Genomic DNA, 60,948 nt, shown 5'->3' on the forward strand with positions numbered 1-60,948 from the left:
GATATCTCAATTCAAAAGACTAAAATATACAGTAATTCTACAGTAATCAAAAATTATTATTTGGTTAATAAGTAAGGTGCATTACACTAGCGTAAGAGAACCGATGTCATGAGTAACGTGAATAAAAAAGTCCAAAGCCGTATTCGCCCCGTAAAATTGGATGTAGCCACTAACTGTGTGTATGAAGAGTAAGTTCTTAGACGTTGTATAAGGGATTCTCATTTTAAAATGTATTTATTTATAAAGTTAAGGAAGGTAGAGGTGTTTCTGGTTAAGCAAGTAATGCTCTGGTCTCATTAGGAACTCATCATTATCCTCAACCTTATAAGGAGTACCTTTAATGATGGAGAGACTTCACATTATTGGAAAGCTCCCCGTAATGTATATTTATATATGTATATGTATATATATTATGGGGCAGCAATAATAAACTAGAAGACAATAGTATAACAAAGCAAACAGTGTCTTCTAATTATCTTCTTTTGTCAGCAAACTAATAACACACCTCGCAGAATAATACCTTCCACGTCAAATCTGTCATAACAGGTTGCTTTTACCTTAGTATTAGTATTTTGTTGAATATTTATATTGTTAATATACACATACACATATATGTAAACTTAATAAACATAATTTGTAGAGATTTTTAAAAAGCATGTAAAGAACAGTGAGTTGTTTTAGATGCTTTTAAAAAGATATATCTCGGTTAACTGACGTTTGCCCCACCCTGTAAAGAAAATATTTATGTTAATGAATTTAACAAACAATAGCACTGTTCGGTATTATTCAGAAAATAGAAAATTCAACAATTAACGCTGTAAATCGAGTAAAATAACAGTAAATACAGTCAACCCTCTGAACAACGGCCACTAACGTGAACGTAAAGAATAGCCATTGTTTGGAGGTTATTTTGTATACATTTTAAACAGAAACGTTCCGGTTAATTTGGCCACGCATACAGGTGGCCACTATTGGCAATTAGACCGAATTTATTTTGAAACTTTATTGTTTTTTTAGTGGAATCGTAAATATAATTTATGTGATATCAAGGTAACCCACGAAGCGCTTATTTAAAGACCCTCTTAGTGCCCAGAAGATGAAAAGATTGGGGGGGAAGATTCATTAAAATTGATCAATTTTTATGCGAATGAACTCTAGTATTATTAGTTATTAATTCTGGATGCCATTAAAACGATATTTTCAATAATTTCCTACGTTTATAAGTGATGCCGAATAGGAAGAAAATCGTTTAAATAAGGCAAACGACTGTAATTTGATAAAAGAATTGCGAATGAATCGAAAATAAAAGAAAAATATGAACCATGAGAATCGATAACACTGAAAATTGCAGTGGAAAATTGATGCGAATGAAGTAACTGATAGAAAAGTTTTCGAAATTTCTTCATATTTTAGAAATAAACGCCTTGTGAGCCGGCCCATCAGTAGTCGAGTGAAAAACACCACCGAACACTCGTGGGTTCGGTGGTGTTATTCACACAACAGGTCGTGAGTTCGCACCTTGCTAACGGACTGGACACTGGGAGTTTTCTGGATTTTCTTTACTTTATTAGCACCTAAATAAGGGCTATTTTCTCCATACAAACCTCCTGAGATTCGTTCCTCCTCAGCAGATTGCCCATGTCACGTGTTGCCGTATAACAGTAAAAGAAAACCCAGTGTGCCCTTTATTCTCTAATACCACCAGTGATTATAAATTACACTGAGTTCGAATCTCATGTCGCTGGCCACGTGACGTTTTCCGGGTTTTCCGTGGACTGCTCCTCACGTAAATAATTTAATTATAACTAAGAGACCCAAGAGCGGAGTAGATGCCAATTTTCCAGTGGCGTGCTGTGACATTTGATGATAGGGAAGCTGTGTTTCTGTAAGAAGCCGACTTCTAGGGGCAATCAGTTAATTGCGCGTCAGTAATAGTCTAGGGTCCATTCGTAAGATGGGTAGTGGCTGTAGAGACAAAGACGACACGTATCTGACAAAAACCGTTTATTTTAACATAAAATAAACATACACTATGTACAGAATAGTTTGCTTTAGGACAATCAGTCGTTCGGACGTCCTGAGCGTCGATGTGGTTCTTCGATGGTCGATCGAAGGTGGCCCCGGGACAGTGGCGTTGACAAGTCTGTAAGGCACGGGGAGACTTCGTCCGTTGGAGTCGGGGACACGGTCTAAGTCCGAAGTGGCACGGGTTACAGGTTGGCACAATAGACGAGAAATTGTTTTTTTTCTTTTTTTTGCGCGTTGACACGCGGCGTTTTGGTTATTCGGAACGTTAACCGAGCGCCAGGTGTCGGCGATTGTCGGAGATTATATCAATCTCCGTTTTTTCTTTCATCCATTTTGGTTGGTCATTCTCCCTCAATCACGTTTCCCGAGTGGTTGGTCACTGGCAGTGGCGTAGCGTGGGTGTCAGCCGCCCGGAGCGGAGGAAAATTTCGCTGCCCCCTTATTTAGGTATCTCAATTCAAAAGACTAAAATATACAGTAATTCTAGAGACCTTTTCGGCAAAGAACAATCATCATTATTGTGTATTATACAGGTGTATTGTGTATTTATTATGAAATTTTGCCGCCCCCTAAAAGTGCCGACCGGAGCGAGCCGCCCTACTGCCCCCACTACGCTACGCCATTGGCCCCTGGTTACTAAACGTAACGAGACTCTTACCTGGAGAGTGAGAAAAGTCAAAATCGAAGACGAATTCGATCTTCCAACGATCATAGGACGGCCTCTTGCCGCGATTTATGGTTTCTGCCTTGCAGTTTGTTATAAACAATGGGTGTCCGACTACAAACGACTTTTACCTATGTTTTTTTAAACTAATAAATTTTTCTCTAAATTAACCGTTTTTCGCGTCTTTCGTGACGGGTCAGACGTGTCCGGTACATGACATTTCCATAAAAGTTTTAAACAAATACTGGAAATGACAAAAATAAACAATTTACGTATTTTAGTTCTAAAATACAATTAATACATACATGATACAAATTGATACGATACAAACAATGATAGAAAAACTTGTTTTTTTTTTAAATTTCTTATAAACTAATTTTATTCGGCGATTTTTTCCGCAAAGTCGTTAATTACTTTATCATAAAAGTCGCTGGTCGTCGACTCCATCAACGTATTTAAAAGCTCTCTTTCTATAGAAAGCAACGCAAGCGACGACAATTTTTCTCCGACAGAGTGTTCCTGGCCAATGTATGAATTCGCTCCGTGTTCGAAAAACTGCGCTCAACAGACCCACTAGTAGATGGTACCGTAAAAATTAATGATATTAAATCATATAATTCTTTTAGTACGTCTTTGTTCGGATCGACATTTATTATAATGTTTTATGTTTAAGAGTTACTTGTCAATATAGTCCGGACACGAATATAAATATTGCGATTCGCTACGTAATTTAGATAAATCAAAAAATTTCCCATAAAATTTACTTAATTTAAAGAATTAAAACACGCTTGGAAAAATTGTTAATAATTTTAATATTATGAAAAACATCTAAAAGTGATAAAAATTCTAAAGATTTTATATCTGAAAATCTGTCAATATAATTATAATTTTCTTTTAATTATACTGTAATTAAATATAACTTTGCAATAAAACGTACATAAAAATAACACTGAATAGTCTTTACTTTTTAAATCTTAAAGAATTCACTTAGTCAGATAGCTCCCTACCAGTGGCTAAGGGATAGAATCGTTGAAAGCGTTACGCGTGTGTAGTTTCCACCGGCTAAACCGAGTGAGGTTTGTGCTCTGTAAAGCGCATGCGCCAATGCCCCCTGGCTGTACTACACCATTCAGTTATTCTCGCCGTAAAAGCAGTCTCGGAAGCGCTTCCATTCCGCCACTGACATTCGAATATACAATAGTAATCTTATCGTTTTTTTCACATATAGTATAGAATTTTTTAATAAGATACATAATACAGTTATAATAAAATATTAATTTTAATTAATGCAAAGTACGTTAAAATATCAAAATTTATATATTAGAAAATACAAGGGAAGGTCATTGGATAGTGGATGCGGCGCTTCCACCGCTTCCAATGACGGCACGCCACTGCAATTTTCTATAAAAATTCCTTCCTGGAGGCATTCCCTTCGGTATTATTATGGACGTGAAGATATGAAATTATACTAAATTATTTTTGATTAAATATACTATTTAATAGTGAAATTTTACCCAGGAAAACAAATTATAAATTTATTATAACAATTAAAATTGAAGATAAGATGTAATAACGTAATTTAATTATTTATAGTGTGTGCTCTGGTCATAAACCAGCTTCAGGGTTTAAAACAAGTAAACAAGTCAGAGGCTATTTCCTAAATTCCAATTAAACAGACCTGAAAGTAAGATCAGTCATCATAATCTTGCTTATTAGTTGGGTTTTTCTAACTTAAATTAATAAGATAATTTCAGAATATAGAGTTTGTTGAGATAGAGTACACCAGGATCTCAGGTAAGCTGCTCAGGTATGGATGAGGTATGATCAGAGGAAGAAATAGACCAGACCAAAGAAGTCTAATTTCCAACGTGTCCACCAATTACCGATAAAACCATTGAACATTAGTCGTGGGTTCTCACCCCTTCAACGTGCAGTTTGCCTAGTATTCTTTACGTGTCTAACACACAAAGAGAGAGCAATTTTTCGATTGATAAACGTATTTTTTGTAAATAAACTGCATGTGTGAAGCATATTTCAGTGTTGTGTTTCAACGTGTCGGTATTAATCATTCATGATTGTATATTGTATACTCTATCAATGAATAAGGAGTCATTGGAAATCTTTTAATTACTTGAGGAGATTAAACTCATAAAGACTACTAAAACATAATTTTTCATTTCTCTGTCCTTTTTTACAGGTCGAAAATTATATTAAAAGTAAATTATCTGAGTCAAAATTTTTATTTCCTAACCGTTATCTTAGTATATTTGATCAGAAATATTTCTGAGTATTTACAACTAGTTAATCATTCTGCATCTTTTAGCGTACAAATAATCGATCTTCTATAGAAACAATAAAGTATCCAAATATATTTTCTCTTAATATTGCTTAAATGGATCAGAATAAACAGTCAAATACATTACAGAATATCAGACATCGTATATTTTGTGATATATTGATTTATTCTATGCAATTATTGATACATCATCGATTTTCTTATTTCATATACATTTTGTGATGCTAAGAAGTTAATTTATTCAAAACATTCTTCAAATATCGAAAGATTTCTATGAATATTTACGGAAATTGCATGTATGGTATGCGTTTCAAGTGTATATTTCTCTCTCAGATTTTTCTAAACGTGTCTTTTCTTGAATGTATATCAATGTATTTACTTATTTGATAATAATTAAATTGTAATTTAAATTATTTAAATATTATAATTAATAAGCTAAATTAAATTATAATTAATAGATATTAAATTTATAACGAAATTATTTCGTATACGTGAATAAATTACGCTAACTTGATTCACTTACATAACACTTTGCCCATGTAAAACTGTCTTTTCCTAATGCTTCGACGTTAAAAATGTGGATAAAATTTTATTATAATTCAAATTTAAGTTTACAAAATTATATTTTTATCAAATAAATTTATTTATTAAGTGCCGTGAAGATAATATTCTTATTTTAATTTTCTGTAAGAGATTGACCCTATTTAGGTGTTACAGAAGTCAAGAAAACCTGGATATTTTCAAGTGGCCAGTCTGTTGGCGAGGTAAGAACCCACGACTAACTACTAGTAGGAAAAAATCGGATCAGCCAACACCTCATGGGATAAAGAAGTGTTTGAATCTGTACTCGTTACATTTAATAAGGCGAGGGACCAGACGAAGGCAACTTTCTCGACTATCTTTTTGGATCTATCTCATTAAAAATTCCTTTAGTTAAAGTCTTTTTATAGTTTTATATTAATAAAAACTCCATTTATTAATAAAATTATCCCAAAGTTATTTTGTAAACAAGGAAATTAATCATCTAAAATCAGAGTTTCTTTAATTGAATTACATTGTAAATTTAATTTAACGTGTTAAAAATTCTTATTTTATTGTGAAATTTTAAAATTATATATTACTTTTTAGTCTATTTAACATTACTTTTGAGTAAAAAGAAAAAAACACAAATTTATTAAATATTAAACAATAGTTATTTATTAAAAGAAACAAACTTCATGTTTTTAATCCCTGTAAAAGTGTCTTTCCCTCAATGCATTAAGATACAAATGAGAAATTTGATAATTTATATCACTATAAATGTAATTTTCAAGAAAAATAAAAAATTAATCGACTCTAATGTAAACCTAAGACCAAGTTTATTAATTATAGGCGAATAAATTAAATAATTATAAAGGAAATAAAATATAACATTCGCGTTTAAATGAATAGAAAAAGTCAAGAATTCAGTAAGCGATCAGATAAACTATGTGGGTATAAAATACAAATATTGATGATAGGAACTGATTTAAATTTAATATTATATAGGAGCCATGTTCTATATGTCAAGAATATGTTGACCATAATTCCTGTATAGACATAAGCCTTACATAGTAACCCTGTTCAAATGTTGTTATATAATAATTAGGTAGCGATGCAGTGTTGTTTTGCCAGACATGTTCCCACAGTACCTTTAAGGCACTAAGTAGAGCATATCTGGAAAAACAACACATGGGCGATATGCCAGTGAGGAGTGCCTCTAAAGACAACTTTCTATGGGAAACTTGCCCATATTCAGGTGTCAGACGCGTAAAGAAAAACCTGGAAAAACCTAAGAGAATACTTCAATTCTTTGGAAATAAATTGTAATAGGTTAAAAAATACTACAAAGTGTGTGGGCCGTAATGAGCTCACTATACTTCCATAGAAATTTTGTTTCCTTACTCAAAATATAAATAATCTTTCGTATTTACATAATTACTGCTTAATTAATTTTTACTTTTCCGACTGTTATATATAATATATCAGAGGAAAAGTATAGACATTAGTCAAAAATGACCTTAATTTTTTATTCAGTAACAAATTAATCTAATATAAAGTAACGTTAAACAAATTATACATTTTAATCATTTTAGAGATATTGATAAGTTTTTTAACACCTAAACTGGAGCTAGTTTACAATAGAAAATCCTTCTAGAGGCACTGCCCTTGGCACATGCAGGATGATTACTGAAGACATTCTTCACGGTGATTACATAGGAAAATGGCCGTTGTAAGGGGTGGCCACCTCCTAACAACGGCCTTTCTTATGTTTCAGCAAGGTATAGCAGCAAGATAGTAACTGACATACCATACAAAGGACATCTAATGTTGACTTAAATGGCTTACAATGTGGGAAATGTCTGACATAGAATCAGATAAAGCACAACCTTCACGTTGGAAAGTAATTTGACAGTTTGACACTTGAATGAAGGAAAAAATAAAGGTGACATTGGCGTTACCTTCTATCAGTTTTACTATTTTCAAGCGATATTACTATAAATATTATCACTCGAAACATTAGTGATGCAGTGTACAGGGTAAGTGTACAGTTACACGTGTAGTTTATAATTATGTAATGTTTAATTATATAATTATGAAGATTCAATTGACGAATGCAAAATTTCATTTGTTGGTGACACACTTAAAGAAAACTTGTCCTTATTTTAGGTGTTCGACACGTGTAAAGATTCTAGAAAATTGCCCAAGACAGCTTGATGTTCAGGCGCTTGTGAGAAACTTACCTTTACTTAAGTGTTTTAGACACCTGCAAAAGTCCTTGAGAACTTCACGAGCCAGCCTACTGATCAGATGCGAACCCACGACAAAAGAATTTAGAGAAATATTTAAAAGTTAATATAAGAAAAGTTAAGTAATAAAACAGTATTTACGACACAGAATATATTTTTAGAATAAAAAGGAAAATTATAATTAATATATTGATAAAATAAAGAAGAGAAAGTAAGAAAAGAATTTAGTAATTTAAATTCCAAAATTTTTAAAGAAATTTATAACAATAACATTATGAAAAATCAATAGGAGTCAAAAGAAAAAATATAAGTGAAAAGAATTACAATAAAAGAAAAAAAAGGTAAATTATTAAATTAAAAATATACTAAAATTTGAAAAAAATGTTAAATTTTTAAAAATTATTTTAAAAACATTCACAATAAAAAAATAGACATTGAAGACAAAGAGATGAAAACAAAAGTGAAAGTTATAAAGAGTTGAAAGCAACAAAAGGGTCGAACTTAAAACAGCTCTTTTCTGAAAAGTATACAATTATCTGTATTATTCTGTATATAAATGACATCATTTGTAGAGTACAGTACATAAAAATCCCTCGCTCCATTCGGTGGTTTTCCACGATATACTAGTGTGTCGTGGGTTCGCACCTGACTAATGTGGTCTTCACGTGTCTAACATTAGATTAAAGGATAATTTCTTGTAGACAGTCCTTTTGAGTGACGCTCCTGTTGGCAGATATCTCACGTGTTTGATGCCACATCCTTACAGACCAAAGAAAAAAAAAACTAAATAAACTTCGTAAGAATGCTTAAAATTATATAAAATGGTGCTGGCATATATTAAATCTTTTCTTAAAGTAGCATTAGTTTCATTATTTTAATGAAGTTTTACGCTATTCTATTGTCGTTTTCTCGCTACTTAAATAAGAACAGATTATGCAAATACTTTTTAAGCAATAATTTATGATATTCTTTATCGATTACAAGCAAAATATGTTACAGAAATAAAAAATAACATATATTTATCCATATGATATATATTTTGTGGCATGTCTAACGTGACCAGACGTCCCGTTTTGAACGGGACTGTCCCTTTTTAGAGTTACGAGTCCCGGTGTCTCCGAAATGAACTCTGGGACGCAAAATTGTCCCGTTTTCTGAAACCGCGCGAAAATTTGAGTAGTCGAGCCGGCCGGACGGCCGTCGCGCCGGCGGCCGGACGCGATCGGTGTGCGAGAGCAAACCGCGTCGTCCGTTGACGCGACGATAGCCGAGAGTGGCGAAGACGTCATCGCTCGTGCTTTGTTGACTAATTGTTTGGCAGATTTTTTGTTCGCCCACTTCTCGATATTTGTTTGGTTGTTGTTTGATGCTCGTGGCCCTAGTAAATAACTTAAACTTCTTTTGTTTTGGAATCATAAGTTAAAATGCCGAAACGCAAGTGTACGTTCAATGTTAACTTACAAGCAAAATATCCGTTTATCAAGCAAATAAATACTCCCTCAGATGTCAGATGTAAAAAGTGTCGTACAGAATTTAGCGTTTCCCATGGTGGTGCCAGTGATATTGAACAGCATTTAAAGTCTGAAAAACATAAAAATGCCGATGGTACCGCCACTTCGAGTTCTTCGATGTTAACCTTTTTCAAGAAATCGGACGCACCAACTTTAAAGGATTTGGATATCGCCGCGGCAGAAGGCGTCTGGGCTTATCACACGATTCAAGAAAACCACAGTTTTCGTTCTAATGATTGTGCGTCGAAATTAATTCAATCATGTTTTGATCCCAAATTTACATGCGCGCGTACGAAATCAGAAGCTATTGTAGTAAATGTTTTGACGCCTACAGCAATGAAAGAATTAAAAGATGATCTTGATAAGTCCAATTCTATTACAATACTAAACGACGCTTCAAACCACGGTAACAAGAAAATATACCCTATTTTAGTGCGCTTTTTTCAACCTTACGTAGGTGTGCAAGTAAAAATTTTAGATCTCCAAGACCAACCAGGTGAGACTTCTGACATCATTGTCGATTATTTAAACCAAGTGTTGACAGATAATAATTTGACAGCAAAAGTCGTGGCATTTTGCGGAGACAACGCCAACGTCAATTTCGGAGGTGCGGCTAGGCGAGGAACTAACAATGTGTTAACGAAATTGCAATCATCACTGAAAAAGCCATTGATAGGTATTGGAAGTGGAGCCCATGTAATTCACAATGCAATAAAATCTGCTGCAAACAGGCTACCCTTAGATTACGAAAGCATTATTGTGAAGATATATTCATTTTTTTATATTTACACGATTCGAGTTGAAGCTCTAAAGAGTTTTGCGCCGAAACTGAAACAGAATATCAACAAATGCTCGGCTATAGCAAAACTAGATGGCTTGCTCTTATGCCTGCCTTGGAAAGGGTTTTAAAAATGTATCAGCCATTAAAAAACTACTTTTTGAGTATTGAAAAATGTCCCCTGTTACTAAAAAACTTTTTTGAAGATCCCACATCCGAATTGTGGCTTTATTTTTTACACGCTCTGTCAGCAAGTTTTCATCAAGCTGTATTGAAACTGGAAGGTCAGACTGTATCGGCAATTGAAGCTGCAAAAGAAATCAATCAACTAAAAGACAATTTGACTCAGAAACAGACCAATCAGTTTCTTCTCATTTATGGTCCGTCAATTAATAGTGAAATCGAAAGATAATGTTACTGACATAGATGAAGAGTTTGTGAAAAGGGCGGCTACAGAATTTTATCAAACAAGCCGTGAATATCTGGAGCAGTGGACTTGCTTTCTTACCAAAGAAATGGAGATATTTTATTGGGCAGATTTAAAAAAGTTCCTCGCATGGGAAGACGTTCAAAAGTCTCTGGATGTATTAATTGAAAAGGAATATATTGACTGTAATAAAGATGCAGAAGTTTTTGACGAATTTTCGTTAATTTGTAACTACATTACATCGGATAAAGTAACCGAATGAAATAATCTAAATGTTTCCACGGAAACTCGTTGGGTGGAAGTATTCAAACACTTTCAAGCCAACAATCTTCAGCATGAAAACTTTTCTATTTTAATTGAATATATTTTATGTTTGCCTGGTACAAATGCTCCAGTAGAAAGAGTATTTTCTATGATGAACAAATTGTGGCCATCTGAGAAGACCCAGTTACAAATTTCAGTTCTAAAGGCGATGTTGATAATTAAGGTGAATATAAAAAAAACGTGCCAAGAGTTTCATTCTTACTTAAAATCATCACCAGCTATATTAAAGCAAATTTGTTCCTCTGATAAATATAAATATAACTAAACGTTTCGGGTATATATATTTTTAATTCGTAACTTTTAAGCTAACTGACTTTTTCTGAATAAATAACTTTAAAAAAGTGTTTTTTTTATTGACTACCTGTTAATTAACCTAAATAAACCAATGTCCCGTTTTGAGTCAAAAAATAAATGGTCACGTTAGGCATGTCTTTACTAAACAATTTTCTCTAACCGTCGACAATCATCACCCAGTGATTTACTGCTTTGAAATTCCTCAGTTTTCATAACAAAAACAGTATTAGCAACAAATTTTTCCAACAAATTTAAAAATCAGAAAATGGTCCTATTTTTAAATTAACTTTTAAAATACTAAATTAAATTATTAGTTATATTAAGAAAATAAATTCAAGTTCCAGACGTGACACTGACATTCCTTGTATTGCCCATTGACTCAACCAATTGTGTAGGGTTTGGAATCGCCTAGGGAAGCGATTTCCGCCCTGTTTTACTATAACGAACTTTCATAACGGAAAAACCGTTAGCAACGGCCGTTATAAACGTCCGTTGGAAAGATCCGTTGTGTTTCAAATCGACGACAGACGGACGATTGGCCGGCGGGAAGTGACCGTTGTCGGCCGTTGTGGAAACTTTCAAATTTGATTGGCGGACGATTCAAACGCCGGACACTACTTAAGCAGTAGTTTCGGCGGGAACAGGAGTTCGTATCGGAATCGGCTGAGTTCGTATCGGGATCGGCTGGGCTCGTATCGGGAAGATCGGATCGGATCGGATTAGGATCGTTGTTACCGAAGTTCTGTCTCGCTCGTTGGACGCGACGGAAATCTGGGGAAAGTAAACCCCAGTGTTTTAGTACGAACTTGTTCCTGACTCGGAGGTGCTGTTAATTACAAGTCTGTTTGTGGAGGTCGTAAGGAGTTTCTTTCGACGAACGTGTACGGGAATAGTCGGTTGTCGTGGATTAGTATTTGTGCATATTTAATTGTGACTCTAATTTTGTAGTATTTTGTACATTTATATTGTAAATATAAACTTTGTGTTTCGTTAAACCGACTGAGTGGTTATTTTGAACATTACTAATTGTATTACACAAAAGCCTCTTAAATGAGCCAAAATATTGAAATTAAATATTTAATTAATTAATTTTTACCTGTGCCTAAATAAAAATCAAAAAATTTGTCCATAATGCTGACCTGTTGCAGCCAGCAGCGGAGTGATTCATGACAAAAACCGAACCACTGCTTTTGATACTTCGTCGTATTTTTACTTAATTTTCGTAGAATTTTCGATGGTTTTGCAATTTATCTCAACTGGTATATCGATTCTAATCAATAAAAACCATTCTTATCCAGTTTTCCGGGAGAATGGATATAATTTCCGTTGTTAAACTACTTCAAGAAGTGACGCAGATATGCGATCAAAAACTTATTTAATCATTTTCACTGTAATGCAGGAAGATGCTGCAGAAAAGTATAAATAATTTTAGTATGAATTAAAGTACACTACAAGTAAACAATAGGAGAGAAACTAACACAGGTTTCCTCACTCTTAGGTAAAGGTCCTGTAAAATCAAAGATGCAGAGTAAGATAATAAATAAAAATTGCCAGGACAAATTATATCATTCACAGAAAAATATATTTCTTTTTGACCATACATACATAAATGGGTCTTAGTCTACTTTCTGTCCCGTCCGGGAATTCAAAGATATTTCTCTCCCTGCCGTGTGGAATTGTTATTGCCTCGTACAGCGTGTGAAGGGACAGAAAGTAGACTAAGACCCATCTATGTATGTATGGTCAAAAAGAAATATATTTTTCTGTGAATGATGCAGAGTAAAAGTTTAATCGAGTGCAAAGAGTCATGATGTCAAATCGTTCCATAAAGCTAGAGATGAAGCCTGAACAGGAGCAAACAAAGCTGGTTTTCGTGGTTCCAACTAAGTCATAATTATAAAAGTGGCACACAGATCATATGCTTAGATGCTTCGTGGTGTATTTTTCATACCCGTTTTTTTAGTTGTAAAACTGTGAGTGGATTCGAAGCAGGAACAAGAAATTGGGTCTTCTGCTCCAGAGCCCTGTCTGGAGAATAAGATAACAAGAATAAACATTCAATGTTTGAACTGATGTTTTTCTTTAAAGAATATTAAGTTTATAAGATTTTCTAAAGTATATTTTTAATTCATAAAAAGTTCTTTTGACATTTTAAAGCTTTCAAAAGATGTTGCAGTAGGGAATTCAAAGATATTTCACGTGGGAAGTAGATTAAAAGAAGCGATTTTATAAAAATCGTTATATGTTATTAAAACTTTCACAAGATCATTTGATATATAAGAAATATTTTACAGAAAAAGACTTCAATAGAAAGCTGACTTTTCTTTCCGTGAAAAAGAAAGTATTGAATTTATTTCTATAAAAGCCATGTTTTCATTTTTAAACTAATGATAAGTAAACGGAATAGTAATAAATTAAATAATAAAAAAATGGAGTTTAATAAAAGAAATGTTGTGGTTGGGTTCTTGAAATACGGCAACCATAACTAAGGCGATTTGTCAATAAAGAATGCTTTCCGGGAATACTGTACTTTTTATAGGAAAGAAACCACTATTTAAGTGATAGAAATGTGAAGAAAACCCGAAAATTTTTACCTATCCAACCCGTTGACGTGGTGCGAACTCACGACCAGTGTTCAGTGGTTTCATCCACTCGGCCACTGTTGGGAAACTGGAAAAAAAAGGACGAAAACTGGAGACAGAATTTAATTTTGTTATCAAGTTTTACAAAGAACAATGCAAATAAAAATAATAAGTTTTCACATAAACTGGCTTCCGCTTTAATATGGTTAAGGATTGCTCTTAACACTGAAAGGGGGCAGCTTTCCACAAACATTCCTTCTAGGGGGCATTTTTATTAGTAGATTTCCCATTATTGCGTTGCCTTAATTAATACATCAATCTAATACTGCATTTACATTTTCGAATCAATCCCCTTTCAAGTCAGAACCCACATGTGGCCCATTAGATGAAACTACCGAACACAGTTGTGAGTTCGTACCTGGCCGACAAACTGGCATTTTTAATATTAATTGCATCTATAATATTAAAATTTTAAAAATTGTATTTAAATATATTAAACTTTATTAACTTATCTAGCAAACTGCTAATATACTCAAAATTTAATTATTTGCATGGAGAAATGCAAATAAGTTGGGAGATTTTTCTGTATGTATACACGTTAGTGTAATGGAGGCACGATATTGTACACCCAATTTGAAGTTTAATAACTTCTGTGCCTTTTGTGGAAATTTCCTGAAATTTTGCAAGAGGGTTTGAGTATTAGGGGGGATCGACGCCATTAAATTTTGGTGATTAAAGGTGAAGGGAATAGGAAGATACAAGGGTCAAGTGTCATGCACGTATCCAGTAGGCAAAAAGGATGTATGATGTTCTTTAACTTAAATCTTGTTTCTTACTCAGCATCTTAACGCGTGAAGTTGCAAGAAAGAAGCATGCAGCATCAGCAACAGTTGGATAAGAATTATAAAAGTGATAACGTGGAAAAAATCAATATCTTACGCTATAAGAAGTAAATGGAGTGAATTTATAGGAAGAAATCTATCTGCATCACTTATTTTATATGGCAAATTTCAAAATAATTTAAATTTCTTTTAAAAATAAAATCAAATTTTAATTTGGCATATTATGCAAGAGCTTAAAATGATTAAAGTCGTTAGTAATGCCTAAATACGGGTCAATTTCTCATGGAACACCCCCTAATGCATTCTCCTTCATTAGATGGCCCATTTTAGATTGTAAAATTGATGGAATATGGCAACGCAGCAGATGAAGTTTCTAAAGAAAGCTTGTTCCTTTCAGTGAAGTCGACTTGGGAAAATCCACGTGGATCAGGTGTGAACCCACGACCAGTGTTTAGTGGTGTTACTCACTCAGATATTAGAAATACCTTTATACACATTAATACAATTGTATAAACGAAATTATTGAACAGACATAGGCCTTATTTAATATTTTCCATTAATTTTAATATTCACTACAGAAATGTTTTTGAATTAATTTAATATTTTTTATTTACAGAAATGTTTTAGTGATAAATGAAATTAAAAAATATATTTTCGTAGAAATGAAGAGTGTAGACAGTAAAAAAATTAATTTTTTGTATTTAATTAATCATTGAAGAGGATATCGAAAGTCCACATACGAATGAAAAAGTGTGAAATGAATTAATTTCCTTTTTAAAAAAATATTAATCATTTGTAAAGATATTAATTCACAGAAAAGAAAACATTAAAAAATCATTTTCGGTTATTAAATAATATTATCTAAACCGATTTAGAAAATAAAAACTTCTAAGAAAATCCATAGTTTGATAAAGAAGATGAATGATTTACAACATTAAATTATCACATTAATACATTTAATTATAAAAATCACATTTCTTCCATTTCTGACGACAAGGAGCCAAAAATTGCAAAAGAAACTCTGGCAAAATTTTCTTTCCCTGCTTCTCTTTTTATCTATTTTTCTCTCTTTCTCTCTATTTTTTCTCTTTTTCTCCTTTTCTCGATCTCTCTCTCTCTCTCTCTCTCTCTCTCTCTCTCATTCTTTCTATTTGTCTCTCTTTCTCTATATTTCTCTCTGAATCTCTCTCTTTTATTCTTATTTCCTCTCTCTCTGTTTCTTAATTTTCCTCTCTTTATCTCTACTTTTCTCTCTTATTTTCTCTTTTTTTCTCTTTTTTCTTTCACTTTCTCTTCCCTGTTTCTTTCTCTCTTTCCTTCTTTCTCTCTACCTATTCGTTTTTCTATTTTTTTTTTAATTTTCATTATCTCTTATTCTGTTTCTTACTATCTTTCTTTCTCTTTCTCTCTCTCTGTTTTTTTTTACTCTCTCTTTCTTCCTCTCTTTCTTTTTTCTTTTTTTATTGTGCCCTCTCTCTCTCTTTTCCTCTCTTTCTTTTCTTTCCATGTATCGAGGTCTATTTTGCACTATAACTCAGAACTAATTGAAACAAAATCTTTGAAAGCTGACAATATTATTTCGACATGCAGGTCATTGATGTCATTCAATTTTGTTAGCTAAAGGTCAAGAATGTAAAGAGCCATATCTCTCGTGAGTTCAGACTTAACAAAAGCTTTACTCTTTACTGACATTTAAAATAACTTCAAAAACTCACCCATACCAGAGAGGTAAGCCTTATGCATTTTTATAAGAAGTAATAAAATATAAAAAAACTATTTTTGAATAAAATCACGTCACAAATGCTCCTATATATAAGTTTAACTGTGTAAATTATGACTGCACAGAAAGTAAGCCCGTTTTACACAAATTCAAATTTTTTTCCATGTTTATATTACTTGAAATTAAAAGTATTCTGGTTATAAATCTATTTTTTCCTACAAAAAAATAATTTCTTGCCGTTCGAAGAAAAATATGTCAAAGAAAGTAATGTTTCATACAGAAGTAAATTACTTTTCAAGCAACTGATGTTTTCTCAAATTGAAAAAGTGCAACAGTTGTAACAAAAGCAGACTGTATATGAAAGAAAGAATAAATTTTTCGAGTAAATATTATATTTTTTTAATATTAACATTAATTTTTTTATATATATATAAATTCTTTTCTTCTTCTTTTATTCATAGCAAAGCATTACCTTATGTATCACGTGTATCGATTTCCTTCAGCATAGTTCCTCCCGGATTTACTTCGATTTATAAAGAAGTAAACTGCAAAGAAAATGTTATTTGGAATTACATATTTATTTTTTATTATTAGAAAATGCTATATTTTCTTTTAAAAACAAGGAAGATTGCTTTCTCGAGTGACTGACGTGTAGACTTAATGGATTCACTAATGAACTCACTAATACTATGATGTTTCTTATAAAGAGCTCTTGCTTCTATTCTATGGTAAATTAATAAATAAAATAAAATAAATTATATATATATGAAATAGAAACTTGCAATATAATTAATTGCATTTAATTATTTTCATTAAATAAATTAACGAATTACTTAAATTTAATCTATATATCATTGAAAGTTTCGTTGGAGAATTGATAAATCTATCAATTTTCTTTATATTAATGAGATAATTTTTGAGATCTTTACGTAATTTATAACGTCTATAAATTTTATATTCATGAAAACAATATAAAATTCTATGCAATTTTTATGAAAATTAGCATTAAATTAATATTGAGATAACCTCAATTGATGTACACAAGTATACGTACCCTCATTAAGTCATTACTTGAAATCCAGCATAGAGAATCTCCAAAATTTGCTTTTTAATATACGAGTATATAAATTAAAGAACTCTAAAATATATGCTACTGAAGCCAATGTATTTTGGTAACTTTTGCTATTTTAGAGAAAAATCTTGTTTTAAAGTATGAATTTTACATTATTCAGCTTGTGTTATCAATCACCAGAGAAACCTGTCACACGCCAACGTTTTCTCACTAAACACTGCATGATAGGTAATATTTACATGCATAAATTCACTTACGTTTGTAGGAAATATGTCATTTAATGAGCATTAATTCGATTGCTTAGATTAAAATCATAAAAAAGCCATTCGTGGCACACAAGAAAAATCAGTATTATAACTTACATTCATATTTTAAATGGATAAATTGGCAAATGATTAAGAAGTGACTCCTTAAATGTTCTCAAGTTTCCATCTTATGAGACTTCAGAGAACCTTTTTTCCATACTTATCATAGGTTTGGCGAGGTCTGCAGTGGGGTGGTAAGGTAATAAGGGATAGGATCCCACATAATCGGGACTGACTATTTATGGCTATTTGCCAAGAAGATGTCCCAGGGAGGGTGTTCTATGGTAAACTGGCTCAATCAGTGTGAGATACGTGAATATAACCCAGAAAACTCCACATGGCAGCACATTTTGGTGAAGGTGCGAATCCACGATTTCTGAGAGTAGTGATTTTATTCACTGAAAGGATGCTATTCGGGAGGACTTTCTATGAGAAACTGGATCCCATTGAAAGAGAAGAGTCCAGAGAAAGATAAAGGTCAAGAGGAGGAGTCATGCCTCATATCTCGAGTGGGCTCAGATATAATATAGACATAGCCTTACGTCATTTATGGCGCTAAACCGAGATTTGACTGTACTTAATTCGGTAGTTAATGCATCTACCGGTCTGGGAGACCGGGATCGAACTCATCAGACCAAACAACACCAGGAATTTTTCGATTAGTAGTCTGTCTCGGATATTTCGGGCCCTGTCTCTCTATGTCGGGATTTACGATAGATACGATCAAAAGGCCCTGTATATCAAACTTCGATATAGCGTCGTCCTGAATAAAGCACCTAGTTAATACTTTTTGCCCACGTGGCCACAGCATATTTTATAAACGTGAATACTAGTGTTTTCACGTTGTTTACAATCTATTTCTTCTGCATTTTATCACCTGTCTTGTGTTTACATGCTTCAATTCACGTGAAAACAATACAAAATTTAGTATAACAACAATTTTTCAATTGCAGTAAGAAAATCGAATAACATTATTCGATTTTCTTACTCCAATCTGTCTTCGACAAAGGACAATTGGATAACACGTTATATTCTTCGATTAAATTTGCTTATTAGGTTGATAATAAAATTCTTTTTATTTAATATTTTAAGAAATTTCTGTATAGAATTTCAATACGCAAGTGCTGAAAACATTCTGTATTTGTAATTCTGTAAGATTTTATGCAGGAAGTTTTAGAATGGGCGGTTTGGTTTGGTTTTAGGGAGTTTCTATGAGATATTGACCCACTCGACAGGTGAAGAAACCGTCGGCCATTATAGTAGGAACGTCTCCTCCCAAAGTGCAAGCAAAATAACCTCCAAATAATGCTTCTATTTTGTGTTCCGTCGGTGTCCGTTGTTCAGAGGTAAAACAGTCAAAAACTTTTTAGTTCTTTCCCATAGATTTAATCTAACAAGGGATACAGGCAAGTTACGACTCACTGTATTAATTCTGTCTGTCTGTTTGTCGATACTTTATGATCATATCCATCACCACTTTGACGTTGAGCATGAAAGAGGCTGAATAAGATTGGTGTGTCAACAGTGTTGTGTCACTTCCGGTGAATATTTTATTGATCAACGTCACTACTGACTGGAGGACAAACACTTTGTCATCTTATCAAAGGGAGATGCACTAAACACGTAAGTACTTTCAGCAGTTATCTTCACATGATCCAATCTGACAATGTCCTCTTTGAATGTTAAAAGAAGAGACTTGATGCTCGTGTCTCGAGCATCGAGCTAATTTACAACCTAAATTATTTAAAATGAACATAAGTACGAGAACATACCTCGAAATAACGTCACACAGTACTTAATCAGTTAGGAAACATCACGAGTAAGGATTGTTCAAGATTTTGTCACTTATAATCTAATTTATTTAAGTATGCAGTCATACCTCGATATAACGCCACAATTTCTTGGCCTGTACTATTAGCACAGAATTGAGTGTGGCGATAAACCGAAGGCATAAAGACGATTTAAATCATCGAAAGTAATGGAACTAAACACAGGTTTGGAAATGGAAATTTATAAAATTTGATAATAAGGATACGAATAACCGTTGGGATGTAAAGGGGATGGCGTTATATGGAGGTATGACTGCATACTTATCTAAGACTGCATACTTATCTACTTTCTAGAGGTATGACTGGTACTAAGACGTATGACTGCATACTTATCTACTTTCTAGACTAACATCTAGAAAGTAGAATTTAATTAGAAAGTTTAAAATCAACAGAATCGAATTTTAAATATTTGCACGAGAAGGGATCTAAAAACTATTTTAGCAACTTAGAAGAAATTTATTTACTTTTAATATATTTCCACGTTATTAAAAATTCATTATAACGTTGATTCAATATGTAAAATTTAATAAAACAATCTCCTATATCGATTTTTGTGAACGAGGTTCTTCTAAAATAAACAATTCATTTATATACAGTAATTGATTATTTTAATTTTTAAAGTCTCTGCTCAGTGTATAGTTTATCTCTGTTATTATATTATTATTATTATTCGAAAATATTTTATTTTTTATAAAGTAAAGCAGAGTTGAGTATCTTTTCCGGCAAATAAATTTAAAATTGCTTGTGCTGCCATCTGTTTAGATATTTTAATATAAAAAGACAAAAGAGTTATTAAGCTTGAAATTGGGTGCGTGCCCACTCCAAACACACACACACACACACACACACACTAACTTACATACAAGAAAAACCCCAAATCTTTTGCATTTCTGGTCGTTTGAAAGTCCCCGGGATTTAAAAATAAATCTTGGAGGTAACTTTTGAATCGATCGCCATACTTTCTCTGTATTATACATAACAGCCGTATAAGTAAAAATATTATCTCATGTTAGTGATTAAACGTTTCTTCAATGTTGGCTTACTTTCCGTTAATCAATAATCCTTGGGGTGCTTCATCTCAAGCTTCTTTCACTTAACAATGCCTTGAGTGCTCTAAGTTAGGTTTCTTACTCTTAATTAACAGTGCCTGAATTCTTAAATATACTGTTTATGTGGCTTGACGCAACAACGCAACACATGTGTGTTGTTCCAAGAGAATGTTTCATAGAAGTACTTTCATACATTTGCAAACATATCTTTCTTCTGCGCGCAACGGTGGCCTAGTGAATAAATCCTTCTAATATTAGTCGTGGGTTCGCACCTGACAAACGTGCTGGTCGCGGGAAGTTTCTCGAATTATATTCATGTTTCCTAAACCTAAACAGGGACAAATTCTGGAGAGGTAAGGGAAACTGGCCCGTTTTTACGTTTTTGACATGGGAAAAAAATCCGAGAAAACCCATACTACCAGCACATTAGTCGGGTTCGAACCCACGATTAGAGTTCAGGGGATTTATCCAGTTTCCATTATAGACCAGCTGAAAAAACAAAGGGCAGATATGTTTGTTTTCAAATTACGGCCGAACATGTAACAAAGGCCACATATAAACAACGGAACGATTCTTTTAGGAATGTGTAGAAAATTACTTCCAAACAACGACCATTCTTTATGTTTTTGTTAGTAGCCGTTGTTCACAGGTTTTAATTAATTAATACTATTTAAATTAAATTAAGATAATGGAAGTAAACAAACGATGGTTTATTTACACAGGTTAATATAATTTATCAGAATTCTATTATTGTTTCATTTGTGTTTTCGTTACTTCGGGATATTATTAAACGGGATAAATGCGTGGTTTTTCTTATATCTTGTAGATTTTATCGATTTCTCTCGTTCTTCTTACGCTGTTGACTTTGTATATAAAATGTATAGGAACACTAAAAGTTCCATTATTTAGTTTTTCTTTGCAAATTCCCGCAGGAAATTACAAACAGAAATCAATGATTCGTAATTTTTATTGCAGAAGAGAATGAATATAATTTCCTGCGAGATACAGTAGCAGATGTATTTGTAGAGCATTAACTATAAAAATGGATTACAGTAAAACCTGTCTCAAACGGAACCTGCTCAAAACGGAAACCTATCAAACTGGGAAAAAGATTTGATTTACACAGTGATTCCGATTTACACAGGTTCTTACTGCAGTAGAAACTTCGATATAGTGCCATCGTTTGTTGGCTGATGTTGGCACTAAATCGAGTATGGGGGTAAATCGAAGGATTTCCAACATCTAAGCACCGGTTTATAACCGCTGTATGAGAGTGGCACTATAATGAGGTTTAATTGTCTGAGTTTGTGTGCTTATATACACATATACAAAAATACATACTAAATAATCACCAAACAACGGCGGTCACCCCGAACAACGACTACGTTCTGTTCCTTCCGCGGCCGTTGTTCCCAGGTCTGTATTGTATAATCCAATAATTTGATACAAAATAATAAAAATGTGTATTATTGATATGAAGGTTATGTTATAACATGCAGATTACCACAATACCGTCACACCTGGAAACAACGGCTGCAGGGGAAACAAAATATACTCATCGTTCGAAGTTGGCCGTTGTTTGGAGGTTAATTCGAATGCATTTTTATAAAAATGAAACAAAGGTTCTGAAAGACGTGGCCTCCGTTTACAGGTGGTCGTTACTGCAGGTTCGACTGTATACGTTTGAAGTCTTCATAATTATAAATGTGTCAGAAAAATGCGATGATAATCAAGAACATGTTAGAATAAAAGCCCACCAGTAGCGGAGTGGATAAAACCATTAAACACTGATGGTGTCGTGGGTTCGCACCTCACCAACGGGCTGGAAACGTGGAGTTCTCAACTTTTTGTATACGCTTTTAACACGTAGATGGAGGATCTGTTCGTAAAATCATCCAGAAATAATAGATGTGAGTTTTATTTTTATTCTAGAAGAATTATTACAGTAAACCTGTGTAAATCGGAATGATACGGTAACGTTTTACTAAGCCTATTGCCGTTTGTATATTGGCATTAATAGAAAAGATAACTAATTTTAATAAAGCTGATAAAAATGTAAATGAATTATTGTATATTGTTGTATTTTTACACAAGAAATTGTATTGTGAAAAATACGAGGAAAACGAAAAGTAACATCATTCTGTATTGTAATAGGAAGAAGCAAAGAGTACAAATAGCACGTATTGTGAAAAATGCAAAGGGAACAAACATCTGGGATGTCCACGATAACAGCGCACAATACAGAATAAATATTCGGTGCAATAGCAGTCTAATATATTGAAACACTATTTCCGTTTTAGATGATTAGTCTCCAGTCATTTGTATACCACGCGATAGCATCAACACCTGCGTGTTACAAAGGAAATAACTCGAGACTAATCACTCCGGATTAATGAGTAATTAGAAACCGAAAAATCTATTGTTTCTGAAACCTGTTAGAGGAAACTCGTAAAATCGAGCTTCAACAGTATATAAATATGTACACAAATATTCTATATAATTATTTGTGTATAGTGTTTGAAGTTTGAACATATTTTTAAAAAATTATAGTTTTCACTTGTGAAATTTCTTCATAACTAATATAAATTTAAAATAAAAAGATGTGGCTTCACTGAATTACATAAAACATTATCACATAGATACATATTTTCCATATATTAGCACTTGGTTACATAGAATGTCATAACATATGACGCCGGGAAAGTTAAGCAATTTGTTTCTCAATTTTTTGCATTCCTTATTTCTTTTTCAATTTCTACTTTTATTTATATCTTTAGATGCTTGAAACAAAATAAACTCTCTGCATTTTTATCTATTTTCGATTATATCTAGCAATTTCAATCCATTTTTCATTCCGATTTCTTCGTTTTTTATCTTTGACATCCATCTTTCTCTTTTATCTCTGGCATCTCTTGCAGCTCCCGTAACACTGCATTTCGTTTTCTGACACAATTTATAGAATTTTCATTCGTAATTTTTAATTTAAAACAAATTAAAATCTTTCATAACAATATATTTTGCATTTCAGTAAAATATATTTCATAATATAAAGATTCTTTGATGAGTTGCAATATGAAGTACTTCAGAGCAGTGATACTCAATCGCTGTGCAACTGCTGCTGATAGTTTCGTTATAAAATTATAAAAATAATCTGCTTCTTATTTAAGTATTAGACACGTAAACAAAACCCGAAAACTCCACGTTATCAGCACATTGATCAGGCGCGAACCCACTATCAGTGATCAAAGATTTTATACTTCAATTTATCTTTCTATGTTAATATTACATCTGTGGACACTTCAAACAGAAATTTTGTCATATTTATTACAATTATATAAATCAAGCCCAACAAATTCTGGTGTTGTGACATTTCAGGTCACGCAGAAGACATTTCTATAAAATTTAGTAACAGATCTCGCCACAATAGCACTTTTAGCGCTGCAAGCAACAAAAACGATCTTGGTATTAACCGTTGATTTTTAGTAGTGGGGACGCTGAAAAAGCCTGGCTTATGCAAATTTGGCAGTCTTGAAAGATGGTGTCGATCTGCACGTAAGAATGCTTCTTACGTGCATTGCGACACTGTTCATCCTTCATATTTTAAACCTCTACATCGACTTACACCTCTGTGTATTAATGTCTCGTGCAAATATAGTGTTTGCCAGCGCCACAAGTGCCACAGTAGTGACTTTTATTACTAATATTTTTATTAACAGAAATGTCTCCCGCGTGTCTCAAAATGCCACCATTTCAGATTCTATTGTATTTTGAATGCTGAATTTCTGTTTGCAGTTTCTGCTTCGGATATTCGATTTATTTTATCCCAATACAAAAGTAAAAAACAATGTTACGTTTGTTTCCTTATATTTGGACTTTATAAAGTGTTGTAGTCGATAATTTTAAGTACTTTACTGATTTTATTATTTTAAAATACGAAATTAAAAAAATTAAAATCAGATTTCAGCGTGTATTTTTTCAAATTTATTGGACTGAAAGCATCAAGACTTCACTTCTCTCCCCTTTCGTATTGTTCAAGTTATCGATTTCTTCCACTTTCTCACTTTTATAATTTACTTTCAATTTATTTACATCCGTTTTAGTTAATTTTTACCTTTCTAAATTCCTTCTTGATTTAGTTATTTGTAGAATTTCTCTATTTATTTCTCGTATCAACCTTCTAACAAGCTGACTCATATTGCAAATTTACTTTAATAAGGAAATTTTATGTACAGTAAAACCTGTCGGGATGGAAATAATTATTGGGACCGTAGCTACAAAAACTTGTTTAAAACTGAAACACGCGTGAAATTCCGGATTATATAAGTTTAACTGTACGTAAGAAACTCCTAATATTTAAAAAAAGAAGTGTAAAAAAGTGAAAGTAATATTCTTTCACTTTGCCTGAATAATATAATTTTAAAGGGAAAGAAACGCACATTAAGCAATTTTCTGAGAAAATGGAAGTGTATAAAATGTCCTGAAGGAGAGTAAAATATAAGAAATCTGAACTGGAAGCTGCTACATTAAATTATAAATAAAAGAGAAAAGTAAAATATATTTAAAGTAACAGCTAAAGTAGTTTCTCTTTATGAGTGACCGAATGGCAACATCACTAAAAATTGGTAGTTCGTCGCGGGTTCGCATCTCATAAACCGGCTAGCCACGTGGAGTTTTCCGGATTTTATTCACGTTCCTAACACCCTAAATAGATGTTAGACATGTGAAGACTTTCAATAAGAAACTGTCTAACCTTGTGATTCAAGCCTACAATGGGGGACTGTTAAGTGGTAAGGCACGAGGTCTAACATCTCTTAGTATGCTGCAATGTGAGAATAGTTACGTACTTCGTTAGCAATGTTGTCCTATATGAGAAGCAAAATATTCTTCTTAAGCAAGGTTTTCCCGAAACTGTTTATATAAATATAAATTGTATAATTATATAATTTTCTTTAAAACGACAGATATCGTATGTGACCCCATCATGGCTCACTAAGTTGAGACCATTGATAACTCCAATCTTAGTGGCTTTTAATAAGGTCTTATTTTACTTAAATAATAAAATAATTAATAAACATTTCAAAAATGATAATTTTTGACAGGTGAAAGGTCATGGTGATAGTTGTCTACATAGTTTCTTGAAATAAAAATTTTGAATGGAAGACCAAAGCGGTCAACGCATTATTTTGCTATTGTAGTATAGTTTGGGCTCTTTTCCTCACTAAAAGCCTTATCAAATTTAAAATAGGCGTGAATAAAGTCCTCTCAGTGCTCACAATATGAGAGTTTAATGTAATATTATCGCATGAATAGAGTAGACAGCTGACTTATAAACGGAAGTGTAACTATAGATACATAGTTTACAATAACAGATGGTTCCAAATATGATTTTAAATCCACCCTAAAACCTTCAAGCACAACTTAAGTTCACGTTAGGAACCCTTGTTTATATATAAAGCTCTAGCATCAAAGCTTTAAATATGGAGGAGGTGTAAAAGGTTCGAAATGTAGTGGAGATGTAAAAAGTAAAGATGTAAAGATTCGTAATGTAAAGGCGTAAAAGATTTGTAATGTAAAGGTGTAAAAAGTTCGTAATGAAAAGGTGTAAAAGTGTAAAGGTTTGTAATGTAAGAGAGATGTAAAAAGTTTTAATTATCGCATAGGTGAAAAAAGTTCAAAATAGAGGGAAAGTAGAAAAAGCTGTGTATCTAATATAAAGAAAGGTGGCTGGTTAATAATACATTAAATTACTTCATACTCGTATTAAAAATTCAACTAATTTTTTCCATAGAATGTAATTAAATATTTTCTTTCTTCACATTGATAAAACTAACTTCCAGACACACCTAAATAGATACACTAGTTACTTATCTCTCAAATTAAAAACGTGTACTTAAATGATAAATCTCGTTATTAAATTATCTTTATAAACTTTTAGAATAATAACACTTCATCTATATATATAAAAATGAATGTATGTCTGTGTGTGTGTTTGTCCTTCATGCATTACCACACCATTTATCCGATTGCCATGAAACTTCGAGAAGTTGTTTAATATACCCCCGCGAAGGTTTCTGGCATATGTGAAGACCACCATTTCCCCCCTTTCAAAAATATATTTATATATGGATTAAGGCTTTTAGGTCCAACAGATGGCGCTAACTTCTGACGACCTAAGTTTGCTTTTCTGTGAGGCATTATGCTTTTCTGTGAGAATGGACTAAAGCAGATCATTTTCCATCTATCTATATAAATAAAATATAACGTTCGTTTGTTCCTACCAATTCCTTTGAAATTTTGACACAACGTTGCATTCGAATACGCACGTGTTTTTATATAATATACATGTCAAAATTCTTCCACTGGGGGAAGATGGACAGGATTATGGCTTACCGCAGTGGTTTCCAACCTTTTTGTACCTGCGCCCCCCTTTAAAAAAATTGTTGCGCCCCCTTAATTTTTTTAACAATCTAATTTCATAAATACTCAACTGATATTATAATTTATTTAATGGGCTACAAAATAATATACAATATTATGTAAAAATATACATTAAAAAATAATTATTTATTATAAGAAATAATAATTTTAAATGTACTAAAAATAATGTACTATTATAACAGTTATGAAATTTACCTCAATATTAATTTAGAAGTTACCAAAGCGAAGTGTTTCATTCTATATATCAACGTGGTTATCGCAAGCACTACTAACGAACTAATTCCGTTCATAGACAACAGAAAAAAAAACAGATGCTTCTGTAAGTGTCTGAATTTTGGACCTACAGTATATTTTCCATGACGTCATAGTTGTCGTCTTGTTGTCACTTACTAACGACTAACTGTCAACTTTCTACGTGAGAACGTATTCTCTATTTAGTTCCCAAAGGCAGTTCTCATCACCTTCGCCCTAAAGTGCACTAAAACAAGAAAACAATACTTCGAGAATTCGGAGAGTTGTCGCTCGGATAGCCGTGTGTGCAGACGTACTTTTAAGTGTGCTACCTCCTGGATTTTGTGCCGAGTCCCGCGGACTAAGGATAGGAACGCCGAACCCGTTAGTGCCGTTACCGAAATCATCGGAGGTATAGGACTAAGACTTTTGTCGAGACGAAAACGTCGACCTCCGTTAGTACCCGAATCTCCGAACATCTTTCACAAGGTATTTATCACCACGCGAACTCGTTTGTAAGCTCTCTCTCTCGAAGTCGCGTCACGAGACCCTTGATAATGTACATGAACCCTGTTCCAATTAAATATACGTTACGTTTTGTTAAAATGGCCTCTGTTATCTCTTGTCCTCCATCCCGAATCCAATCGCCCGAAAAACGCGACCGCTCGCTCGACCGATCGTAGAATCGCCGCGGCTTCCGTGTCAGCCGAGACACGGTGGTGTCAGACCTGACGTGACATCAAAGAGGTGCCGACCCCCCCGGTCACACTTCTGTTTACTGAAGTTTGGCGCGAGTAAGCACGAGAATACCCGGGATGTTCCGAGTGCTTGTCTTTTGTTTCCTCGCCCCGCCGGTGCTCGGCTCCAAACGCGAAAGCGAGATGTTTTTGTTCCAGCAAGAGTATGGATGGATGTTTTAGCATTTGTATCCGAAAAATTCGCGGCGAGGATTGTGGATTACGTATACCTATTTTGCTGATTCATTTTTTGACACCTATTCGACTATTTTGGTTTGTATTCGAAAATGATATTTTGGAAACAGCTGCATGCCCCCCTTGCAACAGTCTCGCGGCCCCCTAGGGGAGCGCGCCCCACAGGTTGGAAACCACTGGCTTACCGTGAAGAACTTGGCTTCTATTATACTATTTTAGATGCGGTTTTTTGCGTTTTTAATTGCGTTTTAATAGGTTACGTCAACAGAATATATACTAAAAAGGGATTTTTCGATATCTCCTTGCGGGGGAAAGGGGCAGGATTAAGGCTTACTGTGAAGAACTCGGCTTTTATTATACTATTTTAGACGCGTTTTTGATCGTGTTTTAATAGGGTATGTCAAGAGAATGTACTGTACACTTTGTAAAACTTTCACTTTGTAAAACTCTCTATTTAAAAAGCCCCAGTACCGCTAGGCATCACTGGGGTGGAAAACAGAAAGTATTACACTAGTTACATTGATGTCTTATCAACGATGATAAAGAAGTAATTATGTACAGATATACATCAGTGGGGAAGCCACAGTTGAGTGCACTGCATAAACAACTTATACATTGATGTCTTACCGATGAGCAAAGTATTATATTGTATAGTTTATACAGCAAATAACATTTACAGCAACAATCACAGCACCAACATGTCCTACAGTGCTGTCATATCACAGAATATAACCAGAATATAAATGTACAAATATACAGCACAATGAAACTACATTAACATTGTCAACATAATCAAAGCTGATGGTGATGCCTTAACAGGGATGATTACTCACAGCACAGTAACACACAGGGGTAATGACAACAATTCAATGCATACAATTATTAATCTAGATTAAGAATATCTTCAAGACACAACACCACTGTCACTTGGCAGTGGAAGCTGTCTTCGCAGCACCCTACTTCATTAACTGTAGTCCTTCTGAAGTAAGAGGTGACAAGGTCCCTGAAAGCCTGAAAAAGGTTGTTGTCTTGTAAAAACACATGTAGGTCCTGAGGCCAGTTCCCACTAAACGGCAGCAGGGAGAGAATGGCGCTTCGTTTGTCGTCCAACATCGGGCACTGCAGCAGATAGTGCCTGGCACCATCTGGTATATTGCATAGTTCACAATTCTGTTCAGTTGTTTTGTTGAACCTGAAGAGATAACTATTAAATTTACCATGCCCGGTATAAAACTGTGTTGTTCTATGTTCAATATAATGATGATTACTAGCTGAGACTGTGGGGAAAAAATCCCTTGTAATGCTGTTGGTCCGCAGGTTCCATGTACCCTGCCATAACTCAGTCGCATTCTCCTTTAGGCTGGAAATTATGTAGTTTTGGGGAGTTGCTGTATAGGTAGGTGTGCCGCTGGAGACAGATGCGGCGCGGGCAAGCTCGTCCGCTCTCTCATTTCCAAGGACACCAGCGTGCCCTCTGACCCACACCACCGAAAACCTATTGATGTTTTTGGTCATTTCCCGGAGAATTTCGTTGACTATGGGATGGCCCCAGTTAAAGTTGTGGATAGCCTGAAGTGATGAACTGGAATCTGTGAACAGATTGATGTTGGTATTACTTAGCTCCTCGTTACTCCATTTGACTGCTTTCAGGATTGCCCAAAGTTCCGCCTGAAACGCAGAGCAAGTATTGCCCAGTCTATCAGAGAAATTATACACTTCCAGGTTGCCATGATACACTACAAACGCACTTCCAACCCCATCATTGTTCTTCGATCCATCAGTAAAGACACTGAAGGACTGATCTGGCCAGGGTTGACCTCCAATGTATGGCCAATCATAGGGAGGGACAGAAGGGGTACAACTATTTGTACTCTCGATATTGTCAAATATTACACCGTTTAAAAGGATGTTTTGGCCCTTCCTCATTCTCCATCTTTGTACCGCAATTTCCAAATGTAATGTCACTGGGAGTTTGCTAGCAATAACTTGCAGGGCAGCAGTTGGAGCCGTCGAATAGGCTCTGCAAATACGCAGCAGGGCCCTCCTCTGGGCACTCTGTAATTTTCTGTCAATATGGACTTTCCCTAACCCATCTGCCCAAGCAGGTGCAGCATAGCCAATAATGGGCAGGAACACTGAGTCATAAATAATACTCATTATTTCAGGACACAATCCCCACTTTGACTTTGCTACCTTTGACAGTGCATTGAATATCTTGTTTGTCCTATTACATATATATTTGATATGGGGGATCCAGCAAAGCTTGTGGCTAATGACAATGCCCAAGTACTTTAGTGATTTTACAACTTTTACACTACTATGCCCCATATGTATAGTAGGTACTCTTCGATATAAATGTGGGGCTCTTGGCTTTGTAAAAATAATTCCCTTTGTCTTGTTTGGGTTAAATTCTAGTTTGTTCGTTTCGCCCCAGTCCTTTATTTTTGCCAGTATGGAATTAGCCTTTACTTCCATTTCTGCCCGAGAGAAAGCAGCCACCAGTACCATTACGTCATCTGCGTACGCCACTGTCCAGTCATTTCCAAATTTTTCATTTAAGAATCCGTTGAATAGCAGGTTCCACAAAAATGGGCCCAATACTGAGCCCTGTGGGCAGCCTCGAGAAATGTGTCTTGTGTATGTCCTTGAGCCAACGCAGAGAGTAGATGTGCGGTCCTGCAGGTAACTCCGTAATATATTATATATATAAGCTGGGCACTTACTTTGTTCAAGTCTGAGGAGTACCATAGGCCACCAGGCAGAGTTAAAAGCTCCCGCAATATCCAAACTTAGTCCTAACACATAGGGGTGGGTAGTTAGCAGTTCTTTAACTTTAGTAGTTACTGATAGAATAGCGTCTGTAGTATCATAACCATTGCGGAATCCGTATTGTTGCTCATGAAGATATTTATTTTTATCAATAAACCAAACCATCCTGTTCAAAATCAACCTCTCCAAGACTTTTCCCATAATGGGCAACAGAGAAATGTTCCTGTAATCATGTGGTGAAGCAACAGGCGTGTCTCTGACTTTAGGAATGAGTACAAGTCTTGCCCTCTTCCAGGCCATTGGAAAGATATTGTACTGAAGGCAATAATTATAGATAACTAGAAAAATTTTTGGTCGGTGTTCCCATATTTGCTCTACAATATCTGCCGAAATTCCATCGAGGCCTGGGGCCTTACGTGGTGCTAGTCTTTTAATTGCCTCGTTAACTTCCAGTGCCGTAAAGGGTGGTGGACAAGGGCCCTGAAGAAAGGTTGCAGTTTGATTCGTTATGATTTGCTGTGTTGTGCTGTCCTCTGAAACAATGTCCTCAGGGCACAGGGTATGTAGTAAAAGATCAATGGTATCTTCCATGTTTGCCTCTTTGCCATCTATTCCACAAAGTCCTGTGAGACAAGTAGCAGTCTTCAGTTTGAAAGCACAACTCTTGTAAATGAATCCCCATGGATCTGTAGACGCCGACGAGCAAAATTCTCTCCATGATAGAATTTTAGCTTTCTTGATATCCTGTTTGTAGATGGCTTGGTATTCCAAATAATGTGATTTTAAGCTGTCTCTTTCCTCACTCCTACAGTTTTGGTAATTTTTTCTATGTTGTCTGTTAATTTTCCTCATTTCAGCCAGTTCTTCGTTCCACCAGGGGACACCATTTTTAGAAGGTCTCCTAAGTGTGAAGCACTCATCGCAGGCTCCAGCGATTAAATTAATTTGAGTGTCAATATATTTCACTGCCGAGTCCCTGTCCATTATCTCGGACAAAAGGTCAATACCGTCATCCAAATATCTAAAGAAATGGTCCCAGTCTGCATTCTTAGTATTGTAAACCTTGTTGCTATTAAAAGGTATGTTCCCAGTTGTACTGTAGATTTGGAATGTAATGGAATTATGATCAGAGAGAGTATCTGCTATGACTTGCCAATCATGGATTCTGTTCAGAATATCGGGCAAAGAACAGGTGATATCGATCCATGACTTCCCATTTGGTCCTTCAAAAGTAGGTATAGATTCCGGATCATTGACACTAATGAGGTTGTTACCGGCCAAGAAATCCTCCACAGCCTCACCCCTTTGATCCAAGTTCTCGCCTCCCCATGTGGGTGAGTGGGCATTAAAGTCCCCAGCGATAACTAGGTAGCTGTCTTTAAAGTATTCTTTAATATTCTGTAAAATTTTCAATTCATTGTTGATATCTTTCTTTTTTAGTGCGTACACGCTAACGACGATCAGACTGTGATCATCCAATTGTGTTTCTATACATACTACATTTTCAGTGGTGAACTGCCGATGATGAAACACGGCGACACTGTTATTTGGAATAACGATAGCAGCCCACGGGGAATTCACAAGTCCTGAAGGACAAGATGTCTGTGTGGAATGCAGGCAACCTTGTTATTAATACAATAAGGTTCCTGTAGAAGAACAATATCGTAGTTGGTAATATCGACGCTGAGTGAAGAAATAGCACTTATAGATCTTTGTAAATTAAGCTGCAGAAATGTAAATCCATTGTAACTACTCCCCATAGTCAGTTCTAGACATTATTAGGTTCCTGATGCGTCGATATGATGGACAACACCTATCTAATGCATTATGTGCGTTGTTTCTCTCCTTTTGTATAATGCAGTTATGACATTTCGGGCTATGGTTTCTTTCAGAGCAATCTCTATATCTGTGTTTGCCCGCGCAATGGCTGCAGGTTTCTTCTAACTCCTTGCAGGTTTTGCTGGTATGGCCGAACCGGCAGCATCTATAACACTGTATGATTGAATAGTGTTCTTCTGTTGGGCATCTTGCCCATTCTATATTAATCTTCTTTAGTGTGGTAAATATTTTTAGTATTTCAGGTGAGACATCAGCTACCCAGTTGACTGTGCCATTCTTACCACCACCAAACGCGAAGCGCAGCCCAAGCTCCTCGATAAATCGTTCTCTATTGATATTTGACTGAATCATTTCATTCTGATCAAAGACACACTTTGCTATTTCAGCTTTGTCCAAGTGTTTCGGCACCTGTCTAATCACCACTTTCGGACTCTTTTTGTTTGGTATGATTGTTTTGAGGGTGGGGGCCTTTTCCTTAAGCGCGTTTTCAAGAACCTGTAATTCACTCCCTTTACTAACATCAATGGCTATCCCACCTCTATCAATTCTTCTGAAGCAACTGATTCCCACCCTTAACTGTTAGGATCGATTTTTTCTTTTATTATACTTTTTATGTCCTCCGACCCAGTGTTACTGTCCTTTGGATAAACTAGTAGTGTGCTACGCAGATTATTTGATTTTGGTTTAGGAATGTTTACCCCCCCTTTGACAATATCACTATACAGTGTCTTCTGTTCTGTCCCACAAACAATATTACTAATTTCCTTACATGTCTGTTTGATGGCACCCATCTCCTCTTCGAGTCTTTTAGTAGCATTCAGTGTTTTATCAACGTCGTCCTGTGTGACAGTATTAGGCAAGTAGACCTCCAAGGAGGCCATTCTTTGACTTGCACATTCGTCGTAACAACAATTATTTACAGGGATTGTTTTGAGCGAATCCTTAATTTCAGTAATTTCAACTTTTAGCTTGTGTGAGGCCTCAACCAACTCACAAATGGTCTCCTGAGTTGCCAACTTAGATATCTGGTGCTGCAGTTCGGTAAGCTGCTGCCTAGCCAGGCCACTGTCGAATATGTCAATAATCTTTTGTCCTTGCCCCACTATGTATTCAAAGTGTTCCCTTGCGCCCATATGTGAGTTGGCATTTACCCGGAGGTAGCTCTTTAAATCTCCCAATGCCTCATAGGCCCTTTGTCTAAATTCAGAATAAATATTGTCATCTGGTAGGTCTGATAATATAATTAGATCATCTTCAATACTGCTCTCCGAAGGCATGGTAAAACAAGTGCAATGCGTAAAACCTAAAGCTATTAAAAGGAATCCTAAAATAATTATAAGAGCCAACACTAGACAGACCTATACTAGACCCCAGAAATACCTTAAAACAATAGACTAAGCTACACTAAATACAATAACTTACTATTGCACTTAAAACTAAATCTAAATTAAAATAAGTTACTATTAAGACTAAGAAATTCAAAATAAATACAAAGAAGCTAAACAGTCAGTTACAACAATGATAATGTCGCGACCGTTAGGAGAACCGTTATAACGGAAATAACGGTAAAAAAGTCAAATATTCCCCATAGCTACTAATAGAAAAACTATAACACCTGTAACTCCTTAAGGACTAGTCCTACCCACACAAATTTTATACAAAGCTTACAGAGACAGTAACCCTTCGTCCCCCCAAAATTACACTCCTCGGGGATGATTCTGCTGGGCACCGCCAAATGATTGAAACTTGAAACCCCCGTTACTACCCCCTAAATTAGAAGTATTTGGCAACAATCATACCAAATTATCCGGGATGTCTTGCTGACCAATTTGATGTATAATAATCCAACTTGGCACCAGAAAACCGCCGAAAATAATCCCAAAGGCAGGAGCTCACCTTAGCACAACTTAACACTGCTGCCCTACAACCCGTCACCTCTCCACTCATAAGTAATGTACTGTACACTAAGAAAAGATTTTTTGAAATTCACCCCATAGGGGAAATGTTATACATTTATAATAGATACATTTTGAGTCACAACAACGCGTGGCCGGGTCAGCTAGTATTCAATAAAAAATTCTAAAAATAATTACTTTAACTGCAACCCTTTTTTATTTGAGCTAATGAAGTTTGGAGTTTGAAAGGATAATCTTGAAAATTTTAACAATATTTTAACTTAATTGTTGGTAATCCTATTGTTTCCATTTCTTAACCTCTTTCACTTTTCTCATCAATTCACTTAATGGCTATTTCTATATTCTTAATTGTTTTCGAGTGAAAAGAAACCTCGACATTTTTTAAGATCTTGTTCATCAGAACCATAAATTACTTGCATTATCTAACACTAATTTGACTAAAATTTCATTTAAAAAAATCTCTTTTTCTTGTTTTAATTTTTAATTTGTTATTCAGTTAAACAGAATTAATTTGTATTTTTAAAATGTAATTTTTCTTCAATTAACAATTGTATATTGTAACTTAAACACTCAACTGAATTATCTAATTTAAGTTATACAGAGGTAGCCGAGTTGGTCGTGGGTTCGCACCTCACCTTATTCGCTGAATAAGTGGCGTATTTCGGATGTTTTTAACCTGTCTAACACGTAAATATAGGCAAATAAATGCATAATACAAATACAGAATTATCTGATGCAAATTTTGCAACAGTAGCGGAGTTAGTGAGATGTGAACCCACGACCGAGACGGTAGCGGGTTCACATCTCACTAACTCGTGTATTTTTACCAGTTTAACAGCTAAATAACAGGCAAATTTTCTTTAAAAATCACGTTATTAAGAGCCCGTTTCCTGTAGAAATAACTACTAATGGTTAATTGAATACAGCCACTAAACACTGATAGTTAGTCGCGGGTTCATTAGCGTGTTTATCACGTGGAATTTTTAGACATTTCTACCTGTCCAACACGTGACTAGAAGCAAGTTTCTTATAGAAAACACTGGAAAACACACAACAAGTTTCTTATAGACAACAATCTTATAGAAACACTCAATGGCCAATTGAATACAGCCACTAAACACTAGTGGGTCGGGTTCTTATCTGTGTAAGGAAAGGACCCCTCGACCAACTGTTAATGTTTAGTGGCTCTGTTATAATTTAAAGTTAATATATATTAGAATGTAATATAACACGAGAAAAATATGTAAACTATGAAAATAACACTTAAAAATTCGAACATTTATAAAAATTAATCGTAATAATGATCGTAATTTGCAAGGAAAACAATTTTAAAATATTCAAATTATTTACTAAAATAAAACTAAATGTGAATAATTACGTGACAGATTATTATAGGATTTGTATGTGGGAAGATATGCAGAGGAAGACGAAGTGGAAGTGACGTTGAGTGCATTTCCTCTTCCAAAAGAAGATAAATCAACTTTATCTTCTGTTACTGATGTTAAACTCTAACAAAGAATTCGCTATATACATGTTTTATTCATTAAACTGAACAATTTTGTATTTACATATTAACAAAATTCACTCTATCTCATTTAACACGACTGTGTTATCTACACAGACCATAATTAGCCTAATAGATAAAACCACTGAACACTAGATGGACGAGGGTTCGTGCCTCACTAACGTGCTAGCCACGTGCAGTTGTACGGGTTTTCCTCACATGTCTAACACCTAAATACGTGCCAATTTCTAATAGAAAGTGCACCCTCTTGACAGATTATTCATGTGTTGCCTTGTCTTATTTCGTTATTTTATAATATAAATATATTATTAATACTTAATTGATTCAATTATATATACTGTATTTAATTGAATTTTACGCCTGTCTTTCTGTCTGTCTCTTCGAGTATCACTTGAACAGTAGTCACGAGTTCGGTCCCGACCAGTGTTTAATGACCTCATCCACTCAGACATTATTGAACACATCTTAAATAAATGCTATTTACAGTTGATTACAGTAAAATCTGCGTAAACAGGGATCAACGATAATTTTGCTAATTTTGGCAGGTTTCCGTTTTAGACAGGTTTTATTGTATTATAAAACTTTCATTTGTAATTTTACGTTTTTAGTAATAAATTCCCTTCGTTTTTAGAATTTAGTAATTATTTACAGCAATTTTGGTAGTCTTCATCAGTAGTTTTTAACGAAGGCAATTAAAATAAACTTTAAAAAACTGCCGCAAACTGTCCAAATTAAGGGCTCAATCTCCAAATTTAGATAAATGTAAGACATTAAAGATCGGTTATTTGAAGCGAAAGAAAGGTTGAAAAGCAATTTTTTGGATAAATTATACCTGAAATTCCATATGTGCCATCTGGGATTGTCAATATACCATTCACTAGATATTCTCTTGTATTATTGTGCTTTCTTCTATATCGATTGTCGCTACAATAATAGAAATATTCTGGAAATTCTAAACATCTGTGAAGCTGTAAAAGTACTTTACAGTAAAATAATACGTAATATCAGGTGCAGAATGTTTTGCTTACTTCGAAAATAGCCGGTTTGAAGTAGGGTTTTCTATTTAGATTTAAAATAGAAAAGTTATTTTTACAAGTGGGAGACTGTAGAAAATACCGTCTCGCTTCTATCTGGTGATGACAATCACCATTTTGTGATATAATGGGAAAGGATGTCAATTTCATGATTTATAAAATATTGAATACTACTTCATTACAAGTATCATATAGGTTATCTGTCTGTTACGTTTGATTTGTATTCTTGTTGCTCATTAGCAGATATTGTCTTATTCATGTTTATTTTCAGACCATTTCTATTGTCAACTTCTTCAATCTTTCACTAGAAGTTACAAACATGCTTCAATATCTATTATATATTTGTTAACATGGACATTAATTATTAACAGGACAATTATACTGATGTTAAGCATTTACACAAGAATGAGGAAATTTTTTCAGAGAAAACACTCTCTCTTTATTAAGCTATCTGGATAAAGAAAGTCTGTTTTCTCTGAAAAGATTTCCTCATTCTTGTGTAAATGCTTAACATCAGTATAATTGTCCTGTTAATAATTAATGTCCATGTTGACAAATATATAATAAATTAAAATAAGGACAATAAGGCAATAATAATTATTGCTTCGATATCTGTCATTACTCTCACATCATCTGCTATACCTCGACGTGCTGAAATTGTTTCATTAATTACAACGTTTTCACTTTTTTGTCAAGAAGATCCATTAAAGATAAGCGTAGCCTCTGTGATCCACTAGAGGTATTTGTTTTCTCTTTGAATAGCCATACAGGATACAAGTTGAAGATCCACTACATTTATAACAATAGCAACACCTTCATCTCTTAAACATCTTCTCTATTTAAAGTGAAATAATTTAAAGTTCAATATCGTTTCTTACAAAGGATAGTTTTATTAACAATTATAATTTTTACAAAAAATTATTTTTAAATACAGTATTAATATTAAATATATCAGTTGATATTACACCTTACATACGTCATTTTGTCGGTCTTATATTTCATGTAACTCTCTGCTTATGTGTAGGTGTAGCACGTGATTTATTGCCTGCTGACGCTATATCGAGGTTTGAGTGTAATAAATAGTAATTTGTAACGAAAGAAAATCTGTTTTCTCTTAAGATAAATATATTTCGAGCCATTTGTTTCAATTTGAAAGGAGTTTATTTGATAATACAGCATTTAAGTACGCTGAGTCAACGCTGTATTATCAGATATAGCTTTGACTCATTTTTACTTATAAAAAAACCTGGTTTTTTCCATGTGTAATCATAGTGACCGCTGACATCTTGCAATGCGTGTGAATCGCCGCCTAATTTTGTATGTGGAGTCACAAGAAACAGGGTGAGTGACATTTCATGGAAATGTCTATTATCATAATTGACACCATATGAGAATGACACCCTCGAGGTATTGATTGCAAATATTTTTAACATAAAGCATAAATTTGCAACCGTATTATTAAATTCTAATAAAGTACAGTTTCGTGTGCATGAGGGGAGTTAACTTTCTACAAGTAATTTATTTAAAGATTTTTAAATACCACTTCTAGATGGAGCCACATTCCTATTGAGTGAAGACAGTAAAGATATTGTATAGACGTTTGGAGAAAGGTATCAGTAGCATCAAGCGAGATGAGTGGTTTAGTCTCATAGAAACTAAGGTAAGGAATATTTTCTGCTACTTTTTTCTGCGTCAGAAAATGTATTATTTACTCCAAATTATGAAAAATTCGCTAAAGAGAAGATAAAATTTTCACTTTAAAAGTCTCTAGTAGTAATTTTAAACAAGTTTAGATCTAAAAAAAACCTTCGAAGAACGAATTTTTATGAGTGAAACCATTGTTTAAACCTAAACGTGTGATGCTAATTAATTAATAAACAAGTAAAGATATGAGCGTAGTGTAGTACTCGTGTTATTTATACATACACAGGGGCTCCAAAAATATGGAAGCAACCTGTCACACCGGATTTGTAGTCGCAGGTTGTCTTCCATCATGTGCAAGTAATCAGACTCAATCGTGTAGTTTTCGAAAAAAGTATGATCCCACTATCCCTACTGCAATGTCCCTACTGTTTCCCTACTGCAAAACCCAGTCAGTGCAGTAGGGATACTACACTGACAGACAGTAAGGTTTTGCAGCACCCTATAGAAAATTTTATCTTGTAGGACCTCACGCTTTTTCTGGCCAGGTATACACTAAAACTCGAGTTTTGTCCAATTTTTGAAATCGAATAGTTACTAGGACCTTACATAACATCAAATATAGTATGATACGAGGAATTTGTTATATAAAATTAATAAAAAAGGGTCCTGGAAAATCTATATCTGCCCATGCCCGCAGCGACCTCGAACTGTCGCTTACAGTTAATCTTAATTAATTTATAATAAGTTCTTAGTATTATAATTAGATCAAAGTTGGAAGGGAGATGTTTCACTTAATATAAATGTAAATAGAATTAAGTGATGTTGCGGTTTTGTACCGTTTAAACTGACCTAAAATTGTTTTAAATTTCTGGCACGCGATAAATCGAGTGTAAAGTAATCTTGTTTCAGATTTTCCCAATAAATCAATAAGCTCAGAGAAAAAATAGGAAATAAAAAATAAACTTAAAATAGCTCGTTAAAGGGATAAAAATGCAGTTGTTTTGTTCGTCGGTTGATATTGTAGTAACATAAACATACAGAAAAAATACTTATTTCATATCCTTTAGTTTCCTTTGACAGGAAGCGGAATTTCGTCACAACATTGACACCAATATACCAGAAGTAAGAACAGCAGGAGGTCATCCATCAAGGACGTGAATCTCTTCTAAAACTTATTGACTAAGTTTGAATTAAAAAACAAAGGGGGAAAACATTTTTTCCAATATTCTTTAGAAATAAATTCATATTTAACTTTGTTTTATATATATATATATATATATATATATATATATATATATATATATATAAGTTACTTAAGATATTAAATAAGTTAATCGCAATTATCATTATATAACAAACCTACATTAAATTTTAAATATTAAACTTTTATTTAAAATTTGGTCATTTAAAAATTTAATACAGTGAAGATGACTTTATAAAAGCTTTAAATCGTTGATTCTTTACCCGAAAATATCTCCTTGGCAGATCGCCGACGGGGGATGACTCTCAGATGACTTTCTATGGAAAATAGGTATTGTTAGGTGTAGACACGTGAAGGAAACTCAAAAAAACTAAACGTGGCCAGCCTGTCCAGGCTCAAATTCACTATCACCAGTGTTTACAGACTATTGTTCAGGCTCAAACCTACCACAACTGTTTTGTGGTTTATAATTAGATCTTACCTCCCTTAATGGCTAACAAATGGATCTTACCGCTCTTAGTACGTTAATAATTAAACCTTACCACCCTTAATGGCAATATTGTCCATGAAACGAACCTTAATGGTAAGTCTGGTGTAGGGTAAATTATCTAGATACCTGTAGGAATACCCTACATTTTAATTTTCTTATTACATTTCCACTCCACCACTGTTGCCACATAAATTACAGTGCATACATATACATTAAATATAAAATATTTATAAAATGTATATAGTTATTATTACTCTAGATAATAAGATTATTAATTTGTTATAATTATAATTACAATATTAATTTAACGAAGAGATAGGTATCGATTCTCATTTTTGGATTTATGAATTGTTGATGCTGCCTTTACTACAAATCAAAAATTAATAGTAAATTTAAATTTTCATATATAACAATATATAATTATATTAAATATAAATTTCAGAGTTAATATTTATAATACATAATCTTCATTATCGAGTAATTTGTTCTTTCTCACCAAGTAAAGTTGGCTTTCCTGCATAATAGTTTTGGTATTTTCTCACACATTCCTGTATAGGCTAATTTTATTTGAATTTTTAATGATTGTTTTATAAAAAAATTAAGTTTGCTTTCATTTAAATCAGTAATTAATAAGTTTGCCTCAATTTATCGTTGTTGAGCGTCCCTCAACAGATCCTATTCTGGTTGCTAAATAAATTTTTAAAGGCCACTTAGACAAGTTGCATTTTATTTATAATTCTATTTTGTATCGGTACATAAACATATCAGCGAAGGAAATTTAGTTTTGAATAGATGGGAACCCCTCTTACACAAAAGTGTTGAATAGTTGAAATAATTGGAAATCCCCTCTTACAAAAAGAAGTGAAAAAACTTCCTTATACTTTTCCAACACACTCATATATGCTGTTTTGTGATGTCTCCATTAAAACAATTTGAAATAAATTATTTAATTAGTATAGTCCAGTCTGACCTCCGAACAACGGCCACCTCTAATGGAAGCTCTTTTGTATCTAATTAGAATCTTAACAGTTCCTGCTAAGATTAAACCGATTAGCTTAGAAAGTGTGCATATTATTTTGACACTGTTCTAATTAGGTGTAAAACTCTTCATTAACTGTAAAGTTCGCTAATGTTGTGTTAACATCTCTTATATTTGTTGATACTTCTATAGTCAGCTCCAAAATAGAAACTTTGAATTGTGATCTCCTTTGTTGAGAGGTAGGCTGTATACAGCATACTTTTTATTATTCTTCGCGTATGAATCCCTGTCATTAGAAAAGTGCTTTCATGATGATGGGGGTGTAGATACAAGAAATTTTATTTGATGACAAAGAAGTCTAACTAATCTACACGTGAAATATCTTACAAATGGTAGAGGTATAGTGTAAATCTTGCTTGTAAATTATGGGAGAATCAGAGGTTATCTAAAGAATGTAACTTGAAATTATTTATTGTGACCTCGTCACAATACAGGTCTGCAATTTTTAATCGTATTTTTTTATTTGTTTAATTTAAAATATATGCTTTTCACTTCAAATTAGTGGCTTGCCCTTGTACACCATACTCTTTCTTTAACAATAGAGTCGTTCCGGTCATCTATCTAACACCTTTCAGGAGAAACGTTTTGAATTGAGATAACGTAATTTCCGATTTGTATCAGAAGTTCGTATATAGTTAATCGGGGCCTCCTGTCAACAAGATTTCCATATCTGGTCGCCTCTTTTAGCTCTTTAACGTTGTTTTTGCGATTAAGAAAAGACGGTTGAAGGGACGAGACAGTGGGAATTTATAAGTATACAATTCTTTTTAAATTGCAGCCCAAATAGACAAGCAGTTATGAAAGAGCACTCTTGAAACTAAGCTCTCGATGTAGTCCATTCGGTGTAGAACAGTATAAGTTAGATGATTATGTGACGTATTAGCTGACTTAATACGATCCTTAATGGTTAATAAATGAACCTTACCACCCTTAATAGGTTAATAATTTTACCTTACCACCTTAATGGCAAAATGGACCTTGAGACAAACTCTAATGGTAAGTCTGGTGGTAAAGTAAATTTCCTAGAAACCTGAATGACAATAGTTTCTGGAATGCCCTCCATTTTAATTTCCTTACTACATGTTCCTCAAGAAAGACGCAAAGGGAATAAAGCTAAATAGGTATGTATAAGCATAGCCCCATAATATATAACTAGATGCAACATGGGACTCTGGGTTGAGCCTACAGAAAAGTATCTATCGTTTTTCTAGAGTCAGCTATTTTAAATTTAAGAATTTTAAGTTACGAAACGTGGAATTTTTTTTAAATATAGAAAATGCAGGGAAAAAATGATAAAATTTATATTTATTTTTACTAGTTCCTATTACAAATGAATAAAGTTTAAATAGAAACCCACGCATTTACCTTCCTACTCAATTTATAGAGAGTTAAAATGAATGTTTACATACTTAAATGTCATACATTTACACGAAAATAAATGGACATAAATAAAAATTTCTTTTAAAATAAACTAAATGATGTTTATGTAGCAGCTTACAGATTAATTATGTTGTTTCTGCTGATGATGTGGAGCAATTTCAATTTATCGTTACGGCATATAAATTAATTAATTTTGTAGTATAGCTTCGTAGATGTTGATCAATACTTTGAAGATAAAAATTCTTTATAAATTTTATCTTCTCACAAGGAAGAAGAATCTACTTTTCTTCTCCATATACATGTAAATAAGTTAAATTACTTAATAATTCTTACATTTTTATCCAGAAATATGTGGAAAAACGAGTTCCTAATGTGGAAATAATTCATAAGTTATCATTATAAAGGTTGTCTTTTTGTTTAAAACAGGAAAATTTTATTATATAAGATATTTTAATAATGCAATTTATAAAATAACAAGCACTATCCTTCTACTGATGTATTTTTTAAATGTATTTTATTTATTAATATTAAAATCATTTATAGAATTGTTGAGGTTTTATAATTTATTTGTTTCTTACGTTTTTGTGTAATAATATAACATCATCATCATCAGCCTTGTAAATTTGTTTCCACTTTCATTACTATTATTCATTTTGTCCTTTCAATTTCTTGCTCAACATTCGAAGCATCTTCTCGCTTCCTCTTCTTTTTTCTCTCCAAATTTCTTTAAGTCTAATAGAAATATACGAAAATTTATTTAGTAAAATTCAATAATAACTCACTCTCAACTCTTCTGATGAGGATGTGACTTTTCTCTCTGTGTTTCTTTACTTTATTGTTTAATAAAGATGTGACTAGTTTGTTTTCTCTCTCTCTACTCTTTTCACATCTTTTTATCTTCAGTTTATACTCTTCTCGTGAAGATGTGACCTTTCTAAACTCTTTTAATGAAGCTGTGACTACTTTCTCTTTTCTCTCTCCTTCTGTCTTTCTTACGATGATGCGACCTCATTTTCTCTCTCTACTCTTTTCATAAAGATGTGACTACTCCTCTCTCGTTCTCGCTTTCTATTCTTCTTATAAATAATGTAATTACTTATTTCTCCTCCCTACTCTCTTCTCTTAACACTACTTTTGTTTCTATTCCTAGTCCGACTTTCCAATAAGCATACTGGCCTTTCCCTTTTCCACGATTTGTCTTATGATACGGACATGAGATTCACCCTCTTCACTCGAACTTTAACCCACTTCCTCTGTCCTCTTCCTATCCAAAAACAATTACTAAGCGCGCTTTTCATCTTCCTTCCCATCATCTTTAACAATAGATTTATTATCATCATGACTAAAATTCGAACATTCGTACATACCGGGAATTATTTCTTTGATGAATTACGTGCGACAAAAGGGAAACTCTTCCTGATAAAATCTTTAAAGTAATAAGTTCAGTTTAGTCTTTCTTACGTTGTAAAAATGCATCATCAATATAATGGAGTGTCCCCATTCACACACTTGATTATATTTACTGAATATACATTAATTAATCAGGAAACTTTTCGTTGTGACGTGAGTTAGAATTTTAAATTACGTCACAAAAAACAAATACAATACTTTCACTTAAATTAATTTCCACGTACCGCCATCTGTCGGGATATTTTTAAAACAATACTTGTTTTATCACCAAATTAAAAAGGATAAATAGGAGTTAAGATTAGTAAATAATAAAGATTAATCGACTAATTAAGCAAAATATTAAGAAATAAAAACGCTTATTATCAAGTAACTCAAAACTAATAAACAATTAACTTAACAGCTGTAGTTAATAATAATTAATTAAGTTAATTACTTTCATGGATTTAGCATTTTTATTTAGCAAGACACTCTTCTTTTAATTTTCTTCTAATATTTATGTAGTAAACATATTTAACAATTAACAATTCATTTCCTATTCATAAACACCTATTCATTTATTACGTGATGATGATGATGATGAATTATCATCTTTGTGTAACTAAGCATTTTGTAAATGAAATTTAATTAAACACGATGATAATTGTCATGAAATTAATCATACTTTCAACGATAAAAGTTCATTGATTTACATATGTTTATTCTTTTTTACAATACGTCCTGTAGGTCGGTTCGTTAATAAATCCAATTATTTAATTAATTATAAGCCTAATTTTAGAGTATATATGCTTATTTTGTGTGTATTATTTTTCAGGAATCACCAATTTATCCTAATTCTTCCAAGCATCTTCAGTTGGAGAGAGGAGAGATTAGTGAAGAATAGGATTTGATGTATTGTGAAAAATAAATATCTTTTGTTGGTTTACACATGGGACATCGTTATATATCAATTGTTTGTTTTGCTATTGTCATTCAGGTAAAAGAAATGAGGTAATTTATTGTTGTTTTTATTGCTAATACAATTACTTCTTCGTAAATATAATATAATATAATATAATTAACAGCCAACATTTCATTTGTAACGAGCGATATCATTGGTTTGCTTATGCATCTGAGTTCAGACACTTTTCTTACTTTAAGTTACTTCTAACCAGTCAAAGAAGGCGTTATTTAAGGCGTTACACATAATGTCTTCTTTGATTAACCAGACGTAACGTAACGTAACGTAGGACGAGCCTTGAACACACGTAATGAAGTATTATACAAGCAGTGAATGTCAAAAGTAAATTGCTGTCTTCGACTGCGTTCCTTATTTTATGTTATTTTCGTATGGATTTTCCACGGGCGAGCTAGGTTTAAACGAAGATTTATAAGCGAATGTGGGTTATATTTCAAATTGCAGTTACAAACTAATACGTATAAAGGAACAGCTTCACCCATAAACTTTGGGCTATACGTTAAAGTGTGTTATGCAAAAGTTTTATTCTAGTCCTAATATTTTTACAGGTTATTTTTGGTGAGAAAATGTCAAATATTTTATTGTTTTCATTAATTTTTTAAATAAAAAACATTGTCCTAAATTCAATTTATGACTTATATTCAAGTGTACCTGCACCACACGACAGAACACTTACTTCCTGTAGTCACTGATGTAACATTTCTAAAGTAAATAATGTAACATCGCTGTAGTCACTATTATAATATTTCTAGTCATTAATGTAAAAACATCCTTATAGTCACTAATGTAACATCTCTATAGTCACTATTGTAATAATTCTATATAGACGCTACTGTAACATTCCTATAGTAACTAATGTAACATCTTTATATTCAGTGATGTAACAACTCTATAATCCTATAGTCATAATTATTTAATACAAAATTGTCTTTTTAAGAGCTTATCGACAATTAATTATACTCAATTTCTCATTATTAAATTTGACTAATCACGTCGAGTATTTATTAAACAACAATTACTTAGCATTTTACTAAATAATAAACGCATTAGGAAATGCCTAAGAATTATATGTGATAAATTCGACTGTCGAAGTAAATTTCGACAGTTTTAAATTTTGCAACGACTTCAAGCACATCATTACTAGCAACAACTTATATAACTGACCTCTACCCACCTGTGAGACATGCTTGACAAAGGCTTTAATGGCCTTCTTTTTTCAGAAGGTAACCCACTTTAAAATAAATTTTCTTTTCTATTTTTTTCACCTTTCCGTGTACTTATTTCCATTGTGTACAGTGTTGATTATACATAACACCTCAGTTTATTGTTAATTACTAATGAAGGAGTCCATCAAGTGCAAGAAGTCATTACTCGATTGTGCAGTTCTGAAAAAATGTGCATCTCTAATGTCTCTGCTGCGGTGAATGCACACCTTTTCCTTATAAGTGTTAACATATAAAGTGCACATTATGTAAGTTTACACTAATAACAAGTCTGACATTGGTGACACCTTCTATCATTGACCTATTAAACTTATACAACTAACTTGTGTTAAATTCTCACGTAGATCCTTCGTTCGTTATCATTTTGTACAACAATTAGCCAATTTTTTGACTTTAGGAAATGTTTTATTAGTTTACCTCATTCCTAAGAACATTTCATAAACAGGGTTGAAAACTTTCCATTATTTCTTATGACCAAAATTTATACTTCGTTTCAACATATCTATCACCTTACTCGTGTTTTCCAAATAAAATTTAACTATTTACCTATCTACCAATGATTTTTATGAAATAAATGAACAATTGGAAGTTATATTTTATAGGTTTTATCACATTCAATTGAAATGGATTTAGATAATCTGAACGCAAATACGAGTGTTCACGGTAATGTATTCTGTCGTACCGAGCGAGGAGTTTCTCTGAATCGGGAATTCTATCGCCACGATACATGTGCAAGATGCTACGATTATTTACCAGATTGGATCTTCCCTAATTTGAGCTTGAAATTCGTGTAAGAAGTCTAATTTATGTGTTTCTAGTATATAGTGTAAAAAACAACCAGTGTTTCTCGAATGAATACTCTGTATTTCAGGTATAAAGGCGATGGATACCTATACGATCCTGAAGATAATACACCCTACATACCTGATCCAAGTAACACAAGTTCTCCAATTGTATCGACATTAATTTCTGAGGAATTCTTCGAAAAATGGGCAGTGTGTTGTCAAGCAGCTTTGGATTGTTGCGAAGAAATGGCAAACAATCCTCAACCCTCCGAAGGTAAGTTTTAAAGTAAAATCGAGTATTTCATCTGTTACATCACCCCTAATCATTACAGGATTATATTGCCCAAGGACGTGGGACGGTTGGCAGTGTTGGCCTGATACCCAATCTGGAACATTTGCTATTGCCCCGTGTGCTGGACACGTATATTTTAAAAGCGAACAACCGGCTTGTTTACGTAAAATTCAGTTAAAAATTTCAAATTTTGCATCCCTAATGTATAAAATTGACAATGTTACGTAATGTTGTATAGGTTATGCAATAAAGGAATGTTGGCCAAATGGCACTTGGTATGTTAATGATGAATACAATAACGAGTGGACTAATTATGGAAACTGTGGACGTGTTGATGTAGGTGAAAGTACATAAATTCTATCACTTACAGGCTTCTATTTTATAAAATTAATTATTTTCTCTTCAGGAAGTAAGGAGATTGCTGTACTTCCATATTGCAACTTATGGTATTTCAATTGTCTTCCTGATTCCTGCATTGTTAATATTCATAGTCTATAAGTAAGATAATATATATATAAATATGTGTTTTTATTAATTAATTTGCTTAATTTAATAATAAATATACATTTAATTGCATAGACAGTTGCAAGTGCATCGAATAACAATGCATAAACACCTGTTCGCTTCACTACTTCTGAATGGTATTTTCGTTATATTATTTAAATCCATTGTCATTTTGAATGAAATCGAAAGTAATAGCCAAGAAAATACAATTTTGGAAGCTAATGGGGTGAGCGCATTCGTTATTTCACCAATTTTTATGAATTTTGTAATAATTATATGCATAATTTTCAGATAGGATGCAAGATATTGTTCGTACTTACAAAATATTTTCGCATGACAAATTACATGTGGATGTTCTGTGAAGGATTCTATTTGCATAAATTAATTTCTGCAGCATTTGCCGAACAGAAAGACATCATTATGTTTTATTTAATCGGGTGGGGTATGTAGAATTTTGCTTTATGTGGCTCTAGGTCATTTGTAGAATGAGGTAAAACATTTAATTATTTACTCCTATATTCAGCTTTTCCTGTAATACCAATTTGTATATATGTCCTGTTGAGAAAAATCTACTCGGATGTAAGGTGAGTTTACTGCACAAATTACAGCTTAACATTGATATAATTAGACAGATTAGTCTGTTAACCACATGCTAAACTTAACGACGCTTTAACAGACTTGTCAATAAATTGTTGTCTTTCTTGCAAGAAAAGTTGGTTACCCGAGGGGTTTTAGACCATCCTATACACACAAATACACTGTAAAATTTACTTTTTTACTAAAATAACATGCGAAGTTTATCATTTTTTCAGGTGCTGGGCAATTCCAGAAGAAACTTACGAATGGATAATGAACACTCCTAACTTATTGAGTCTTCTCGTATGTTTAGTACATTTTTATCTTAATAATTAATTGATCTATAAATTAATTTTTAAATTATGTATATATTACTTTAGTTAAATCTAGCATTCCTCTGCAATATAATTAGAGTTTTAGTTACAAAGCTTCGAGCAACCCACGCTAATGAACCCAGTCAATATAGGTAAGTAAGTAATTATATTTTATAAATTATGTGTAAGGAACATAATAAAATTATTGTATTTTATACAGGAAAGCAGTTAGGGCGACATTGATTTTAGTTCCATTATTTGGTGTCCATTTTACTCTTGTGATATATCGTCCACAGTCTGGAAGATGCGAGATTTTAGAAGCATACACTTATTTTAGCCATGCAATGGATGGTTTACAGGTATTAACATAAAATTCTACTGTATAACATAACCCGTTTAACACAGAATTAATTATATATATTTAAAATATGAGCATTAATCAATTATCTTTAAACAGGGGATGATAGTTGCTGTGATATTCTGTTACGTCAATGGAGAAGTAAGCTTAATCTTGTAATAATATATACATACACACGTTAGAAATTATAATTTATACATTATAATTTACCGAAACATAGAAAAATTTCATTATCTACTATATTTTATACGCTATCAGGTCCTATATCTTCTGAAAAGATCGTATCAGAGGTACAAACTTCGTCAAGATTCACAAGGGAGAAGTTGGAATAATTTTACAATGAAAAGAATGTCCATGTCGACTCATGTATCAACTGTTGGAGAAATTCAATATCTGAAGAATCGTCAGGATTCAATAAAAAGGACGTCGTGTTGAAACACTGTTGATGTAAGTATAAATTATGAGTACTTACACGAACATATATATCAATACAATTGCTTACAATGTAAAAACACTGGCATAATTATCTGTATAATTAATAAATTAAGAGCAAGAATACTATAAATACTAGTAATGAAAGATCCAGTTTATATAAATACAGTTAAAACCTGCCCAAAACCTGTTTCATTGGCTTCATTGTGTAATCTCTCGTAAGGTGCAAAATGCACCTTACAAGAGATGGTAGAGAAATACACCAATCTCTATGGTACATTTTATTATGGTGGATTATAAATAGATGGAATACACCTGTTTATATATTTCGTTAAATGGTGATGAATAGTGATTTCATTCATCGCCATTTAACAAAATTCACAGATGTATTCCATCTATTCATGATCCACCATATACCAAAGTGGATAAACTTAGTGTTCCAGCTAGTTGCCAAAGTGGATAAATCCACTGAATGGGTTCTCACCTCACCAGCTGGTTTTCCACTTGGAGTTTTCCAGGTTTCTTCATGTGTCTAACCACAAGAAAAAACCTCAAGTTAGGTGTTAGAACATAGGGGCAGTCTCTCATATGAAGTCTTCTCGAGAGGCAGCCCTTCTGACAGAATGCCCAAGTATTGGATTGCTTTCTTTCTTCAATTCATCTACTAATAGATAACAATTCTATTTCTGAATTTACATGTATATACCAATAAAAAACTTCAGAAGGTCCATATTTTGGAGCTAAGTATTTTCTGTGGTGCACAAAAAAGTCATGGCATACCATGGCTTTTGTGTACTCCATAAGTAAATTCAAAGGAATGAGGAAAATATAATCTGTATAAGCCTTAGTATCTACTATCATATTCTTGTATCATAGGTTTTCGACTTATGTATGTAAGTTTTTTGTCTTACCTATATTACTAATATTTATTGTGAGATGTGTTTAATAATAATAAAGTATTTATTAACATTTCTTTCTAATAAAGTTGATTTTTATATATTTTCTAGAGACATATTTCATGAAAATCGAAGATTCATCATAAATATAACACACGAAACATGTATTTAAAATTTTTTCTGTGATTTCAATAAGAAATTAAACCATTTCCTTGTTAATAATATAATAAAAATATATATTATTATCAAAATCATGTGGAATATTAAGGTGCTACATTAATTATCATGTGTACTATGGGCTATATGTGATGTATTTTAAAATATATAAACTCATCTAAATCTAAATCTAAATACATAAGCTCGTCGGATAAACATATTTATTAACATTATAATGTATATATATATATATATATAATGTTAATTAATTAAGTAAAATATTTATTATATTATATCAATGATGGAAAATTCTGTATGTCAAATTATAAAAATTTACATGAAGTGCGCAAAATGAGACGTTATAATGTATATGATTGTTATTTTAATCATGTGTGTGTGTTATATGGAAACATTTATTTTGTGTATATTTTAAAATAAATTTAAACGTTAAAACATTGTGTTAGATTCTTTCGTATCCCTACAACAGTAATATGTTATAGAATATTTCAAGAACAAATTCGAAATGCCCGTAAAAATATCTATAAATATATACAAAGTAGAATTCGTCAATACGTCTGTCTGTTTGCTAAACTCCTAAATTCTTTGACTGATCTTTACCAAGTTTACAACACTGCTGAAAATGTGGAGTCATACATTGTGTTTACTTTCAATTTCAACCTCGTTTAGTAATTTGAAACTTTTCTAGATCCGAATCTGTGAGGATTATTATGGAGATTTCTGGAAGATTGGATGTGCCAAACCAATCTAAAGACAATGGAGGAGTTCGACATGCACATACTTTAAGTGCTTAAATTCTTGTATTTTATGTTCTTCAAAGTGTGATATCGATCAAAGGCAGTATATAATGGATCTTAAAACTGCGTGTGGCACCAACTATTATGTTATTTTATTTTAAAACTTTTTATATTATTGTATAGAAGCTTAATTGCTGGAGTAAGGATGAGTTTTATAATAAAAAAATTTGTAAATGCTAATAACGGTTAAAATATTGAAATCCGACCCATTCAAGATATGACATATAAAATTCACTCTATCTCCCGACCCCCTTAACGTTTAACCACCAAATATCAATATCATCAATCTCTCTTATACATTAACTTCCCTACAAAATTTCGGAAATTTTCGACCAGGAGTTATTTTTTAAATTGGGGAAACAAAAACGTGTCCCCCACAAACAGAAATAAACACACGCATACCAACATCCACACACAGAAAACTTCCCCGAATTTTTTGTCATTTCTCGATGTTTGAAGTGCCCACGTCCAAAAATTCTTTGGGGAAAGGTCATTTGTGTTTGACCTATCACCCTACTTTTCCTCTGTTGTATATAACAGGCAGGAAAGTAAAAATGATATATTGAACTTATCAAATTGAATTATTTATTTATTTTGGGATATTAAATTAATATTAGAGGTAGAAATTTCATCACAAAATTATTAAATTAAGTTGTTAAAATGTACTTAAACGTATTATAAATAATATGACCATAGACTTTTAACGTACACAGCCTGAAGATAACCTTGCAGTAGATATAAACTGACCTTTGATTACCATCATTTATACAGAAAGATTCATGGACATCATCACTTTATTAATTGGAAATAAATATTTGTGTTTAAAAGTTCAAAATTTCGAATTCAAATTCAATTTATTTTTATTCACCTGAGCTTAGAAATTAAGAGAAAAGTTCGACAATGTTCTAACACTTCGTAGAGATGTAAATTAATGTCTTGTACATCGTCCTGAGTCCTGTGCATTATAGTATACATGAAACTAATTAAAAACATTTTAAATTATAAATCGAATATGAATATATATATATACAAATGTGACTTTTCGTTTTCATTGTTTTTATTGAAATATTGTGCTGTGAAACAATTGTAGTAGAAATAAAACATAAATATAAAAGTGAAGTAAATGAAAGAATTGTCAATATTATACAGTATTAATATATAATAAATAAATGTTTAAAAGAGACGAGTTTCTAGAAAACCAAGAAGGAAAGTAATACGTCATAATGTACATGAAATTTGTAGTCACGATATCCATACGTTATCTTCAACAAGTAGTGATTGAAAGGGTTAAAGAGTTAGTCTAGATTCTTATACTTCTTTTAATTTATAAACTGAATATTAAAGTACTGCTTCATTTAATTTAAACATTTTTAAATTGTAAAATTGAATTATTTTCCAACAGAAATTGAAAATTTGCTTCAAGGACAGGTGAGGAAAAGTTTATTCCTAGTGTTTAAAATGTTAAAACTTTCATTAAATTTACTATTATTATATGTTTATATATTTAAAGTACAGTATATAAATTCGAATTGTAACATAAATAATTTGAATGTATTAATTTATACTCTGTGAAGGAATACTGTGTTTTAGAGGTTTAATATATTAATCGATGATTATTAAGTGGAGGATTACCCAAAACTCAGCTAATTATTTCAGTCGCTTGCAATGAAATAACTCGGTTAACTGATTTTCGGGTTTCCTTCTTTGAAACAGCCGCATATTATTCATGATATGACAAATAATTACACGCCTAACTTGTAGGAGCCGTCAATTAATTACGTTTACAGTTTAAAAGTAAGAGGGCAAAAAGTACACCATTGTACTCGATGAGGAGGGGGTAGATCCATTGTCTACATGGACTTTTTTATTAGCATTAGTGGCACGCAAGTTTGCTATTATAAGCCTACTTACTAGTCATGTGAATAAACTATATACTCGCAGAAAGTTTTTTAGTCATTTCTTCAATGTTAGGGGTCTATGAACTGTAGCAGATGTAATTAATGGATGACCCCAAAAGACTTATTGCTCTGAAAGTTTTTCTGTAAATTATTTCGAGTCGAGTTTTTATAATTTTTATAGAAATGTCTAGAAATGACTAAACTGAACTTACGTTTAGAGTTTCTCGAGATTTTGTTTACTTGCAGAACATCTAAATAAGTTCAGTTTTTCATAGAAAATGACTCAATAGGGGCATATGTCTCATAGATCGTCCTATACAGTAGCAATTTCAGACAGGAAATTTAAGCTTTCTTCTAGGTCTCCCACTTTTAGAAACCCTCATGAAAGCACATGTTTATCGATATTGAACCATTGTTCAGTACAATACTACATGATCCTAGACTTTGTACAGTAATCTGTTCGAATTATACAGGATTAGACGTCTTATGGAACGAATTTCACATTACATTATTATACAAAGTTGAAACAGTAACAGTTTTTGTAACTATTAGTAATGACCAATAGATAAATTAATATAATGGCTTATAATAAGGATGTAAAAAATTATATTTCTTTTTTAAATAAAGTTTTAAATTTATAATAAAGATTTAAAGAAAGGTTAAATGCTGTATATCACATTATTATTGGATTGAGTTAATGCTGAATTTCATTCATCGTTAGTGTAAGAAACAATCTGATAAACTGATGACCTTAGCAAACGTGTTACGGTAATTCTAGAATTTATTTCACTTTTATCTTTTACTGTAAATAACAGGAAAAGTTTATTATTATTATTATTATTATTATTCTCAGCGGGAGATTTATATTATTCTATAACAGCAAATATCTTCGTTCCTAGACTTATCATTGCATACTTAATGAAAATCCGTACAGAACAATGTTAAATCAATAATGCTGTATAAACTTAATTGTAGGGTATGAATTACGAAATGTAAATTTACGAGTAAAATAAGTAAATTTTATTCTTTCATACTTAGTATTAATTATGTGTTCAATATTTAATTCATGGAAAATCGGTGGAGATCATTTTAGAAAGATGTTTGCATTTTTATGTTATTAATAAGTAGTTTCCTGGAATAAGACAAAGCAACACATGGACAATCCCCCTAAGAGGGACCCCCCCTTGTCAAATTTTCTATGGAAAATGCCCTATCTAGGTGATTTACTTTACATTTACATTTTATTCAAGAGGCTTGAACAACAAATATTTGTAATTAGGTATTGAATTGAACCATTTAAGAGAGAGAGTGGGGGAGTGTATGTATGTATGTATGTATGTATGTATGTATGTATCTGTGTGTGTGTGTGTGTGTGTGTGTGTGTGTGTGTGTGTGTGTGAGTGAGTGAATTTATTATATTCATATGCTTTCATCTCTGTATAAAATAATTAGCGTACTATGTTTTTAAGTTATACTTGTTCAATGATTTAACAAACTAAGTCTGTCTCTTTGAGTCACTGAGCTACAAGCAACGTTTAGCTGTAGGGTATGAATTACGAAATGGCTACAAGCAACGTTTAGCAACGCCAGTTAGAACATTTTGAAAAGAGGGTACATCACGTGAAAAGACGAGTTAGAAAAGAAATCATGATTGACGAAAGTAGTAAAAAAGATTAATTAGAATCAATGTTTTGTACAGAAAACATCATAATTGTAGTAGAGTAACTAAAATCAAATTACGAGGGTGCAAACTTATATTTACCCCTGTAACAGTGTGAATGTAGCCACTAGCTCTGTGAATGAAGAGTAAACTCTTACACCTGTATAAGTGTATTTTTTATATTCAAATCTTTTCCCTGTACCTATTTCATTTTGCTTAATTTATTTACTTACGTATGTAAGAGGGCCTGAGCTCTCTAGGCACCTCTCTGGTTACGCTACTGCAGTTTTGTATACTTTGGTACTTACTTTTCAGTATAAAACAATGTTTAAATTATTTCTAAAATTAATCTCACTCTTTTAAAAGTTTAACAAAGAAATTATGTTTTATGGTGAAAATATTAAACCGTGAAATTTCATTTTTTAAATTAATTACTGTTATTAGGAAGAAGGCAACTTTGCAAAGGATTATTTAAGAAAAATTCATTGTTGAAGCGAAAATGGAGAGAGTGATATTTGGTGTTGTGGATTACATTGTCTTCAGTTTAATGCTCTTCCTATCAGCAATGATTGGGGTATATTTTCGATTTACAGGAGGCAAACAGAGGACAACTAACGAATTCTTTCTTGGAAGTAGAGACATGGGAGTCATCCCAGTAGCTTTTTCTATGATGACTAGTTATTTTTCAGCCACTGGTATGCTTGGTATATCGTCAGAGACTTATTTATATGGATTTCATCTAACGATTAATTGCATTGTTTGCTTCATTGCAACACCCATTGTAATTTATATCTATCATATCGTTTTTTACGAATTAAAACTCATTACAGTTAATGAAGTAAGTTAAAATATTTTGAAATTTTTAAGTAGTAAATAATAATTATTAATTACAGAATTAAAATTTATAGTATATTAATAGAAGATTCGGAAAATTTGCTAGATGGACGACTACAATTATTTTCATGTTGCAAACGGTGAGAGTTTTTCTTGTATTTATTATGAGTTTAAATAGAGAAAATATAGTTTAAATTTTAATAACTTATACTTTAGAAACTTATCCCTATTCAGGTGCTAGAAATCACGGAAAATTCGTTAAACCTAGCCTGTTGATGAGGCGTGAACCCACGATCAACTAGCAATGTTCGGTACATTTGGCTTCAAGAAGAAAGATAGTGCAATTTTAATGCACATCACTTTGTGTTATCCTTCTTCTAGAAGACAAAGATTACTCACGCTGCTACATTTTCTGTATGCAAACACGTGTATGTGAATGCAAAACACCATTTGCTTTCATATACAAAATGCCCCAAAATCTACCTATGTTTAATAGATTGGTCTTGGACAATAAGTTTATTTAATGCCTTATTACAAGTAAACAAATAGTAAAACACATATATAATTAAAACTTTTTTTAAATTTTAGTTACTCTACTGTGCCGTTGTTCTCTATGCTCCGGCACTAACTTTAAGCATAGTAACAGGCATTTCACTATGGGCATCCGTATTATCTGTTGGAATTGTCTGCACATTTTACTGCACTCTGGTAAGCTCTTCGTTTTATTAAGCATCGTTACTTATATTAAATTTCAATTCATTGTAATTTTATCATTTCAGGGTGGTATCAAAGCTGTAGTATGGACAGACGTCTTTCAAGTGATTTTAATGTATACCACTGTCATGGCTATACTTGTGAAAGGATGTATGGATGTTGGAGGATTCGGTGAAATGTGGAGAATTTCAGAAAAAGGAGGAAGAATAACAGTGCCAAAGTCATTATTATACCATTGTCTACCATAAAAATATCTATATTACATTATTAACTCGAGTTTTTTTTAACAGTTTCGACTTTGATGTAACGAATAGATATGGATTCTGGTCATTAATGTTTGGAGGATTTTTCTTCCATTTAGCCGTTAATTCTATAAATCAAACACAAGTACAGAGGATGATGACACTTGGAAATCTCAAAAAATCCAGGCTGTAAGTATATTTATTTATCAAAATGACGTGCCTTAAAACTGTCTTTTCAGCACAACCTTATTGTATTGCAGTGAAGCTAACACTGTACACCGATTGAATCCTGTATTTGAATTTCTGTTTTCCATATCTTCTTTTGTTAATCCTCTTTTCTTCGTGCTTTTCCTCTCTTTCACTCCACGCGTTGCATTGCATACAAAATGACCTCCAAACAACCGCCATTTTTGACATTCCCGTCATTGTCCGTTGTTTAAAGGTTTGACTGTATCGATATAGTAAATTTTTATATACGTTAATCTGCAAAATAATCATATGTTCAGAGTTGTATAATGGAATATTTAATTTTCCATTAAGAAAATGAATTTCCTACGATATTATAATTTTTGATCGTTATTTTTTTATTTATACAGATCTATTTACGCAATGCAGCCAGTTTTGGTGTTATTTATAATCGGACTTTCTCTATGTGGATTAGTAATTTACGCCAACATGGGGCAATGTGATCCAATTTTGAGGCCTAAAGAAACTGGCATTACAGCTTCAGATCAGGTAAAGTACGAAATATATGAAAGTAAGATGGGTGAAAAGTAACTAGGCATTAAGAAATCGCTATAATTTCTATTACTTTAAAGCAAATGCAATGTAAACTTTTTGTTTAACATTAGCTCCGTACCTAAAAATTTAATTTAGGAACTGGTGCCATCCACCAATTTCCTCAAACGACCAGAAATCGTGATGTGAATGGACGTCCAATTGTCTGCGTTTCTGTATTCAAACCTGTGACCATTTTAGTTTCGAATGACAATTCTTAATTGATTCCGGAAGGACTGCAGCATGACATTACTTCACCATTTCTGCATAGCAACCACTGATTTCACACGTCATAGTGTGCATCAATCTGAGCTCTCTTCTGAATAGAGAAGCAATCGGCCATCTTTTACGCTACTGTACTCTTTCGGCCATTGTCTCCGTCATCGATGCACAAATTGTAAAGTTCCATTCATTGATGTACAGTACACATGCTCATAAATGTCATCATGATTGCTTTATTTTAAAAAATTTATAGTAAATTCCTGTAAGCCTAGTTACTTTCCACCCAACCTATATATAAAGTATATATAAAAAACTTATCTGATATATTATTATAATATATATAAATTATTTTTTTTCAGTTACTTCCATATTATGTTATGCAATCTTTAGGTAAATTTCCAGGTTTGCCGGGATTATGTGTTTCTGGCATATTTAGTGCATCAATTAGCACAATATCATCCGGTGTTAACTCGTTATCTGCTGTAACTCTAGAAGATTTTATTAAACCATACTGTTGCAGCGGGCGTTTAACCGAATCTAAGGCCTCTTACATAATGAAAGTCTTAGGTAAATTACATTTTCATTATGAAAATCTCTAACATATTGAGAAAAATATTACCTTGCTTAACTATTTTGCTATTTTTAGTGATAGTATATGGACTTTCTTGCATATTGCTCTCATACTTGGTAGAGCAACTCGACGTTCTGATGCAAGTTTCAATTACAGTTCTTAGTGTACTTGGAGGACCAATCTTTGGAGTGTTTACGTTAGGAATGCTCTTCGTTAGACCAAACGAGAAGGTATAACTCTAAATTCAGTAATTTATAAGCTAAATTTCAACCATTTAACTTCTATTTTACGTTACAGGGTGCCGTTACTGGTATCGTTATATCGAGCGTACTGTTTTTATGGATAGGAATAGGGAATAACTTAGCGCAATATAAAACTACAAAACTGCCACAGACAATTATGGAATGTGATAACCTAACTCAAGCTATCAATATGACAATAAGTCGTAATTTTACACACGTGGACGAGAGGTGAGGTGCAAATTTACTTCTTAACAGACGTGAATTTTGATGAAAGTTTCATTGTTAAACTTTTAAAAAACGTAATAAATTAAAACGTGCAAACAGACATTCACCCCTAGCCCTGTCCTGTGATGAAGAATAAACGCTCAGATGTTGTAGAGGACCTCGTATAAGGCCTGAGGTAAAGAGGGCCCCTTATGCAGATTTGTTTACGAACAAATGAAATAAGTAAAATGTTCCCTTATATGTAATTATTCTGTATGTTTTTTAGATTTTAATTCAGCATTTTCTGGGAGGTGGAATTAAGATTACACGTGCTTTTCTGTTTATAGTATCAATCGGGACACTAGATTGTTTTGCTGTTTTTAAGCACAGCTGATAAACTTATCATTGTTTATCGCTGAAACTTTCAAATTATCTTTAAACTACTTACGATTTTTAGTTAAAAATATTTATTTTTAATTAACTAAATCAATAAAATATTAAATATTTTCGAATTTTTCAGAGATATATTTTCATTATACAAAATATCGTTCTGGTGGTTTTCAGTTTTCTCTACGCTTTTAACTGTAATTATAGGCTACTTTGTCAGCTTAATTACCGGTAATTTACCTTTAAATAGTTATATTACGCTATAAAAGTATTAGATTTAATACTAAATTGAATTTATTTCTCAACAGGACCAAACAAAACTGTTGAAAAAGAATTATTAACTCCAGCAGCGAGATGGTTATATGGTTACAATCAATCGAAGCTTGAAAAAGAATTAGAAGTATTGTGCTAATTAATTTGTAATTATTTACAATTTATATAATTTTTACATAACTAATTTGATATAATCAATTCAGATGGAAGCTTTTCAAGATTCAACGCATCATATGTAAAAGACTAAGAAGATATTTAATTACCATTAAAATGTTTTGAAAATAATTGTAAATTACAATTAAACCGTTTAAACTCAATCGATAATTTCAATCAAAACATTTAAAAGCATATGTTGATTCCGATTAAAACGTTTAAAACCAATTGTTAACTACAATTAAAACGTTAAAGTAATTGCTAATATCGTAATAAATTTTAAATCTAGACTATAATTTGTTAAACGTTCATAAAACCACACTAAAATTACATAAATTTCCATACTTTTACTTATTAATATGTTAACACCAGGAAAAAAACCAGACATTAAAATAGAACAATCCTTCAACAAAATGTTGAAGGATTGTTCTATTTTAATGTCTGAAAAATGTGATTTTAGGTGTTAAATTTAAAACATTGGATGTAAGATTGTAAAGAATTGTAGAAAAATATTTTCTATAAACAAATAAATTAAATTTCTACTCATTTTTCTCTTATCATATCATTTATTTACTTTTTAAATCGTTTATATTTACGATGGATCTTAAAACACATTAAGAAGAAAAAGTTATTTTAGGCGAAGATAATAAATAAAGAAAACATCGAGATAATAAACGACAGTATAAAGAAGTAAACACGTGACCAATATTTTTATCAAAGTTTAGAAAATTATCAGCCTTTGTATCATTTGTATCAACTATGTAACTGCGACAAAGTTGACATAAGTAATCCTGCTGATAACTCGCCTATATAAATACCCGCCCGTCCGAAATTTGAGAAAAAAATCGAAGTAGGCGAGTCATTTATACCCTCTACATCTATATTTCCTTCGAAATTACGTAAAAATTCCAACTAAACAGCGCAAAACCGAGAGTACAGAGCGTAGACTTTAAGCATAATGGATGCCTCATTAATATTATTTTGCATCTTCATCACGCTCCTTTTCAGTAAGAATATTTAACTACTAACTTAATTACTAATTAAATCGTATACTAACTTAACTTTTAATTAAGTTAATTAATTAATTCTTATATTAATTAACAGCACTTGCACCTCCGTTATGCGGAA

General features: G+C 32.8%; 2 protein-coding genes across 3 annotated transcripts; both read left to right on the forward strand.

Annotated features, from left to right (window-relative positions):
• The first annotated feature begins 38,782 nt into the window (after positions 1–38,782).
• On the forward strand, positions 38,783–51,010 carry LOC136979816 (calcitonin gene-related peptide type 1 receptor-like). Of its 2 annotated transcripts, XM_067275841.1 has the most exons (16): positions 38,783–38,833; positions 45,149–45,310; positions 47,118–47,305; positions 47,387–47,574; positions 47,633–47,755; positions 47,831–47,928; positions 47,999–48,090; positions 48,172–48,322; positions 48,388–48,538; positions 48,620–48,680; positions 48,909–48,975; positions 49,053–49,138; positions 49,207–49,345; positions 49,444–49,485; positions 49,603–49,791; positions 50,784–51,010. In XM_067275841.1, the coding sequence occupies exons 2-15, from the start codon at positions 45,263–45,265 to the stop codon at positions 49,777–49,779; spliced, it is 1,611 nt and encodes a 536-aa protein (XP_067131942.1). In that variant the 5' UTR covers positions 38,783–38,833; positions 45,149–45,262; the 3' UTR covers positions 49,780–49,791; positions 50,784–51,010. The 2 variants fall into 2 exon arrangements, with proteins under 2 accessions (XP_067131942.1, XP_067131943.1); XM_067275842.1 differs by lacking the exon at positions 38,783–38,833 and having other exon boundaries at positions 45,155–45,324; positions 50,784–51,009.
• Positions 51,011–55,652: 4,642 nt separating this feature from the next.
• On the forward strand, positions 55,653–59,970 carry LOC136979821 (putative sodium-dependent multivitamin transporter). The gene is made up of 12 exons (XM_067275849.1): positions 55,653–56,039; positions 56,110–56,175; positions 56,624–56,743; positions 56,815–56,969; positions 57,040–57,180; positions 57,588–57,726; positions 58,350–58,557; positions 58,637–58,791; positions 58,859–59,031; positions 59,528–59,625; positions 59,703–59,794; positions 59,871–59,970. The coding sequence occupies exons 1-12, from the start codon at positions 55,701–55,703 to the stop codon at positions 59,904–59,906; spliced, it is 1,722 nt and encodes a 573-aa protein (XP_067131950.1). The 5' UTR covers positions 55,653–55,700; the 3' UTR covers positions 59,907–59,970.
• Positions 59,971–60,948: the final 978 nt, after the last annotated feature.

Source organism: Centruroides vittatus, unplaced genomic scaffold, assembly GCF_030686945.1.
Source record: "Centruroides vittatus isolate TY-2023 unplaced genomic scaffold, ASM3068694v2 contig_644, whole genome shotgun sequence".
NCBI classification, from domain to species: domain Eukaryota; kingdom Metazoa; phylum Arthropoda; class Arachnida; order Scorpiones; family Buthidae; genus Centruroides; species Centruroides vittatus.

What these genes read in the sequence shown, in the direction of transcription:
- LOC136979816 (XM_067275841.1), top strand. Translation starts at nt 45,263, where the DNA reads ATGGGACATCGTTATATATCAATTGTTTGTTTTGCTATTGTCATTCAG. An exon ending in GTTTTATTTAATCGGGTGGG is followed by an intron (nt 48,539 to 48,619) that starts GTATGTAGAATT and finishes TCCTATATTCAG; the next exon opens with CTTTTCCTGTAATACCAATT. An exon ending in ATGCAATGGATGGTTTACAG is followed by an intron (nt 49,346 to 49,443) that starts GTATTAACATAA and finishes ATCTTTAAACAG; the next exon opens with GGGATGATAGTTGCTGTGAT.
- LOC136979821 (XM_067275849.1), top strand. Translation starts at nt 55,701, where the DNA reads ATGGAGAGAGTGATATTTGGTGTTGTGGATTACATTGTCTTCAGTTTA. An exon ending in GCATTACAGCTTCAGATCAG is followed by an intron (nt 57,727 to 58,349) that starts GTAAAGTACGAA and finishes ATTTTTTTTCAG; the next exon opens with TTACTTCCATATTATGTTAT. An exon ending in CTTTGTCAGCTTAATTACCG is followed by an intron (nt 59,626 to 59,702) that starts GTAATTTACCTT and finishes ATTTCTCAACAG; the next exon opens with GACCAAACAAAACTGTTGAA.